Here is a 72,089-nt window from a genome sequence, read left to right as displayed (position 1 = left end):
TCATGTAGTCTTGTCTTGCATCATGTTTGGTTGTGCATCTTGTCTTGCCTAGGTGTGGTGTGTTTACTATGTTATGTGCTTCTTCTCGATAGTTCCTGTTTCGTTGCGATCGTGAGGATTCGTTCGTCTACGCTTGGTTCAGCTTCATCCGTTCGTCTTCTTCATGGACTCGTTCTTCTTCCTTGCGGGATTTCAGGTAAGATGACCGCTACCCTGGATCTCACTACTATCATTGCTATGCAAGTTGCTTCGTTCTATCGCTATGCTGTGTTACCTATCTTTTGCTCATCAAGCCTCCCATATTGCCATTAACCTCTAACCTTTGACACCTTTCCTATGCAAACCGTTGTTTGGCTATGTTACGGCTTTGCTCAGCCCCTCTTATAGCGTTGCTAGTTGCAGGTGAAGTTGAAGATTTCTCCATGGTGGACAGGATTTTGGTTGGGATATCACAATATCTCTTATATTATTAATGCATCTATATACTTGGTAAAGGGTGGAAGACTTGGCCTTCTGCCTGGTGTTTTGTTCCACTCTTGCCGCCCTAATTTCCGTCATACCGGAGTTATGTTCCCGGATTTTGTGTTCCTTACGCGGTCGGGTGATTTATGGGACCCCCTTGACAGTTTGCTTTGAATAAAACTCCTCCAGCAAGGCCCAACCTTGGTTTTACCATTTGCCTCACCACCACCTATACCTTTACCTTGGGTCGGCCAACCCGAGGGTCATCTTTATTTTAGCCCCCCCCGGGCCAGTGCTTGTCTAAGTGTTGGTACGAACTGAGCTGCCTGCGGGGCCACCTTGGGGCAACTTGAGGGTTGGTTTTACTCGTAGCTAGTCTCATCCGGTGTTGCCCTGAGAACGAGATATGTGCAGCTCCTATCGGGATTTGTCGGCGCATCGGGCGGCTTTGCTGGTCTTGTTTTACCATTGTCGAAATGTCTTGTAAACCGGGATTCCGAGTCTGATCGGGTCTTCCTGGGAGAAGGTATATCCTTCGTTGGTCGCGAGAGCTTATCATGGGCTAAGTTGGGACACCCCTGCAGGGTATAATCTTTCGAAAGCCGTGCCTGTGGTTATAGGCAGATGGGAATTTGTTAATGTCCGGTTGTAGATAACTTGACACCAGATCCAAATTAAAACGCATCAACCGCGTGTGTAGCCGTGATGGTCTCTTCTCGGCGGAGTCCGGGAAGTGAACACGGTTTTTGGGTTATGTTTGACGTAAGTAGGTGTTCAGGATCACCTCTTGATCATTCCTAGCTTCACGACCGTTCCGCTTGCTCTCTTCTCGCTCTTATTTGCGTATGTTAGCCACCATATATGTTTAGTCGCTGCTGCAACCTCACCACTTTACCCCTTCCTTTCCCTTTGAGATTTGCTAGTCTTGATTCCCATGGTAATGGGATTGCTGAGTCCTCGTGGCTCACAGATTACTACAACAATAGTTGCAGGTGCAGGTTCCAATGATTCTGACGCGAGAGCGATGTTTGCTTGATTTGGAATTCTTCTTCTGCTTCTTCGATCAGGGATAGGTTCCAGGTCGGCAGCCTGGGATAGCAGGGTGGATGTCGTTTGAGTTTCTGTTTGTGTTTCATCCGTAGTCGGATGTTGCTCTTATGTAGGATGATGTTGTATTCATGTGGCATTGTATGCCTTATGTATGTATCCCCATCTATTATGGAATGTTGATGTAATGATATCCACCTTGCAAAAGCGTTTCAATATGTGGGTCTATCCTTGGTGGGACCTTCGAGTTCCTTTTGGATTGGGTCGTATATTGGGCGTGACATGAGGATGATAGTACGGACCCACCAGGATCATGGCGGTAGGCAAGCAATTGCCTCCTTTATTACAAGAAAAAAAGGGTTCCTCCAGATGGTTTCCTGACATCTGGGTCGCACGCCACTGTGAATGTAGTCAATAAGTGAAATAACTGCACAAGGAGCAGCAGACAGCCGATGAGGGAGTCCTGGACTAAGGGGTCCTTGCACGTCCGGTTTATTCAATATGGGCCGAACTGATGGGCTGCCGAGATAAAGAAAGAAGTCCACCTCCCGTGTCCAGTTGGGACTTCTGTATGCATGCATGGGAAGATTAAGTGTCCGGATATACCATTTCCTTTCTTGTAAACCGACTTTATACAGCCCTAGGCTCCTCCAGTGTCTATATAAACCGGAGGGCTTAGATCGGAGACAGGATCATAACATTATAGGCTAGACAATAGGGTTTAGCCATTACAATCTCAAGGTAGATCAACTCTTGTAACCCCTATACTCATCGAATATAATCAAGAAGGACGTAGGGTTTTACCTCCTTTGAGAGGGCCCGAAAAGGGTAAACAATGTGTCCCTTTGTCCATCGTTACCATTCATCCTCAGACATACAACTTGTGCCCCCCTACCCGAGATCTACCGGTTTTGACACCGACATTGGTGCTTTCGTTGAGAGCTCTGCTGTGTTGTCAATAGAAGGATTGATGGCGCGCCTCTTCATCAACAATGATATTGTGTCCAATGAGACTTTTCTCCCTGGACAGGTCTTTGTGGTCGGCAGCTTCATGTTCCATGCCGACTCGACCATCCACCTCGATAAGGTCGACAACTATGCCCATGGTCACTAGATCAGGTTCAGGAACTTGAACTATGTCGCTGATATCCGAGGGGATCTAATCTTCAAGGGATTCGCGGCCTGGACTGCTGCTCCCCACCCTTATAAAGAGGGCCCTTCAGATCCGCTATCAGATCCCGTCCAGGGGCCAATGCTCACACCTTCCTCGGTCTTAGATCCGGGGTAAATCGCGTTTTTTGATGATGAGAGGATCAACCCCGCCGAACTCTCTCCTACCATGAACTCTCAGCTGGAGATCCAGATGTGATCGCGCTATTGGTAACTCCGGAATCAAATGGGACTCTCCCAGTTATCAGAGAGCGGGACTCGCTGAGGGAGTCCTGGATTAGGGGGTATTTGGACAGCCAGACTATATACTTTGGTCAGACTATTGGACTATGAAGATACAAGATTGAAGACTTCGTCCCGTGTCCGTATGGGACTCTCCTTTGCATAGAAAGGCAAGCTTGGTGATTCGGATATTAGATCTCCTTCTCTATAACCGACTCTGTGTAACCCTAGCCCCCTCCAGTGTCTATATAAACCGAAGGGTTTAGTCCATAGGACAAGAACAACAATCATAATCATAGGCTAGCTTCTAGGGTTTAGCCTCTACGATCTCGTGGTAGATCAACTCTTGTAATACTCATATCATCAAGATCAATCAAGCAGGAAGTAGGGTATTACCTCCATCGAGAGGGCCCGAACCTGGGTAAACATCGTGTCCCCAGCCTCCTGTTACCATTAGCCTTAGACACACAGTTCGGGACCCCCTACCCGAGATCCGCCGGTTTTGACACCGACATTGGTGCTTTCATTGAGAGTTCCTCTGTGTCATCGCGATAAGGCTCGATGGCTCCTTCAATCGTCAACAATGATATGGTCCATGGCGAGACTTTTCTCCCCAGATAGATCTTCGTATTCGGTGTCTTCACACTGTGGGTCAACTCGCTTGGCCATCTGGAACATATTGACAGCTATGCCCCTGGCCATCAGGTCAGATTCGGAAACTTGAACTACACAGCCGACATCCGCGGAGACTTAATCTTCAACGGGTTCAGGCCCGCGTCAGGAGCGCTGAACGATCACGACAAGCATGAATTGGATCTGCCATCGGACAGTATTCGGGATATCGCACCTGCTGCAGCTTCGGACTTCAATCTGGAGCAGATCGTGCCATCCGAGGACGGGTGGATGGATCCTACCACGGAGGCCGCACACTCATCAGCATTGGAGCCGATCATAGACTCCACCTCTAAGGAAATCTGTGTCACCTGACCCCTGGACTTGTCTCCGGTCATAGGTTCCGAACCGCGTGCATCCGTGCCCATCGAATCTGATTGGGCACCGATCATGGAGTTTACCGCTGCGGATATCTTTCAGCACTCACCCTTCGATGACGTGCTAAATTCATTAAAGTCTCTCTCTTTATTAGGAGACTCTTGGCTGAACTATGTCCAGCTTGAGTGGGAAGCGAAGGACGAAGAAGTTCGTTACCCACCCACCACCGACTTAATAGTCACTATCGATGACTTAACCGACGTGCTCGACTTCGACTCCGAAGACATCGACGACGATGATGCAAGAGAAGAAAAGGAACAGCCGCCCATCGAGCGCTGGACAACCACCTCATCATATGATATATATATGGTGGACACCCCCGAAGAAAACAATGGTGATTAGACAACAGGGGATAATCCCGTAGGGAAGCAATCCAGTAGGAGATCACGCACGAGTCCCTGGTACCTACTCAAAATGATAGCTACTCGCAACCAACGTGATTAGGGGTTGTCAATCCCTTCAGGTCACTTACGAGGGTGAGATCTGATAGAGATGATAAATAATATTTTTGGTATTTTTGATATAGAGATGCAAAGTAAAAAGTAAAAGGAAAAGTAAAAACAAAGCAAGTAATAAAGTAATGGAGATTGATATGATGAGAATAGACCCGGGGGCCATAGGTTTCACTTGTGGCTTCTCTCAAGAGCATAAGTATTCTACGGTGGGTGAACAAATTACTGTTGAGAAATTGATAGAAAAGCGAATAATTATGAGGTTATCTAGGTATGATCATGTATATAGGTGAGGGAGTCCCAGATTAGGGGGTGTCCGGATGACCGGACTATGACCTTTGGCCGGACTCCTGGACTATGAAGATACAAGATTGAAGACTTCGTCCCGTGTCCGGATGGGACTTTCCTTGGCGTGGAAGGCAAGCTTGGCGATACGGATATGTAGATCTCCTCCCATTGTAACCGACTCTGTGTAACCCTAGCCCTCTCCGGTGTCTATATAAACCGGAGGGTTTTAGTCCGTAGGACGAACAACAATCATACTATAGGCTAGCTTCTAGGGTTTAGCCTCTCCGATCTCGTGGTAGATCTACTCTTGTACTACCCATATCATCAAAATTAATCAAGCAGGAGTAGGGTTTTACCTCCATCGAGAGGGCCCGAACCTGGGTAAAAACATCGTGTCCCTTGTCTCCTATTACCATCCGCCTAGACGCACAGTTCGGGACCCCCTACCCGAGATCCGCCAGTTTTGACACCGACATTGGTGCTTTCATTGAGAGTTCCGCTGTGCCATCGCCATCAGGAAGGATGCCTCATCCCGTCTTTAAGGATGGCGCTGTTGCTAAAGGAGCTTTGGCTATCGGCCAAACTCTCCGGCTAGGCGGTTTTCTCATGACCGCCTGTTCGGCCGCCGCGCCGACGATGACTTCTCGGGTCATCGAAAGCAATCTCCACGTCAACTCGGAACTCGCCGAGCAGTTAGATCCGATGGAGCTCTCTTCCTTAAACGAGCTCTTGGATCGCATTGCCGCCCTGGGAGTCGCTACAGACTACTATCAGATTGGGCTTAAACCGATCCGAGAGAGATTAACTCTACCCGGGTCACTCACCACGTCGCAGTGGTGGAGGAACAATGCGGCAAATATTCACCCATCTTAAGGACTAGTTATGTCTGGACTCCGATCCCTCCAGGTCGGATACCCGCGGAGGGGAAGACGTCACTCAAGCCCTGAACCTAGAGTCAGGCAGCGGGCTAGATTCATTGGACAACATCCAAGAACCCAAGCTTCCGAGTTCGGAAAATCCTTGGCCCCTGAGTTTCAGATTGGGCGAGGTTCCGGATTTAACTCCACCCGCCCACCCAAGTATAAGGGATCTATCCCAAATTCGGCAAGAGCCCACAGAAACAGTACACCATTACTAGGCCGGATTCCTCCTGGTTATGAACAGGATAGAGGAATGCCGCGAGGAGGATGCGATCTCATTCTTCTGAAATAATTGCACGAACATCGGAATCCTCAACGCCATAAGTCACCGTGAAATTACATGCTTCGCTGACTTGACATCCATAGTACGAAAGTACTGTGCGATGGAAAGCGTCCGAAAAAACGAAATCAAATTCTAGGACAATCCGGCCCTAAACACAACCCCAGTCTGAAATAAAAGGGTGCATTATCGCCAGGCACCTGGGCTAAACACCAAAAAGCAAAAACGCTCTGCGGGGTATGGAACCGTACTGGAGGGATGGCTCAATGGACCCTGTAAAATTCATAGTACAGAGGGAGCCACACCAACTCATAGCCTTAGAGCATGTTGGATACTCCGGCAGGTGGCCAGGAGTGGCGAGGAGCTTCTAACACCAGAATCCGCAGAGCATCAGCCCAGGGAGACCAGCACGGTATCAACAGTCTTCGAGACTTTTGCATCAAATAATATGCGGAAACAAACACTCCGCAGCCTTACCGAAGTCTACCAAGTAGCAACAATAAACCCATGGAGTGACACGGCTATTACCTTTAATGCCAGTGATGAACCTAAATTCCAAACAGCCCGAGCACCAACCACATTGGTCCTCAGTCCAATAGTGGACGGCTTTCGCCTTACCAAGGTACTCATGGACGGTGGCAGCGGATTGAACCTCATTTATGAGGAAACCCTTTGAAAATTGGAAATTATTTGCTAACCAAAGCCATATGCCACCCACCGCCCTCCAAACTATACCCATCACCTGGCCCTTCGCGGTCTGGGGGCTTTACATGGAACCCTTAAAGGAGGAACCCACAAGCAAAAATACCTACTGGTCATGGTTGACAAATTCACCAAATGGATAGAGGCCAAGCCTGTTAAGACGACCGAATCCGGACCAGTGATAGACTTCATATCAGGGGTCGTACACCGTTATGGCGTCCCCCATAGCATCATCACTGATAACGGCACGAACTTTACAGCCGACGAGGTAAAACTCTGGTGCAAAAACATGGGCATCAAGCTTGACTGCGCTTCAGTCTATCACCCACAAACTAACGGTGAAGTCGAGCGAGCAAATGGTCTAATCATGAGCGGCATCAAACCCAGACTAGTGCGGTCCCTCAAGGAATCTAACACACACTGGGTAGAGGGGCTCGACTCCGTACTCTGGGGGCTGCGGACCACACTAAATCGCAGTACCGGATTCACACCATTCTTTATGGTATACAACGCAGAGGCAGTTCTGCCCTGCGACATAATTCATGACTCACCTCGCGTGCTCATGTACGAAGAAAGAGAAGCCGAACTCGATCGCCAGGACAGTTTGGACGCCTTGGAGGAGGAGCGCGATGTGGCAAAAGCCCGTTCCGCATTCTATCAACAATAGGCTCGAAGATATCAAAGCAGAGAAGTACGGGCCAAAACTTACAATGTTGGCGAATTAGTTGTACGCCTGCCAGACAAAAAAGGACAAACTCAAGCCCAAATGGGAAGGTCCCTTCATAATCGACCAAGTCCTGACTGGTGGAGCGTACCATCTGCGAAATGCATCGCATAACCGACTTGAACCGAACCCATGGAATGCAGCCCGTCTACGAAGATTCTACGCCTAGCGCCAGACTCTGTGTTCGTCTCCTTCCTCTATCCATTTTTTACACATTAGTTGTCTTATATTTCTCTCCTTCTCCCTCCTTTTCTCTTACAGCCTTTAAGGGCTTGTTCGCGCCTTGTTCGCACACAATTGACGCGCTATCCGCGCTCATTATACCTGGGGGCTTCTTTAATAGAAGCTTGTTTATACGGGCCTCACGCCCAACACATGTGTCACACTTCCACATGTACCTTTTATTCACCATTATATGCATCGATATGACTTAAGTTTTGGCCAAGCTGGGTTGCCTGACTCCTGTGCTTACCCCTACGTTCCCGATTGTTCGGCTAGGAGGTAAAAGGGAGCACCTCTGCGATTGTTACTACCGGGTCAGCCGGGTGTGTACCTCAGACTGGGTGAAGCCGAAAGCTAGCGTTCTTAAGGGAATATTCGGTCGGTGAACTAAAAGATGATTTCTCACTCATTTATTTATCTGCCCCTAGATGCTTTTCTACTTTTTTCGCAGTCCGGACATGCACTTTAGGGCATGCTTCCCAGGGAAAGGAACACCTAACGGAACTATTCTCCCTGGAAGATGTTTCTTACTAACCATGTAATATAACATAACTAGTTGGGCACTTGTCTGTTCAAGCACTAATGACCCCTACGCCTGGTCTCCACGCATGCCCCGGTTCTTACATAACCGAGAGGGTATTCGGACACACTCCGGACTATCGGGTCCCGAGGTTGAAGCGAAAAGGTCTGCCATGACAAACGATCTACAATCCGGCTAGAAGGCATTTTACATGTCATCTTAAATTACATAGTCAAATTGACTGGGTATATTCCTATTCAATACCATCCAACAAGCTGTCTAGTTTACAGTCGTGCTGGGAATATTTGGCGGCCAACTCTACCTGGCCGTACACTAAACTGACAGGGATCTCCTTCCCATCGGGCCCCACAGGTCCAACCTCGGCCATGTGGTTTGGGTCAGCCTTCGTGTACCGCGTCTTCGCCATGGCCCAGGCCTCCCTGGCGCCTTGGCGGTAGGCCGATATCTTCCATAATCGGAAGCGCCGCTGCGCTCCCTTCAACTTCTCTGCAAGCTCTACAAGTCTCTCGGGCATGGAGAAGGATGGCCACAAGGCCTGGAAGTCGCCTTGCATCCCCTGCCGAACTCGTTCGTGCAGTTGTGAGAGATCGGGAAGAAGGTCACCCATAGAACCGGGCATTTCCTCCGCAGGTCGACCTCTCAGCATACCTACAGACATAACTCTGTCAATCGACTTCTTCGCCGAACTTTTTTTCGTAGTTTGTTCAAGCACTTACTAAAAATGCCGCGTTGAAGTCGCCGATTCTCCTTCACGGAGTCCGACAGCTAAGCACGAACATCTTTTAGTTCCTCGCCCAGCTGGGTGTTGGCATCTTGGAGCTTATTCTTCTCTTGCCTTGCCCTCGTAAGCACGCTCTCGCCGGCCTTTAACCGGCGCAAGAGTTTTTGCTTGTCCGGATCTACTCCGGCGCCATCTGCAATCTTATTGTCAGATTTGCAAGCATGCCGCACTTTTCAACATACTTATCTTTCGAAGCATATATTACTAGAGGGGGTCTCCTTAGCCTTCCCTGTCGCGGCTAGTGCGGCCTCAAGTTGGGCCTTGCACTCTTCCAGCTCCTGGAACAGTTGGGTATTCTTTTCTGTAAGATCCTGCATAACAAATGATCCTTAAATCAGTTGTTCTAACTGTTTCAAGTCTCGGGGGCTACTGGCATATATAACCATCAAATTTTCTCACCTGTATGTCTTTTACATATTGCTCTGCGGCTCTGGCTAGACTATTTTGAGCGGCACGGAGGTACGCATCTCCCGTATTAAAGGCATCCAAGGCCTCTTGGGAGAAACAAGCGTCACGAAGAATTGTCCGGCGACGCCTGTGGTTCATGGCACTCTCCACCTCGGAATTGGTGTCAGACAGCCCGTCCGCATCCTCTGTCGGAGGAGCGTCCGGTGTGCGCCTCGTGTTCACCTCCGCTTTCGGACCCAGCCTTGTTGCCTGGCCAGTAGAGGCGCGATTGGCAACCTCTCCGGATATAGTTCGGCGAGCGCTCTTCTTCCTGGAAAAAGCACGAGCGCTAGTATGCCTTGAGGGAATACAACCTTGGAATAAAATGGCACGCCATACCGTTGCGCCGGCGTCTCAATCCGGACTGCACTTCTTTTTAGCCTGCTAGGCCTTGATGCCCCTTGTTGGCTAGCCGCCGCAGGCTCGGCCACCCGCCTGAAGGACTTCCCCTGCAAAAATGACATTGATATACGGTGATCAAAAATAAGCACGGGTGGATCATCTTAAAGGTACTGGGACTTCTGTCTCGGTTACCTGTGAGACTGGAAGCAGTCCGGGATAATCAGCCGTAATGGCCACTAAGGTGTTGTCCTTGCTCAATTGATGAAACACCCCATTGATCAGCTCCACACATAAGTCCGGGTCCTCTTGGGAGTCCGGGTCGAGGGACCGTTCTGGGTCCTCGGGTTGTGGAGGAGGGCTGTTTATCTCCTTTACAGTCTAGCGTAGCTCCTGCGTTGAAATTGCTAGACTAAATACTTAACTATGGGAATATGAAACGGATGGGCAAGTGAAAGTGTTTGCTTACCCAGCTTGGAGGATTGTACATACAAAATCCGCCCCGTGGGTTGACGCGGAGGAATTCCTCCTCTTCTCCCTTGTACAAAGCGGATAAGGTCTTTATTACAGCGGCGGCCAATTCCGGCCCCTTACGTCCGCACCGGGTGGCGTCATCCTCCCCGTTGAAATCCCACATGGGGTGGCCTCTGTACTTAAGCGGCTGCACCCCCCGCATAATGCATGTGGCCATGACCTCAATCATGGTCAGTCCGGAATGAGCTAACAACCTTATTCGGTTCATCAGATAAGGGACGCCCTTGTTATTTTCCTTCTGAGGGCTCCGTGGACGCCAGCTTAGGCGCTTCTTCAGAGGAGCATTATCAAACTTAGGGAGGCAGATCCGAACAGGGTCTGGCAGGGGGACGTCTTCTATATAAAACCATTCCGAAGGCCAGTGCTCGGACGCCTTCTTTGGGGTTCTGGATAGATATCCGGTCCTGTCGATGCGCCATAGTTCGGCTCCGCCCACATGATATATCGACCCCTCCTGAGAACGGGGCACGAGGCAGAACAACTTCTTCCATAGTGCGAAATGGGCCTCGATGCCCAAAAACAGCTCTCAAAGGGCTACGAAGCCCGCAATATGCAATATAGAGGCAGGTGTAAGGTGGTGCAACTGGAGGCCATAGAACTCCAGGAGCCCCCGGAGAAACGGATGGAAATCCGAGCCCTCTTATCAAATAAGGGAGAAGGCATACCCGCTCTCCTTTGGAGGGATTGGGGATGCTCTCCGCTTGCTCTCCGCTGTTAGAGGTGGCAAGCCCGGCTCGAACCGGGACCATGTAAGCCGGGGGGACAAGCCCCTTGGCTGGAGCGCCACTAGCTCGCTGTGCGGGATGGAACACCTCTCCCAATCTCCAGGCTGAGGGCTGGGGGGGCGAGAGGAGGAGCTGCATCGACCGGCCATGATGGAATGGATCTCTGTCGAAGGCGCTTTGATGAATGCTCGCGGAGGGAAGATGGTGTGATTCGGATCTAAATCCCCACCTCTTTTATAGGCGGCCCATTTGCGCAGCTAGGGGGGTAAATGAAAAAACACCCTATCTTTTCGCATTCTTTTGACACGTGGAAGATGGCCATTATTGGGCGCAGAAGCCAAGGAGCGCAACGTTCACCAGAAGCCGGACACTATTCAACAGGTATATGGGATTTGGAGAAGAGCCCGCCTTGCAATGCCGAAGACAAATTGGCGCACTGGACTAATCATCATTGAAGCCTGGTTCGGGGGCTACTGAGGGAGTCCCGGATTAGGGGGTGACCGGATGACCGGACTATGACCTTTGGCTGGACTCCTGGACTATGAAGATACAAGATTGAAGACTTCGTCCCGTGTCCGGATGGGACTTTCCTTGGCGTGGAAGGCAAGCTTGGTGATACGGATATGTAGATCTCCTCCCATTGTAACCGACTCTGTGTAACCCTAGCCCTCTCTGGTGTCTCTATAAACTGGAGGGTTTTAGTCCGTAGGACGAACAACAATCATACCATAGGCTAGCTTCTAGGGTTTAGCCTCTCCGATCTCGTGGTAGATCTACTCTTGTACTACCCATATCATCAATATTAATCAAGCAGGAGTAGGGTTTTACCTCCATCGAGAGGGCCCGAACCTGGGTAAAAACATCGTGTCCCTTGTCTCCTGTTACCATCCGCCTAGATGCACAGTTCGGGACCCCCTGCCCGAGATCCGCCGGTTTTAACACCGACAATAGGCATCACATCCGAGACAAGTAGATCGAAACGATTCTACATCTACTACTATTACTCCACTCATCGACCGCTATCCAGAATGCATCTAGAGTATTAAGTTAAAAATAGAGTAACGCCTTAAGCAAGATGACATGATGTAGAGGGATAAATTCATGGAATATGATAAAAACCCCATCTTGTTATCCTCGATGGCAACAATACAATACGTGCCTTGCAACCCTTTCTGTCACTGGGTAAGGACACCGCAAGATCGAACCCAAAGCTAAGCACTTCTCCCATTGCAAGAACTACCAATCTAGTTGGCCAAACCAAACGGATAATTCGAAGAGACTTGCAAAGATAACTTAATCATACATAAAAGAATTCAAAGAAGAATCAAATATTGTTCATAGATAAGCTAGATCATAAACCCACAATTCATCGGTCTCAACAAACACACCGCAAAAATAAGATTACATCGAATAGATCTCCACAAGAGAGGGGGAGAACATTGTATTGAGATCCAAAAAGAGAGAAGAAGCCATCTAGCTACTAGATATGGACCCGAAGGTCTGAAGTAAACTATTCACACTTCACCGGAGAGGCTATGGTGTTGATGTAGAAGCCCTCCATGGTAGATGCCCTCTCCGGCGAAGCTCCGGAACAGGCCCCAAGATGGGATCTCGTGGATACATAAAGTTGCGGCGGTGGAATTAGTTTTTTGGCTCCGTATTTGATCTGATGGGGGTACGTAGGTATATATAGGAGGAAGGAGTACGTTGGAGGAGCAACAGGGGGCCCACGAGGAAGGGGGGAGCGCCCCGGGGGGGGGCACCGTCGTGACCTCCACGGTTGTTCCTTGGAGCAGGGTCCAAGTCTCCTGGATCATGTTCGGTGAGAAAATCACGTTCCCAAAGGTGTTATTCCATTTGGACTTAGTTTGATATTCTGTTTCTTGGAAATACTGAAATAGGCAAAAACAGCAATTTTGGGCTGGGCCTCCGGTTAATAGGTTAGTCCCAAAAATAATATAAAAGTGGAAAATAAAGCCCAATATAGTCCAAAACAGTAGATAAAGTAGCATGGAGCAATCAAAAATTATAGATACGTTGGAGATGTATCAGATGTCATCGGCGCCGCCCTAAGCCCCGCCATCGCAATACCGACATAGGAGACGATAACAATCCAGACGGTGCCGAAGACGAATACAATCCCGACCAGCCCAACTTTGGGCAGTCCGAGCAGGAGGACGGGCAAGCTAGCCCAGATGAACAGGCAACGGACGGAGACTTGGAGGATGACAATTATATGCCTCTCTCCGAAGACAAGGTGAGCCACGATGACGATGAATTTGTCGTGCCTGAGGATCCCGTCGAGAAGGAGCGCTTCAAGCGCCGGCTTAAAGCCACCGCAAGAAGCCTGAAGAAAAAGCAGCAACAGCTCCAAACTGATCAAGACCTGCTAACAGACAGATGGACTGAGGTCCTGGCAGCCGAGGAATACGGACTCGAGTGCCCAACCAAAGGTTACCCAAAGCACAAGTTGCTACCTCAACTCGAGGAGGAGGCACTAGAGCCTACACTACCAGCGCAGGACAAGGCTGACCGGCCACCTCGTGGCCGCGACAAAGTGGGGTATCAGCCCGAACACCAGCCCGCACCCCGCCGCCAATACACTACGGCCCGGGGCAACACACAGTACCTGCAAGACATATTGGAAAACAAAGCAGGACAATCAAGATTGATCTATGGATCGTGGGGGCGCGCCACAACGCGTGATGATGACCGTCATGCCGGATACACTAGCAACAAGTCCGGTCAGGCCGAACACAACATACCAGACTCATCCAAACTGCGTCGTGACATAGCTCGGCATAGAGGCGCCGCACACCCCCTCTGCTTCACTGACGAAGTAATGGATCACGAATTCCCAGAAGGGTTTAAACCCGTAAACATCGAATCATACGATGGTACAACAGATCCCGCCGTATGGATTGAAGATTTCCTTCTCCACATTCACATAGCCCGCGGTGATGATCTACATGCTATCAAGTATCTTCCCCTTAAGGTGAAAGGACCGGCTCGACATTGACTGAATAGCCTGCGCGAAATCCATTGGCAGTTGGGAAAACTTGGAGGACGCATTCCTCGACAACTTCCAAGGCACTTACGTACGACCACCGGACGCTGATAAGTAAGTCACATAACCCAATAGCCCGAAGAGTCAGCCATGAAATTCTGGACTCGGTTCCTAACTAAAAAGAACCAAATTGTCGACTGTCCGAAAACAGAAGCCCTAGCGGCCTTTAAGCATAATATCCAAGACGAGTGGCTCGCCCGACACCTTTGCCAAGAGAAGCCGAAGTCCATGGCAGCCCTCACGACACTCATGACCCGCTTCTGTGCGGGCGAAGAAAGCTTGCTGGCTTGCAGTAACATAACACGAAGAAATCTTGGCACTTTGGATGCCCGAGATAGCAATGGCAAGCCATGACGCAATAGACATAAGCGTCGGAATAACAACGACAACACCGAAGACATGTCAGTCAATGCCGGATTCAGTGGCTCCAAGTCCGGTCAGCAAAAAAGCCGTTTAAAAGAAACAATCCAGGATCGTCCAGTCTGGACCGCGTACTCGACCGCTCGTGTCAAATTCACGGCACCCCTGATAAACCAGCCAATCACACTAACAGAGAATGCTGGTTGTTTAAACAGGCCGGCAAGTTGAATGCCAAAAACAAAGACAAGGGGCTGCATAGCGAGGACGACGAGGAGCCCCGGCGGCCGAACACAGGGGGACAGAAGAAATTTCCTCCCCAAGTGAAAACGGTAAACATGATCTATGCCACCCACATTCCCAAGCGGGAACGGAAGCATGCACTAAGGGATGTCTATGCGATGGAGCCAGTCGCTCCAAAGTTCAACCCATAGTCATCCTGCCCGATCACCTTTGATCGCAGGGACCATCCTACCAGCGTCCGTCATGGCGGTTCAGCCGTATTGGTCCTAGACCCAATCATTGACGAATTCCACCTCACGGGAGTCCTCATGGACGGTGGCAGCAGCCTGAACCTGCTTTATCAAGACATAGTGCGCAACAATGGGAATCGATCCCTCAAGGATCAAACCCACTAAAAACCACCTTTAAAGGTGTAATCCCAGGTGTAGAGGCCTATTGTACGGGCTCAATAACACTGGAAGTGGTCTCCGGATCTCCGGATAACTTCCGAAGCGAGGAGTTAATCTTCGATATCGTCCCCTTCCGTAGTGGCTATCATGCACTACTTGGACGAACAACATTTGCTCGATTTAATGCGGTACCACACTATGCATACCTCAAGCTCAAGATGACAGGACCTCGCGGGGTTATAACAGTCAATGGAAACACAGACCGCTCTCTCTGTACGGAGGAGCACATTGCGGCCCTCGCAGCAGAAGTACAAAGCAGCCTTCTTCGGCAGACCGCCAACTCGGTGATAAAAACCCCGAACACCGTCAAGCGAGTACGGAGTACTCTGCAACAGGACCGTCAGGCATGCCAAGAGCTCGACTAGCAATTCGGCCTCCGTCCTAGTCCCAGTCAAGCGGCAAAATTTGTGCCGCGCGTACACAATTACGCCCTAAAAATACCATGGGCATAGGCGGAGGCACGACGGCAATGCAGACCACAGTGCGGCTGAACCGTCACGAGACCCGCATACTTTTATCATCTTCTTTCTTTTCAGGACCCTACTTTCAGGAAGCTCCCTCAGAGAACTTGATCATCAGACTCATCACGAGAAGGAAAAACCTAGGATGCAAGAGGCTTTGCATACAAGGGAATACCCAGGTGGTCTCTGTTAACGATCGTTATACCTGTTTTACATACCCACACACAGCCTGCCCTTGGATAGGACATGTCAAATAGTCCTATTTTAGCTTATTACATTACATGTAAACATACGCTTTGACGTATTACTTAAATAACAATGGGAAAATATACAACATCAGCTTATTATTATATTTTCTTTATATTTTCCCTTGACTACTTATTTGATACAAATTTCACCCGTACACTTTGGTACGTTCAGTTAGACAGGGGCTTCATCGTGCCCCATAACACGGCATGAAAAGTCTGAACACTCTCGATAGTGCGGCACCCCGAACTTATAGCATTATATGCATCAGCTCCGAATCATGTCTTGGGTCAATAGTTGGGTTTGCCCGGCTCCCTTATTTGGGTGCCTTACGTTCTGCTATATCGACTAAGGTAGCGCAGGGAGAACTACTGCGATTGTGTCCCGGTTCTTCCGGACGAGCACCTTAGTAGAGAAAGCCGAAAACTGACTGTCATGATGCGGCGAGAGCTGGTCGCTGTTCGGGAGGTCTTAAATCCTTAAAGATTTTTTCCGCTTCAGGCGAGAAATCGGTCTTGTCCGATTTAGGCGTGTATAGCGCCCAAGTTTGGCCTTTCGAATACTAGGGGCTTCGCCGAAATTTAATATTGTAGACTTCTATGACTAAGTGAGAGTGATAAAGCCGCATAGTTAGATTGCCTTGTTCACTGCGCTAAACACCTCCTTAAAGGACCAAAAATTTGGATAAAGAGTGTATGCGTTTACCACAAACACCCCAGTACTAGTTACACGGGGGCGGAAGCTGACGACTGGCCAACTTTCAGAATTTTATAAACGGCCTCACAGAAGGTAACATTTTAAATCAAAAAGCGTTATATAGCGCACACGAACTCGTTTTCATATTACAGGACGACATGAGTACATTCGCTCAAAAATTATATGCTTGGCACATTCATCAGCCACAAGGCGGGCACCTTTCATAACACCGTCATAATACTTCTCGGGGTGGCGATGCGCCTTGCCCTCCGGCGGTCCCTCCGTCAGCAGCTTCTCTGCATCCATTTTGGCCCGATGCATTTTCGCTCGGGTAAAGGCCCGGCGGGCACCCTCAATACAGACGGATTTCTTAATAACTTCAAGCCGCGGACATGCATTTACCATCCGCTTTATAAGGCCGAAGTAGCTATCGGGCATGGGCTCGCCAGGCCACAGCCGGACTATGAAGTCGTTCATGGCCAGTTCGGCCGCCTTGTGGAGTTCGACCAATTGCTTCAGTTGGTCACTCAAGGGCATTGGATGTTCGGGCCCGGCATACTGGGACCAGAACAACTTCTCCGTCGAGCTCCCCTCTTCGGCATGATAGAACTCCGTGGCATCCGATATGCTGCGTGGCAGATCTGCGAATTCCCCCGGAGAGCTCCGAATTCGGGTAAGTAAAAGAGGTGTCTCATCCACATGCTTTCTTTGCATAATGAAAGCCTTACCCGCCGCTATCTTCTTGGCCGCCTGAATTTCCTGGAGGGCCTTTTGGGCTTCGGCCTTGGTGTCTCCCACGCTCTGGAGGGCCTTCGCAAGCTCGGACTCTTGCGTCTTGAAGTCATGCTACAAGGACTCGAATTTTTTGCCGAAGTGCTAGAGCTCTTGTTGTACCTCGCTTACCCAAGCATCCTATTTCTCACACTCGATGCGCTCCTTGGCCGCCTTGTCTTTGGCCTCGGACAGCGCTTTCTTCAGGGGCCGCCACTTCGGTCGTGGCCCCTATTAAAATTCATGATGCTTCTGTTAGCATCCCCAATTTTTTCCTTTATATGACACACAAACGGGGTATCACTTACCTTTGTTCTCTTTGAGCTGCCTCTTTGCGAGGCTGAGCTCTTCTTCGACCTACCCCAGGTCCCGCTTCAGTCCAGCGACCTCCGCAGTATGGGTGGCAGCGGCCAGCAGCAACGCCTGCTTATTTACATAGACATTTACTGTCAGACTCCTGCGGATAAAAATTGACCCTCCGTTTGGCTTTTCTTTCCGAACACCAAACAGAGTATCAGGGGCTACTGTCTATCAGGTGATATTTTCTTACACTTTTGTTACTTACCTGAAAGCCTGTTAGGAGGCTGGCGCACGCTTCGGTCAATCCACTTTTGGTGGGCCGAACCTTCTCAATCACGTACTCATAAGAGTACGGTGCTCTTCGTTGATGGAAGCGCCACGAAGCACTTCCAGCAAACTATCTGATGCCTCCGGCTGGACAGAGGTCATCGGCACTGACGGCTCGCCCTCCTTAGCAAGGGGCTACCTACTTGAATCCGGAACCATTGGAGGTTCCGGCGCAGTATCTGGCTGGGAGCCATACTTGTTGTGGCTCCCGTCAGCATAATCCAGGGGGATCTTACCCTCCATGTGCCCAACGTCTGGGATTTGGCCCTGGGGCATCTCTAGAACCGTCATCCCCTGTTCCGGTATCCTTTGGGACAGCACCTCGGTGTCATCCGCGGGCCATGGGGAGGTGGCCATCGGGAGTGAATAGCTATTCATCTCCAATGCACTCAAGGACCCATCCGAAGAGGATACCTCGAGGTGGGACTTGGCCGGACTGCACATGCGAGCTCGGCGTTATAACAAACAATGAAGCTAAGATGCATTAAACATACTATGGAGTACGGATACTTACGATTTCGGCAGGGGCTTGGCCCTGGGCAACCACTCCTTGTCGCTGTAGGCAGCCGTGGTGGAGTAGTCCGGAAGGGATGTCTTCCCCTTCTTAGGCGTCCTAGCCTCCCCCTGTGGGGCGGCTTTTCTCTTCTTCTGCTCCCGGTGCGGGGAGGGGGGATCTCTTCTTCCTCCCCGCCTTCGTGGGAGGAATCTGCCTTGGCGTCCTCGGACAACGAGTCTATTATGGCCCAGCGTGGGAGACCTTTCCTGGTCCCCGTGGCTGCCTTCTTGGCCTTCTTCTCCGGTACCTCATAAGGCGCCAGAACCAGCATCTCCGCCAGGAGCGCGGTTGCTGGATCTTCAGGTAGCGGAGCCGGACAGTTGATCCGCTTCGTCGTCGCCACATAGTCCTGCTTGGTCAGCGCGGTGGCTTAAAATCCTCCCACAAATATACTGGGAAAGGCACATCTTGTGATGTTTAGAGAGCTTACCGGATTGGCGGGGCACTTTGCGCTGAGTCTGTGGTCGTTGGAAGTGGGAGGAGGTACTTCGGCGGCTTTGGACAGCACCTTCCAAACGTCTTTATGCATCGTGTTGAAGAGCTCTCGCAGCTTCTGGTGTTCGGCCGGATCGAACTCCCACATATTTAATGCTCGTCTTTGACACGGGAGGATCCGACGGAAGAGCATGACCTGGACCATGTTGACAAGCTTGATCTTCTTGTTTATCATATTTTTTATGCAGTTTTGGAGTCCGGTCAGCTCCGCAAGTACACCCCAGGCCAAGCCCTTCTTTTCCTAGGAGGTGAGCTGCATGGGGATACCAGATCGAAATACGGGTGCCGCCTCCCAGTTGGCATCGCGTGGCTCAGTGATGTAGAACCACCCCGATTGCCACCCCTTCACGGTCTCCACGAAGGAGCCTTCAAGCCAGGTGACGTAGGGCATCTTGCCCACCATGGCGCCTCCGCACTCCGCTTGCTGGCCACTCACTATCTTCGGCTTCATGTTGAAGATCTTTAGCCACATGCCAAAGTGGGGCTTGATGCAGAGAAAGGCCTCGCACATGACGATAAATGCCAAGATGTTGAGGAAAAAATTTGGGGCCAGATCATGAAAATCTAGCCCATAGTAAAACATGAGCCCACGGACAAATGGGTGAAGTGGACATCCTAGTCCGCGGATGAAAAGAGAGAGGAATACTACTCTTTCCCAAAATTTGCGAGTGGGGGATGATCTGCCCCTCCGTCGGAAGCCTGTGCGCGATGTTTGCGGCCAGGTATCCGGCCTCCCGAAGCTTCATAATGTGTTCCTCCGTAAAAGAGGAGGCCATCCACTTGCCTCCCGCTCCAGACATGTCGTGAATGGCTTTGAGGAGAAGGTGAGAACTTGGGCGCTGGAGCTCGAGGGTGCAAGAATGGATGAGTAAAGGAGGAAGAAGGCGTGGGTGAAAACGGGGAATCCCTGTCTCTTTATAAAGGCAGTAGAAACTGTGCGCCCCCACTTGCCTGTTAAAATCACTTATTTCCAAAGCACCACGATTGGTGGCACGATTGGGTTACCCATACCCGTATTGATGAGGATCCGCGATAAGGGGACATGATCTCTGCTTTGACAAGATGTGCCAAGGAAACCGCCTCGCAATATGTGCGGTAGATAGTTGTGAAAAACAGTTCGAATAATGAACGGCCGTGGCGTGATGTCACACTATGAAGGATTGTCAGCAAATTAGATTTGTGGAATATTGTTCTCTCTACAGTGGAATGTGAAATTTGTTTTGCAGAGCCGGACACGATTCTTGTGTTCAAAATATTCTATGGAGTATTTGGAGATGGAACCCTCGTTGCAATGCCGACGACAATCTGCGCGCCGGACTCATCGTCATTGAAGGCTGGTTCAGGGGCTACTAAGGGAGTCCTAGATTAGGGGGTATTTGGACAGCCGGACTATATACTTTGGCCGTACTGTCGGACTATGAAGATACAAGATTGAAGACTTCGTCCCGTGTCCGGATGGGACTATCCTTTGCTTGGAAGGCAAGCTTGGCGATTCGGATATTAGATCTCCTTCTCTGTAACCGACTCTGTGTAACACTAGCCCCCCCTCCGGTGTCTATATAAACCGGAGGGTTCAGTCTGTACGACAAGAACAACAATCATAATCATAGGCTAGCTTCTAGGGTTTAGCCTCTATGATGTCGTGGTAGATCAACTCTTGTAATACTCATATCATAAGAATCAATCAAGCAGGAAGTAGGGTATTACCTCCATCGAGAGGACCCGAACCTGGGTAAACATCGTGTCCCCAGCCTCCTGTTACCATTAGCCTTAGACGCACAGTTCGGGACCCCCTACCTGAGATCCGCCGGTTTTGACATCCACACTCGCCTCTAGAGGATAAGTCCGAATCACCGAGGTCTGCACCCCTCGACTCAATCAAGTGTCCAGCCCCACAGATCCGCAGACTCCCATCCAGCTTTCGCTTTTAGACGAGGCTCTAGGCTTAATGCAATCTCTCGCCATTACGGAAGCTTTGCCTCCAAACTATACCCAGCACAGGCTGGTGGATGAGGTCGGGTAATTTTTCACCCCACCCACCACCCACTTAGTAGCTACTGTCGAGGATTTAACCGACATGCTAGACTACACCTCCGAAGACATTGATGGCATGGACGATGATGTCGACGTCAAGCAAAGCCAAAACCCTCCCATTACAGGGCGTTGGACGACCACTATTACGTACGATGTATACATGGTGGACACTCCTGAGGAAAAGGACGACAATGGGATTGAAGATCCAGGCAAGGACAAGCCCGTCGACGAACCACCAAAGCGCCGGCGTCAGCGGCTCCGCTCACAATCACGTCGGGCAAATGACAACACTACTAGAACCGCAGATAGTGAAATCCCGAACAATGCCGAAGACTAGCCCATCGAGCCCACGTCCGAACAAGACGAGAGGGAGGAGGGTCAGTACAACCCTGAGCACGCTGATCAAGAGGACTCGGAGGATAGCCATTACTTGCCTATCTCCGAAGAGGATGTGAGCCTTGGTGATGAAGATTTCATCATCCCAGAGGAACCCCTCGAACAAGAACGCTTCAAGCGACAACTCATCGCCACTGCGCGAAGCCTGAAAAAGAAACAACAACAGCTTCAAGCTGAACAGGACACGCTCAACGTAGTAAAGAGTACGGCCTTGAGCGGCCAGTAAAGAGTTACCCCAAACGCAGGTTGCTGCCACAATTCGATGATGAAACCCTCGAGCCAATTCCGTCGAAGTACAATTATGCTGAGCAGCCAGACTGACCACCACGTGGACCGGACAAAGCGACCTATCAGGCCGAACACTAGCCCACACCACCTCGTCATAGACGCAGGGAGATGATGTCTGCTAGAACTACGTCGGTATTTCCCAAAAGAGGAAGGGATGATCCAGTATAGCAACGGTAGGTATTTCCCTCAGTGATGAGACCAAGGTTATTGAACCAGTAGGAGAACCTCGCCACACCATGTAAACAACCCTGCACACAAATAACAAATACTCACAACCCGGCGTGTTAAAGGGGTTGTCAATCCCTTTCGGGTACGGTGCCTCAAGATAGGCAAATAATGTGAGGTAAAAGTGGTAGATGGGAAAAATAGATCGCGGAACAAATAAATTGCAGCAATGCATTTTTGTATTTTTGGTTTAATAGATCTGAAAAAATGCAAAGGAAAATAGATCGCAAAGGCAAATATGATGAAAAGAGACCCCGGGGGCTGTAGGTTTCACTAGTGGCTTCTCTCGAAAAAAATAGCAAACGGTGGGTGTCGGTGTCAAAACCGGCGGATCTCGGGTAGGGGGTGCCGAACTGTGCGTCTAAGGCTTATGGTAATAGGAGGCAGGGGACACAATGTTTACCCAGGTTCGGGCCCTCTCTATGGAGGTAATACCCTACTTCCTGCTTGATTGATCTTGATGAATATGAGTATTACAAGAGTTGATCTACCACGAGATCGTAATGGCTAAACCCTAGAAGCTAGCCTATGATTGTGATTGTTCTTGTCCTACGGACTAAACCCTCCGGTTTATATAGACATCGGAGGGGGCTAGGGTTACACAAGGTTGGTAACAGAGAAAGGAATATACATATCCGAATCGCCAAGCTTGCCTTCCACGCAAAGGAGAGTCCCATCCGGACACGGGATGAAGTCTTCTATCTTGTATCTTCATAGCCAAACAGTCCGACCCATGTATATAGTCCGGCTGTTCGAGGACCCCTTAATCCAGGACTCCCATAGTAGCCCCCGAACCAGGATTCAATGACGATGAGTCCGGCGCGCAGATTGTCTTCACCATTACAAGGCGGGTTCCTTCTCCGAGGACTTCAAAGTACCCGTTTTAAAGAGCAGTGTCCAACTTTCCATTTAATGTCGCGCTCATCGGCTTCTGCACCTTCATGATTTCAGCTTCCACGTGCTGAGTGAATGCGCGAGGTCGGGGCATTTTTTTGCACTTGCCACCCTAACGATGTGAGTAAATTATCTATTAAAAGAGACGGAGATCTTCAAATCTGATCCACACCATCTCCCCCCAAGCGAGGAATTCTTGGAGCGTGCCTGTAAAAACCACCCCAACATGGCTAGGGATCGCAGCTCTCCCTCCCGCCCTCACGGCCCAAATAGGGTAATTGGGAGAAGTGTTATGTATCCCATAGTCAATTGGTGAAGTTGCAGACCCAGGGGTTTCTCCCCCCCGCATATCTAGTTCCTGTTCGAGCCGGATTGGCTTCCTTCGACGGTGGGGAGTAGGCGGAGAGGTTTCCCAACCCATCCAATGGGGGAACGAGTATGCTTTGTTCCCTTCTTGTTGAGAGGTGTCGGATTTCTAATCCATCCATTCCTCCGAGGGCTTCTGGAGTACTATGGCCTCCAACTGCACAACTTCACACCTGCCTCCATTCTGCATATTGCAGGTTATGTTGCTCTTTGTGAGCTATTTCTGGGTTGTGAGGCCCATTTCGAGTTATGGAAGAAGCTGTTTTGCCTTGTCCCTCGTAATCAAGAGGGATCTATATTCCAAGTGGGCGGAGCCGAGATATGGCGCATCGCCGGGACCGGATACCTTTCCAGCACGCCGAAGAAGGCATCCGAAGAATGGCCTTCCGAGTGGTTCTATGTTGAGGACGTCTCTCTTCCTAACCCAATCCAAATGGGTCTTCCTGAATTTTCAAGTGCTCCGTTGAAGAAACGCTTCAGCTGGCATCCCCGGAGCCTCAGGGAGGAAGATAGCACGGAAGTACATCAATTGATGAGCAAGATAAAGACGCTTGCTCAATCCAGATTGTCAATAGTCGAGGTTATGGAAATATCCATAATGTGAGGGGTTCAACCACTCAAATATCGAGGGCGTCGTATGTGGCACTTCAATGGAGAAGATGATGCCACCCGCTGCGGTCGGAAGGGTCCAGGCACTCCCATCACTTTGGCAAAATACTGTCTATGTTATACAAAGGGGAGAAAGAGGAGTTCATCCGCATTAAGCCCAGAGATGGATTTTCCATGTACAACCCTCCCAGCTGGGTGAGCTTCCATCCCACTACTCTACTCTATTTAGTCCCTGAGTCCTTTTTCACAAATATTAATACATCCACTTATAACAGGAATGGTGGAAAATCACCAGGGAGATCCACAACCCAGCACCACAGCCAAAGGACCGCAACCGGGCCCTTGACCTCGGATTCGAAGAGGATCCGGATATATTCGTGGAGCTCGGGGAAGGGGTGTTTTACCAGGCAAGCTGTGATGACATAGAAGTGACCATTGATACGTCTCCAACGTATCTATAATTTATGAAGTATTCATGCTATTATGTTATCTGTTTTGGATGATTAATGGGCTTTACTATACACTTTTATATTATTTTTGGGACTAACCTATTAACCGGAGGCCCAGCCCATATTGCTATTTTTTGTGCCTATTTCAGTGTTTTGCAGAAAAGGAATATCAAATGGAGTCCAAACGGAATGAAACCTTCGGGGGCGATCTTTTTGGAACGGAAGCAATACAAGAGACTTGGAGTATAAGTCAGGGAAGCAATGAGGAAGCCATGAGGCAGGGAGGCGCACCCTACCCCTGGGTGCGCCCCGTATATTGATGAAAGTGTATTTGGAGAGGTTTTGACTTTAGTTAGTGATGAATCCACTATTTTGGAAGAGGTTTCAATTGATTATGATGAGAACAAAGTTGCTACTTATGATGATTATTGTGATAAAACTTATGCTATAAAAAGTAGTGATGATTATATTTATAAAACTTGTCATGATCATGATTACCCTTTTTCTAAACATTACACTTTTAATGTGGAAACAATTTATAGTATTCGAGTCTCTTATGATACTCCCACTATTCTGAATGAGAAGAATTTTGCTTATGTGGAGAGTAATAAATTTTTTATTGTTGTAGATCATGAAAAGAAAGCTTTACACTACTAGGGAAAAGCCTAGCAGCAGCGCGGGTTTTGGGCCTATTAGTAGCGCGGGGGCCGACGCTACTAATAAGGCGCTACAGCTAATGTATAGCAGTAGCGCGGGTGCCACCCGCGCTACTACTACGTCCGTTAGTAGTAGCGTGGGTAAAAACCCGCGCTACTACTAATTTTCGATTTTTTGAATTTTTTTTTCGATTTTCCCCTAATTTTCAAATTTCTGAATTATTTTAACCTCCAATCTCTAATAACCCCTCATCGCTGCTCAATTTAATCTCTAATCACCCCTCATCATTCCAAATCATCTAACTTCCCGGACGGTGTCACCCATCCTCTCACTACTCCAGCCTGAGCACGCTTAACTTCCGGGTTCTATTCTCCCTCGTTTCCAAGTCTGCACTTGTTGTTTTCCTGACAATAGTAAGATGTCAATCCTATTAACCTCAGGAATTTAGCTTGAGCATGAAGTCACACATTTCACTGTTTGAGTTTGAAACTATTGTTGTAAAAAATAACACTAATATTTAGTAACACTAATATTTCTTGAATAATTAGTTTGACCAATGTTTGACCATAGTTTGACCATAGTTTGACCAGATTTGACCAAAATTCAAAAAAACTGAAATGATTATTTAGTAACACTAATATTCTTGAATAATTAGTTTGACCAGATTTAACAAAAATTAAAAAAAAACTGAAATTTGATGAATTTTTTTGCCTCAAGATCTTAAAAGCCCCGTAACTTTTTTTCTGTTAGGTTTTTGAGGATTTTGAAAATGTTTAACGTGGTTCTTGCAGTTAGTATGCAAAAGTTATGCCCATTTTTACAAATTCTCGTGAAATTTTGCAAATAAATTCGAAATTCATAGTTGCAAATTTCCCAACAACTAGACCACATATCACATGGGAAACTTATTTTCTTTTATTTTTTTGACATTTTCATCATTTTATTTTATTTTTTTAAAACTGAAAAGGCGATCGATGGGGGGGGGGCTGGTAGAGTTTGGAACCCAGTATTTAGTAGTAGCCCGGATTTTTACCCCTCGCTACTACTATGGCATGTCCACGAGGGGCACGGTTGAGACTGATTAGTAGTATCGAGGGGTAAAAACTTAGTAGTAGCGCGGGTTTATAACCATCGCTACTACTATGGCATGGTCTAGGGGCACGGTAGAGACCACTTAGTAGTAGCGAGGGGTAAAAACCAATGCTGCTGCTATCAACTTAGTAGTAGCGAGGGTTAAAAACCCGCGCTACTACTATGGCATGTCCCGGGAGGCACGGTAGAGACCGCTTAGTAGTAGCGAGGGTTAAAAACCCGCGCTACTGCTATCAACTTGGTAGTAGCGAGGTTTAAAAACCTGCGCTGCTAGTAAGTAGCTTAGCGAGTGTTTTTAACCCTCGCTACCAGTAAGCGTCTGTGTATAAGCTTTTCCATAGTAGTGTTAGGTGCTGGTTACATTGTTGAATTAATTCATGATGCTACTGAAAATTACTATGAGGGAGTAACATATGCTTGTAGGAATTGCAATAATATCAAGTTTCCTCTCTATGTGCTTAAAGTTTTAAAGTTATGCTTGTTTTGCCTTCCTATGCTAGTTGATTATTGTTCCCATAAATTTTTTGCTCACAAAATCCCTATGCATAGGAAGTGGGTTAGACTTAAATGTGCTAGTCATATTCTTCATGATGCTCTCTTTATGTTTCAATTCTTATCTTTTATGTGAGCATCATTGAAATCATCATGCCTACTAGGGGCGTTAAACGCTAGCGCTTGTTGGGAGGCAACCCAATTTTATTTTTGTTCTTTGTTCTTTGCTCCTGTTTAATAATAATTAATTCATTTAGCCTCTGGTTAGATGTGGTTTTATGTTTTAATTAGTGTTTGTGCCAAGTAGAACCATTGGGAAGACTTGGGTGAAGTCTATGTGATCTTGCTGTAAGAAAACAAAAACTTTGCACTCACGAGATTAGCTTCCATTTTTTTACTGGAGAGTGCTTTTAAGTTGATTCTTTTTGCAGAAGATTAATAGACAAATTCCTCATGTCCACCAATTTATTTAAGAATTTTTGGAGTTACAAAGGTATACTTTGGATACAGATTACTACAGACTGTTCTATTTTTGACAGATTCTGTTTTCTTTGTGTTGTTTGCTTATTTTGATGAATCTATGAGTAGTATCGGAGGGTATGAACCATAGAGAAGTTGTAATACAATAGGTTTAACACAAATATAAATAAAGAATGAGTTCATTACAGTACCTTAAAGTGGTGGTTTGTTTTCTTGTACTAACGAAGCTCATCAGATTTTCTGCTGAGTTTTGTGTTGTGAAGTTTTCAAGTTTTGGGTAAAGATTCGATGGACTATGGAATAAGGAGTGACAAGAGCCTAAGATTGGAGATGCCCCATAAGGCATCCCTCTTTCATCTTCGTTCATCGGTAACTTTACTTGGAGCTATATTTTTATTCACCACATGATATGTATTTTGCTTGGAGCGTCATTTTCTTTTGTTAGTATTTGCTTGCTGTTATTTACAACAATGTTTTGCATCTTTATTTTCTATAAAAATGTCAAGGATAGCCTTTACCATGCTTATTTTGCAAGTATACATGTTGCTGTTTCAAAACAGAAAGTTTACCGCTCTTGCAAAAATTCCCTAGAAAAGTCAGAGAGTGATATAATATTGAAACTTTTTGCTTATGAGATTTGATAAATATTCTACAGTGTAGTATTTGTCTCATAATTTTTGGAGTTAGGGAAGTATGATGAATCTTGCATTCTTTACGGACTATACTGTTTTGGCAGATTGCTGTTATGTTTGCATTGTTTGCACATGTTTGCTTGTTTAATGATTCTATTTGAGGATAGGATAATTAAATATGCAAAGACATTTAGTATGAAATGTTGAATAATAATTTTGGTGATTTGTTACAGTAGAAAATGATAAGGTTTTTGCATTGGTTTATACTAACTTATCTCACGAGTTCTTGCTGCATTTGGTGTGAATGAAGTCTTTGAGATTTAAGGAATCCGTGATATGAGAGGAATTAAGGTGACACAAAAGCTCGAGCTTGGGGATGCCCAAGGCACCCCAAGGTAATATTTCAAGAAGTATCAAGCATCCAAGCTTGGGGATGCCCAGTAGGCATCCCACCTTTCTTCTTCAACAATTATCGGTTAGTATCGGTAGAACCTAAGTTTTTGTTTCTTCACATGATGTGTGATATCCTTGAAATGTCATTTTATTTTGTATTGCTTGCTGTTTGAATAATGATATGAAATTCTTAAATAAGAGAGAGTCTTCACATAAGTATTTAACTACTCATTGATCTTCACTTATATCTTTTTAGAGTAGTTTGTCATCTACTCGTGTGCGTCACTCATATCCTATGAGTAAATGGTTGAATGATTTGAATATCATAAATCTGAAATTATATATGTTTCATATGCTTATCCCATCGGGAGTAATGACTTCACGTATAAAAAGTAGAGGTTGTAAATTTATTGAAGGTTAGCAAACATTGTATTGGTCACTTGAACAATTCATGAAAGAATATTGAAGGAAGAGAGATTTCACATATAAATATACTATCTTGGACATCTTTTGTAATTGTGAGCACTCATTAAAATATGACATGCTAAATGGTTGATGTTGGACATGGAAGACAACGTAATGGGTTATGTTTACCTATATCTGAAAAGTTATATTGTCTTGGATCATCCAACATGTTGAGCTTGCCTTTCCCTCTGGTGCTAGCCAAATTCTTTGCACCAAGTAGAAATACTACTTGTGCTTCCAAACATCCTTTAAACCAGTTTTGCCATGAGAGTCCACTATACCTACCTATGGATTGAGTAAGATCCCTCAAGTAAGTTGTCATCGGTGCATGCAATAAAAATTGCTCTCTAAATATGTATGATCTATTAGTGCAAAGAAAATAAGCTTTATACGAACTTGTGATAGGGAAGAAATAAAAGCGACGGACTGCATAATAAAGGTCTTTATCACAAGCGGCAATATAAAGTGACGTTCTTTTGCACTAAGATTTTGTGCATCCAACCATAAAAGCGCATGACAACCTCTTCTTCCCTCTGCGAAGGGCCTATCTTTTAATACTATGTTCTACCCTAGTACAAGAGTCATGGTGATCATCACCTTTCCTTTTTACACTTTTTCCTTTGGCAAGCACTTTGTGTTGGGGTGATCCGGATATATATATATCCACTTGGATGTAGGCGTTCATAAATTATTATTGTTGACATTACCCTTGAGGTAAAAGGTTGGGAGGCGAAACTATAAGCCCCTATCTTTCTGTGTGTCCGATTAAAACTCTGAACCCATAAATATCCTATGAGTGTTAGCAATTGTGAAAGATTAAATGATAATTGAGTATGTGGAGTTTGCTAAATCAAAGCTCTGACATAGACCCTTCCTGAAAATAAGATGAATTGCAATTGTTTGATGACTGAGAATGTGGTTTGCTAGTTTTCAAGAAAGTTTACGGTCTATGGTTTAATATGTGAATAGCTTGTTACTTGATCATGATAAGTTTTATGAGATGAGTTACTGTTATGACATATAATGATGCTAGAAAAAGTGATTGAACTATCATCGATCAAACTAGTGCACCTGCTAGCATTCACACTTCATAAATTATTTCTTCTATCATTTACCTACTCGAGGACGAGTAGGAATTAAGCTTGGTGATGCTGATACGTCTCCAACGTATCTATAATTTATGAAGTATTCATGCTATTATAATATCTGTTTTGGATGATTAATGGGCTTTACTATACACTTTTATATTATTTTTGGGACTAACCTATTAACCGGAGGCCCAACCCATATTGCTATTTTTTGTGCATATTTCAGTGTTTTGCAGAAAAGGAATATGAAACGGAGTCCAAACGGAATGAAACCTTCGGGGGCGATCTTTTTGGAACGGAAGTAATCCAAGAGACTTGGAGTATACGTCAGGGAAGCAATGAGGAAGCCATGAGGCAGGGAGGCGCACCCTACCCCTGGGCGCGCCTCCACCCTCGTGGGCCCCTCGTGGCTCCCCTGACCGACTTCCTCCTGCTATAGATGTCCACACACCCCGAAAACATCCAGGAACACAATAGATTGGGAGTTCCGCCATCGCAAGCCTCTGTAGCCACCAAAACAAATCGGGGCCCTGTTTTGGCACCCTGCCGGAGGGGCGATCCCTCACCGGTGGCCATCTTCATCATCCCGGCGCTCTCCATGACAAGGAGGGAGTAGTTCACCCTCGGGGCTGAGGGTATGTACCAGTAGCTATGTGCTTGATCTCTCTCTCTCTCTCTCTCTCTCTTGTGTTCTTGATATGGCACGATCTTGATGTATCGTGAGCTTTGCTATTATAGTTGGATGTTATGATGTTTCTCCCCCTCTACTCTCTTGTGATGAATTGAGTTTTCCCCTTGAAGTTATCTTGTCGGATTGAGTCTTTAAGGATTTGAGAACACTTGATGTATGTCTTGCCGTGCTTATCTGTGGTGACAATGGGATATTCACGTGATCTACTTGATGTATGTTTTGGTGATCAACTTGTGGGTTCAGTGAACTTATGAATAGGGGTTGGCACACATTTTTGTCTTGACTCTCCGGTAGAAACTTTGGGGCACTCTTTGAAGTAGTTTGTGTTGGTTGAATAGATGAATCTGATAGTGTGTGATGCATATCGTATAATCATGTCCACGGATACTTGAGGTGACATTGGAGTATCTAGGTGACATTAGGGTTTTGGTTGATTTGTGTCTTAAGGTGTTATTCTAGTACGAACTCTATGATAGATCGAACGGAAAGAATAGCTTCGTGTTATTTTACTACGAACTCTTGAATAGATCGATCAGAAAGGATAACTTTGAGGTGGTTTCATACCCTACCATGATCTATTCGTTTGTTCTCCGCAACTTTGGAGTGACTCTTTGTTGCATGTTGAGGGATAGTTATATGATCCAGTTATGTTATTATTGTTGAGAGAACTTGCACTAGTGAAAGTATGAACCTTAGGCCTTGTTTCCTAGCATTGCAATACCGTTTACGCTCACTTTGATCACTTGTTACCTTGCTATTTTTATAATTTCAGATTACAAATATTCATATCTACCATCCATATTTCACTTGTATCACCATCTCTTCGCCGAACTAGTGCATCTATACAATTTACCATTGTATTGGGTGTGTTGGGGACACAAGAGACTCTTTGTTATTTGGTTGCAGGGTTGCTTGAGAGAGACCATCTTCATCCTACGCCTCCCACGGATTAATAAACCTTAGGTCATACACTTGAGGGAAATTTGCTACTGGCTTACAACCTCTGCACTTGGAGGCCCAACAACGTCTACAAGAAGAAGGTTATGTAGTAGACATCATCCATCATTGCTGACTATCCCGGCCTCCTCCCTGCGTCGCATGTAAGCAATCAGGAGACTTATCTTTCGAAAGGATTTACTCTTTCCGTCTTACCCACCACACAATCTTATGCTCTAAAGGGAAGACGATCGACGTGCCATGCTGAATCCGAGGCGACTCGCCAGACGGCGAAGCCTATGCCGGCAGGCCTTCGAAGAGAAAGGCAAATAGAAATATGGCCGAGCTGTCATCGAAGAGGTATGGTTTTAAATATGCTCCATGGTTGTCATCTTAAAATATGACAGTATCCGTTGTGTCTTATCAGGAAGAACATTCGCCGGACTGTGTCCGGGGATCCTACCGGTCATGCCTCTACTGGCCGGATTCCAGACCCTGACTCAAGGGCTGATGCTAACGCGGAAGTGACACGGGATTGTCCTTATGCAGTGGATTCAGATAGAGTATCCGTCACAAACTCTGAAGTGGAGAGCGCCATGAATCATCAGCGCCGGCGGGCCGCGCTTCGCGACCCTGGTTTTTCAGAAGAGGCTTTTAACGCCTTCAACTCGGGTGATGCATACATCCGAGTTGCTCAAGATGGGCTTGCTAGGGCCACATACCAGTATTTGAAAGATATTCGAGTAAGGGCCGTATTTCGTACAAGTCTGATAATCATATACCAGTAGCCCCCGAGACTTGAAATAGTTAGTAAAACTGATTTCAGGATCATTATACAACCAGGGGCTCACAAAGAAGAAGAACCTATTGCCTCAAGAGCTGAAAAATTGTCAGGCCCAGCTAGCTGCTGCTACGGCCGAACTGGAGAAATCCAAGAAGGCAGTGTCTGGTAATGTTCCTTTCTATCAAGAAAACATAATCATATACTAGAATTATTAACGCAGGGGCATATCTTATGGCAGATTCGTCAGATCATCTGGGAGAGGTACGGGAAGCCGCACAAGCGGGAGGTCCAGGAGCTAAAAGGCGACTGGCCGCGGGCAAATTTATACTGACACGGGTCAGGGATGAGAAGAACAAACTCCAGGATGCTAACACAAAGCTGGGCGAGGAACTAAAAGATGTTTGGGCCCAGCCGGCTGACTCCGTGAAAGAAAATAAGAGGCTGCGAGGCGGCATATTTAGTATGTGTTCAAACTTACCTTTACATAGTTCAGCAATGAAAGGAACTGACCGAGTTATGTTTGTAGGTATGCTGACTGGCCGCCCCGAAGAGGAGATGCCCGAATCTTCGGGCGATCTGCTACAAGAACTATGGCAAATGCACGAGAGAGCTCGGCAAGCGATGCAAAGTATTGCCAAGGCCTTATGGCCATCCGACTCACCTCCAGGAAGTATGGAGGGGCTTCTACAACTGCTTAAGGGAGCGCGACGACGCTTCTGACTATGGAAGATATCAGCCTGCCGGGAAGGTGCACGAGAGGCCTGGGCCATGGTAAAGACACGGATACCAAACTTGACACGAATCACATGGACCGGGTCAGACCTTTAGGGTCAGATGGAAAAGAAATTCCTGTTAGTTTGGTATATGACCAGGTACAAGTAGCCGCCAAGTATTCCCAACAAGATTGTAGGTTAGATAGACTGTTGGATGTCATAGAAGAAGAGGTTTTTGAGTCTAAGTGACTATGTACTTCAATTGACAAATTATGTCTCTAGCTAAATTATAAATTAAATGTCATGGCAGACCTTTTCGCTTCAACCTCTGGACCCAAGGGTGCGGACTATTTCTGAATACCCGCTTAGTAATATATACCGGGGTATGCATGGAAACTAGGCGTAGGGGTCATAGTTGCTTGAATAGACAAGTATCCGGCTAGCTGTGTTATATTACATTTTGATCGTAATTAACATCTTCCAGAGAGAGTTGTTCCGTTAGGGGTTCCTTTCGCTGGGTCAACATGCATTAACATGCACGTCCGCACTGTGATTGAAAAAAATCATAGCAGACTTAACATCTGGGGGTCATAGTGTAACAAGTAAAGAACATCTTTAGTTCGCCGACCGAATATTCCCTTAAGAACGCTAGCTTTCGGCTTCACACATTCTGAGATACACGTCTGGATAACACAGCAGTAACAATCGCAGAGGTGCTCCCTTTATGCCCTAGCCGAACTAACGGGAACGTAGGGCATAAGCACATGAGCCAGGCAACCCAACTTGGCCAAAAACTTAAGTCAAATCGATGCATATAATGGCGAAGAAAAGGTACATACATAGAAAAGACACATATGTGGTGAGCTTGATGCTCTAAAAATAATAATAATAAGCATTTGTACGAGAAGCCCCCAGGTATACTTGACTTACAAATTTCAGAATGTGTGTGTCGACGATGCACGGTTTAGGCGCACAAAAGTTTTAAGGCTTAAAAAGAAAGGAAAAGGGAAAAGAGAGAAAAATAAATATTAAAAAACAAAAAGTGGGGTAAAGGAGACGAACGAAGAGTCCGGCGCTAGGCATAGAATCTTCAGAGTCTGGCTGCGTTCCACGGGTTCGGCTCTAGGCGATTGTCTGACGCATCACGCAGGCGGTATGCTCCTCCGGTGGGTACGTCGTCAATGATGAAGGGAACCTCCCACTTGGGCTTGAGTTTGTCCTTTTTCTTTTTCGGTAAGCGTAGAATGAGTTTGCCAACATTGTATGTCTTGGCCCGTACCTCTCTGCTTTGATATCTGTGAGCCTGTTGTTGATAAAATGCGGAACGGGCTTTTGCGACATCGCGTTCCTCCTCTAGGGCATCCAAGCTGTCCTGCCGATCCAATTCGGCTTCTCTCTCTTCATACGTGCGCACTCGAGGTGAGTCATGAATAATGTCGCAGGGTAACACAACTTCTGCGTCGTACACCATAAAGAAAGGTGTGTATCCGGTAGAACAATTGGGCGTGGTCTGCAGCCCCTAGAGTACGGAGTCGAGCTCCTCCACCCAGTGCTTGTCTAACTCTTCCAAAGACCGCACTAGTTAGGGCTTAATGCCGCTCAAAATGAGACCATTGGCTCATTCGACCTGACCATTGGTTTGTGGGTGATAGACGAAGGCATAGTTGAGCTTGATGCCTAGATTAGCACACCGGGCTTTCACCTCATCGGCTGTGAAATTGGAGCTGTTGTCGGCAATGATGTTGTGTGGAACACCATAACTGTGCACAACACCGGATATAAAGTCTATCACGGGCCCAACTTCGGCCGTTTTAACTGGTCTGGCTTCTATCCACTTGGTGAATTTATCCACCATGACCAACAGTTACTTTTTCTTATGGCTCCATCCTTTAAGGGGTCCGACCATATCGAGCCCCCAGACCACAAAAGGCCAAGTGATGGGGATTGTTGGTAGAGCGGTGGGTGGCATATGGCTTTGGTTGGCGAAAAGCTGGCATCCGACGCAATGTTGGACAAGGTCATGTGCATCTGCTCGGGCCGTCGGCCAATAGAAACCTGTATGGAAGGCCTTGCTTACAAGGGCCCGAGCCGCGGAGCGGTGACCGCCGAGACCAGCATGAATTTCAGCCAAGAGCTGCCACCCTTCTTACTCGGAGATACATCTTTGAAGTACTCCGGTAGCGCTTTTCTTGTAAAGTTCTCCCTTGTGGACTTTTTAGGCTTTAGAGCGCCGCCCAATGCAGCGTGCCTCATTCTGATCCTCGGGGAGTTCTCTCCTATTAAGGTAGGCCAAGAAGGGTTCAGTCCATGGGGCGATGACTGCCATAATGAGATGGGCCGATGGTGTGATTTTGGTGGCTGAGCCCCCGATAACGTCGGTGTGTTCGGATTCTGGGGTTGTCGTTGGATCCGGATTGATGCTGCCGCTCTCCCCTTGCCACACCACATATGGCTTGAAAAGCCTTTCCAAAAAGATGGTAGGTGGGATGGGGTCGCGCTTAGCACCGATGCGAGAAGGACATCCGCTGCTTGGTTACTTTCTCGAGCCACATGGTGAAACTCGAGTCCCTCGAACAGAGCCAACATCTTGAGAACAGCGTTACGGTAAGCCGCCATCTTCGGATATTTGGCATTGAAATCTCCATTTATTTGAGATATTGCAAGGTTTGAATCCCCACGCACTTCCAAGCGTTGTATGCCCATGGAGACGGCCATCTGAAGACCATGCAATAAGGCTTCATATTCAACTGTATTGTTGGAGTCCGTGAATAATATTTGGAGGATGTACTAGACTGTATCTCCAGTAGGGGATGTTAGGACAATGCCTGTCCCTAGGCCTGCCAACATTTTGGAGCCGTCGAAGTGAATGACCCAGTTGGAATATGTGTCGTACTCTTTAGGGAGTTCGGCCTCTGTCCATTTAGCGATGAAATCGGCCAGTTCTTGAGATTTAATGGCCCGTCGCGGTTTGTATGTAATTTCAAATGGTAGGAGCTCAATGGCCCACTTGGCAATCCGGCCCGTGGCATCACGGTTGTTTATAATGTCATTGAGTGGTACTTCGGAGGCCATGATTGAACACTCTTGAAAGTAGTGTCATAGTTTCCGGGATGCCATGAAGACCGCGTATGCTATTTTTTGATAATGAGGGTACCGGGATTTGCATGGTGTGAGGACAGTAGATACATAGTATACTGGCTTTTGAAGCAGGAATTTGTGTCCATCCTCCTCTCGCTCGACGACAAGCACTGCACTCACAACTTGGTGTGTTGCCAATATGTATAACAACATGGGTTCGCCAACGTTCAGCGCGACCAGGATTGGGTTGCTCGCTAAAAGAGCCTTTTTTCTTCCAGCCCGACCGTCGCCACGTCCATCCACTCGAAATGTTCGGTTCATCAAAGAAGGCGATAAAGTGGCAATGCTTTTTCTCCTAATCTGGAGATAAAATGGCTTAACGCTGCCACGCATCCAGCTAGTTTTTGGATTTGTTTAAGGTCTGTTGGCGTAGCCAACTGTGACAAAGCTCAGATTTTTGCTGGGTTTGCCTCGATTCCTCTATTGGAAACGATGAAGCCTAGAAGCTTCCCAGCTGGAACACTGAAAACACATTTTTCCGGATTGAGCTTGATGTCATATGTTCTGAGGTTATTGAATGTGAGACGCAGATCGTCTATTAAGGACTCGACGTGTCTGGTTTTGATGACTACGTCGTCCACATATGCTTCAACTATTTTGCCAATTTGTTTCTCCAGGCATGTTTGAATCATGCGCTGATAGGTGGCACCGGCATTTTTGAGCCCGAAAGGATAGTGTTGAGCAGAAAGGCACATATGGGTTGATAAATGCCGTTGCGGCTTGATCAGACTCCTTCATCTTGATTTGATGGTATCCGGAGTATGCGTCGAGGAAACACAATGAGTCATGTCCTGAAGTAGCATCGATAATCTAATCAATGCGGGGGAGGGGGGAGGGATCCTTAGGGCAGGCCTTGTTGAGGTCTTTGAAATCGACACATAGGCGCCAGGATTTATCCTTCTTTGGTACCATCACCAGGTTTGCTAGCCTGTCTGGGTGTTTTATCTCTAATGAATCCGGCTTCGAGTAACTTGGCTAGATCCTCCCCATGGCTTGTCATTTGGGTTGGAAAAGCGCCATAGTGTTTGCTTGACCGGCTTATATCCCTTCAGTATGTTTAGGCTGTGTTCGGCTAGCCTGCATGGGATCCCTTGCATATCTGAAGGGTGCCACGCGAAGATGTCCTAGTTTTCGCGTAGGAACGTCCGCAGTGCGGCGTCGATCGTGGGGTCCAGCTATGCCCCGATGGATGCTGTCTTTGTGGAGTCCGTTGGGTGGACTTGGAATTTGACTATTTCGTTTGCTGGTTTAAAGGAGGTGGATTTGGATCGCTTGTCGAGTATCACGTCGTCCCTATCCACCATGGAGCATAATGCGGTTAATTCTTCGGCCGCGAGGGCTTCAGACAATGCCTCGAGGGCCAAGGTGGCAGTTTTGTTTTCGGCACGGAGTGCTATGTCCGGATCACTGGCAAGAGTGATGATTCCATTGGGCCCAGGCATCTTGAGCTTCATGTACCCATAATGGCGTATAGCTTGGAAGCTTCCAAATGCATCTCGCCCTAACAAGGCGTGATATCCGCTATTGAAAGGGGCCACTTGAAAGGTTATCTCTTTGGACCGATAATTCTCCAGCGTGCCGAATACCACGTCGAGTGTGATTTTTCCCGCACATCACGCCTCCTGACTGGGAATAATTCCGTGGAAGGTCGTGCTACTTTACTCAATGCGGCTCCTGTATATTTCCATTTTGTTGAGAGTTTCCTCGTAAATGAGGTTTAGTCTGATGCCGCCGTCCATGAGCACTTTGATAAGCCGAAAGCCGTCCACAATTGGACTGAGGACCAATGCAGCAAGTGCCCGGACTGTTCTGAATTGTGGTTCTTCACTGGCATTGAAGGTTATGGCTGTGTCGTTCCACGGGTTTATTGCTGCAATTTGGCAGACTTCGGCGAGGTCGTGGAGTATCCTCATGTGCCTGTTATTTGAGGCGAAAGTCTCAAAGACTGTCAATACTGTAGGGTTGTTTTTTTCCATGGGATGTTGCTCTGCAGTATTTTTGGTGAGGAGATCCTCGCCGCTCTTGGCCACCTGCCGAAGTATATCCAACATGCTCTAAGGCGGTGGGTTGGTACGGTATCCGGTGTGGTGTGTATTTTGCATGGCCTATCGAGCCATCCCTCCAGAATGGTTCCGCTCCCTGTAATGGGTTTCAGTTTTTTTGTTATTGGATCAGGCGACCTACGAGGATTATGGCATTGAGGATTCCCTCTTCCGTGCAGTTTTTGCAAAATAATGAGATTGTGTCTTCATAATGGCAGTCCTTGACCTTGTTCTTGACAAGGAGGAATCTGGCCCAAAAGTGATGGACCGTCTCTTGGACTGTTGTATGATGTGGGTAAGAAAGCTTGTATATGGGTGGGTGGGTGGATTTAAGTCCGAACCCTGGCCCAATCTGGGATCCGGAGTTTGAGGAGTTTCTGAGCTTAACAGTTCGGGCTCCGGGATATTGACCAATTTTTTCGGCCCACTGTCCGACTCTAGGTTCGGAGTACGGGACATGTCTTCCCGTGGGCGGGTATCCGGCTCGGTGAGCTTGGAAATCCGGAAAAAGTTTGTCCTCAATATAGGGGAAGAGTTGTCGTATTGCTCCTCTACTACCGCTATCTGATGGGTGATCGGCGAAGATTCAATCTCTCTCTGATCGGGTTTAAGCCCAATCTGATCGTAGTTCGTAGCGACTCCCAAAGCGGCGATGCAATCCAGGAGTTCGTTTTAAGAAGATAACTCTGTCAGATCCATCTGCTCGGAGTATTATGAGCTGACGTGGAGGCCGTTTTCGATGACCCGAGAAGTCATCGTCGGCCCAACGGTCGAACGGGCGGTCATGGTGAAGCCGCCCAGCCGGAGGGTTTGGCCTGAGACCAGGGCACCTCCATAGGTGATGTTGTCCTTGATAACAAGGTGAGCCATCAATCCTATCTTCAACGTCACAATGGAACTCTCAATGAAAGCACCAATGTCGGTGTCAAAACCGGCGGATCTTGGATAGGGGGTCCGAACTGTGCGTCTAAAGCTAATGGTAATAGGAGGCGGGGGACACAATGTGATGTAGGGTGGAACCCTAAGTTGTCGATCTTTCACATTTGGAGGGATCCTACGGGAAAATCATGAAGAACACACGGAAGCACAACGGGGAAACACGGGGAAAACGAGAGGAAGAATCACTAAACAGACATAGAATCAATCACACGAGTGCTAGATCACCGACAACATAGAGTAACATAAGATCCACGATCAACTAAGGTAAGGATACATAGGAACAGTTCTTCTCCGAACGGAGGTCTTGAATCCACACGGGGATCTTCCCACGAGGGGGTCTTGAACCCGCTTGTGGGATCTTCTCCGAAGAGGTCCTGATCTCCGAGGAGAAGTAGCCAAGTGGATGAGCAAGGCTCTCACACAAAATATGAGCTAAACCTATGCTGCCCGTACCAGGAGGTGGGGGCGTCCTATTTATAGTCTTAGTGCAAATGGAAGTCAAAACGAAGGGGTACAAGGGCTCCAGCCCGCAGGTTCGGTCACTCAGGAGTCGGACGTCCGGAAGGCGTCGGACGTCCGGAGGCTCGAGACGGTCCGGTCGTCCGGGCGCGCTTGGACGTCCGTCGTTTCAGCTCTGGTGTAGGCGCGTCGGTCGTCCATAGATGGTCGGACGTCCGGAGCTTCTGGAGGGGCCGGACGTCCGGAGGGTGTCGGTCTTCCGTTGTTTTGGCTCGGGTGTTGGTCGTCCGGTCATCCGGAGCGTCTCGGACATCCTTAGATTCGGTTCGGGTGGCCTGGTGCCAGATGTCCGGAGGGTCCGATCGTCCTTGTCCTGGGACTCGTCGGACGTCCGGACAGGGTCGGACGTCCGATGCCTGTAGCTTCTGCTGCAGCTCTTCTTCTTGTCCATCATGCTTGGGGTCCTCGCTGTCTTGGCTCTTGCAAGTAGTAGACCCTTGGCTTTCCTCCATGTACCTGATTACACACAGAGTCTCCGAATGAGGTAGTAGCCATGTCTCGTGAGTAGTAAGAGGAAGTTCAGAGAGGAGCGAGTTCACCTTATCTTCGATAGCCTTAGCTCGGGCTCTTGTCATGGGTCCAAGTGGTGTTGAGGGAGATGTAGGCACGTCCATGGGGATGAGCGAGGGATGCTCCGCATCATCTCCCCCCCCCTTGGGAGAGATCCGACCTTGGATCAAAAGGTGCATCACCATGGAAAGGTGCGAGGTCCTTGACGTTGAAGATGTCGCTCACGTTGTACTTGCCTCGTGGTAGGTCGATCTTGTAGGCGTTGTCGTTGTAGCGTGCTAGAACCTTGAAAGGTCCGTCAGCGCGAGGGAGAAGCTTGGACTTGCGTTCATTGGGGAAGCGGTCCTTGCGAAGATGTAGCCATACTAGATCACCAATGTTGAATACCATGGGTTGCTTGTTGATGTTGAGCTTGGTCGCTAGTCGTTGTACTTGGTGCTCGATGGTGTGTCTTGTATCTTCATGCATCTTCTTGATGTAGCTTGCACGAGCACTTGCGTCGAGGTTGGTTCGCTCTTGTAGAGGAAGAGGTAGAATGTCCAATGAGGACAAAGGGTTGAAGCCGTAGACGACCTCGAAGGGGGACTTGCCGGTCGTGGAATGTCTTTCATGGTTGTAGGCGTACTCGGCGATCGGTAGACACGCCTCCCACTCCTTGATGTTCTCCTTGATCAACACGCGAAGTAGAGTGGAGAGTGTACGGTTCGTCACCTCCGTTTGGCCGTCGGTTTGAGGATGGTATGCCGAAGAGAACAATAGCTTGATTCCTAGCTTGGCGCATAGGGTCTTCCAAAAGTAACTCAAGAACTTGACGTCACGATCCGAGACAATCGTCTTTGGCAATCCATGAAGTCGCAAGATTTCCCTACAAAAGAGATTGGCAATATGTGAAGCATCGTCTATCTTGTTGCAAGAAATGAAATGTGCCATCTTAGAAAAACTGTCCACAACAACAAAGATGGAATCCTTGCCATTTTGAGTTCTAGGCAAACCAAGTACAAAATCCATGCTAATGTCTTCCCAAGGTTGATAAGGAATAGGAAGTGGCATGTAAAGACCATGGGATTGAGCTTTTGACTTAGCTTTGCGACATGTAGAGCAACGGTTGGTGAAGCGTGAGACATCATGAAACATCTTGGGCCAAAAGTAGTTCTTGGAGAGCGTGGCGAAAGTCTTGTCGCGTCCAAAGTGTCCCATAAGTCCGCCTCCATGAGCCTCTTGCAAAAGGAGCAAACGAAGAGAAGACTCGGGAATGCAAAGTTTGTTAGCTCTCATAAGATAATCATCCTTTATGTAGTATCGTTCCCAAGACGTGTGTGTCTAACACTTAGCGTAAGGAGTAGCAAAAGAAGGATCATGCTCATACAAGTCTTTTATATGCTAAAAACCAATAACATTCAACTCAAGTTTAGTGACAAGCATGCATATGCGTGAAAGTGCATCCGCAACAACATTTTCTTTACCCTTAATGTACTTGATCACATAAGGAAAAGATTCAATGAATTCACTCCATTTGGCATGATGCTTGTTCAATTTAGTTTGACCTTTTAAGTACTTAAGCGTTTCATGATCGGTATGAATGAAAAATTCATGAGGTCTAAGGTAATGTTCCCAGACATGCAGCACACGTACTAAAGCATATAATTCCTTGTCATAGATTGGATAATTTAGTTGAGCACCGGAGAGTTTTTCACTAAAATAAGCAATGGCTCGTTTTTCTTGCATTAAAACTCCGCCAACTCCGGTACCACTTGCATCACAATGAATCTCAAAAGTTTTGTCAAAGTTGGGTAAAGAAAGAATCGGAGCATGAGTAAGTAAAGACTTGAGGTCATCAAAAGCGGTGGATTGCAAAGATCCCCAAACAAAAGGAGCATTCTTCTTACTCAAAGCATGTAAAGGAGCGGCAATTGTGCTAAAAAATTTCACGAAGCGGCGGTAAAATCCTGCAAGACCGAGAAAGCTTCTCACTTGTTTCAAATTGGTTGGTTGGGGCCATGTTTTAATCGCTTGAATCTTAGTTTCATCAACATGGACACCCTTGGAAGAGACAACAAAACCCAAGAAAACCACTTTGTCAATACCAAAAGTGCGTTTTTTCAAGTTTGCATAAAGGCTTTCCTTTCGGAGGGTTTGCAACACAGATTTAACATGATTAATGTGCTCTTTCATGGTTCTGCTAAACACAAGGATATCATCAAAGTAAACCACAACGAAGACTCTAATGTAAGGTCTAAGCACATGATGCATAAGACGCACGAAAGTTCAGGGTGCTTCCGACAAACCCATAGGCATCACTAACCACTCATATAAGCCAAATTTTGTTTTGAAAGCGGTTTTCCATTCATCACCTTCTTGAATGCGGATTTGATAATAGCCACTTTTAAGGTCAATTTTGGAGAAAAAGTTGGCTCCACTAAGTTCATCAAGCATATCATCTAATCGAGGAATGGGGTGCCTATAACGAACGGTAATGGCGTTTATGGGTCTACAATCAGAACACAAGCGAAAACTGCCATCGGGTTTAGGCACAAGTATAACGGGAACGGCACATGGGCTTAAGCTTTCACATACATGACCATTGTCGATGAGTTATTGTACTTGTCGTCGAATCTCCTTGGTTTCTTCGGGATTGACACGGTATGGGGCTTTGTTTGGAAGTGGCGCTCCGGGGATGAGGTCGATTCGATGCTCAATGCCTCGTAGTGGAGGTAGACCCGGAGGTAGCTCATCGGGGAAGACGTCTTTGAATTCCTGCAAAAGGGACTAAAACACTAAAGGTAACTCGTGAGAGGTGTTAGTTGTTGGCTCTCCATCTTTGCACACAAGGACGAAGTGCATCACACTTGATGGGTTCTCACACACTTCTCTTATCTCACTTTTGGTGGCAAATAGGATGAGGTTTTTCTCTCTAGGCGAAGAGGCGCTCAAATTTGGCTTGTGGCTCTCACTCACTTTTTCACTCGTCTTTCCATGATTGGTGGCTTGCTTGTCGGCTATCACTTGACTAGGAGACGTAGGTCGTAGCACATATTCCTTCCCTTTCATTTTGAAGCTATAATGATTGGTGCGCCCATTGTGGATGACACCACGGTCGAATTGCCATGGTCGACCAAGAAGGAGATGGCAAATGGTCATCGGGACCACATCACACTCCAAAGTGTCTTCATAAGCACCAATTTTGAATGATACTTTGACCGTATGCTCGACTCGTATAGTGCCGGAGGCACTTAGCCATTGAATCTTGTAGGGGTGCGGGTGCTTCCTCTTGACCAATTGAAGCTTTGGACATAGTTCTTCACTTGCCAAGTTGTGGCAACTACCTCCATCGATGATGACCTTGACGGACCTTCCATTGATGCCGGCCTTAGTGTGGAAGATGTGGCATCGTTGGTCTTCTTCTTGTTGATGTTGAAGTGTCAAGACTTTGGAGACAACGAGAGCGGGGCTCGAATCCTCATCACGAAAGACTTGATCATCTTCATCCTCGTTCACGCGCTGGTGCATGGCCACTTGCTCAAGGGCTTCCATCTCCTCTTCACTCATTGAGTCATATGTGCCGTCGTTGTTGAAAGGCCCTTCGCAGAGGGAAGTAGGGATTTGTAGAGGTACCAGAGCTCAAATCTTAAATTGACAGAATTTTTTTTGAGAGGCATACTTTTCCCAACAATGAGAACAACTTAGAGCTCCCAACACTTTCCATGCTAGATACATCATAGGCGGTTCCCAAACAGAAATAAAGTTTTTTCCTTTTTCTACCATCAATTTTACTTTCCATGGCTAACTGTATCCATGGTGCCCTCCATACCAATACTTTCCAAGGAATTTATTATTTTACAACATAAAGTAAATTCATTTTTTATTTCAGGACTGGGCATCCCTAATACCTTTTCCGTACTCTCGTGCAATGACAAGTGAATAAACACTCATCGTGAGAATAACACATCTAGCATGGAAAATATTGGCCACCCCTCACCGCCTCGTGAGCGGTAGAGCACACAAAAGAGAAATTTATTTTGAAAATTAGAGATGGCACATGCAAATTTGCTTAGAACGGCATGGAAATACCGCATATAGGTAGGTATAGTGGACTCATAAGGGAAAACTGGTTTAATGAGTTTTGGATGCACAAGTAGTGATCATACTTAGTGCAAAATGAAGGCTAGCACAAAGATTGAGAAGCGACCAACCAAAAAGCGAAAAATCTCGTACCCAAGCATTAAGCATAAGTAAAACTGAATAATGCACCACAAGTAGGATATAAATTTCATTGCATAACTATTGAGTTTCGTACTTGCATAGGGAATCACAAACCTTAACATCAATATTCTTACTAAAGCGCAATTACTCATCAACATGACTCACATATAATATTGTCATATCTCAAAACCATTACTACGAATCAAGTTTATTTTGTCCAATGATCTTCCTAGCAAATCCTCTTTGGATATCTATCACTTTGGGACTACTTTCATATGTTTCTTTCGACAAGCTCAAACAGATATAAGTGAAGAACATGAGCATAATTTGTCTTTCTCTCAAAATAATCTAAGTGAAGAAAGAGAGAATTTCTGAAAGTTTTACTAACTCCCAAATAAATCTAAGTGAAGCATGAGCGCATTTCTTGAAAATTAACAAAGCACATGGTGCTCAAAAAGATATAAGTGAAATACTAGAGCAAATCCATGGCTCTAAAAATTTAAGTGAAGCATAGGACCAAGCATAACATAATTTTTTGGCTCTCTCAAAAAGATGTGTTCAGCAAGGATTCAACACCTAAAACACAAAGCAAAACAAGCAAAGACTCATATCATACAAGTCGGTCCAAGAAAAACTCATAATATGTGACGAATAAAAATATAGTTTCAAGTAAAATACCGATGGTTGTTAGAAGAAAGCGGGGATGCCACTCAGGGGCATCCCCAAGCTTAGTTGCTTGCTACTTCTTGAATATTACCATGGGGTGCCTTGGGCATCCCCAAGCTTAGCCTTTTGCTAATCCTTATTCCTCCATCCATTGTAAGGTCACCCAAAACTTGAAAACTTCAATCACATAAAACTCAACAAAACATTCATGAGATCCGTTAGTATATGAAAGCAAACCACTACTATAAGTACTGTTGCAAACCTATTCATATTTTGTTTTTGCATTATATCTACTGTATTACAACTTTTCTATAGCAAAAACTCATCAAATAAAACCATAGAATCATCAAAACAAGCACACAACGTAAAGAAAACAGAATCTGTCAAAAACAGAACAGTCTGTAGCAATCTGAATATTTAGAATACTTACGTAACTCCAAAAATTCTTAAAAACATAATTTGACAAGACAAATTTGTCTATTAATATTCTGTAAAAAGAATCAACTCAAAAGCACTCTTCTGTTAAAAATGACAAATAATCTCGTGAGCGCAAAAGTTTCTGTTTTTCAACAAGATCAAATCAACTTTCACCCAAATCATATCAAAGGCCTTGCTTGGCACAAACACTAAATTAAACACAAAAAACACAATCATAACAGTAGCATAATTGTGCTAACACACAAGAACAGAAAGCAAAAAGGAAAAATAAATTTTATTCATTGGGATGCCTCCCAACGAGCATTGTTGTTTTACGTCCCTAGCTAGGCATAACACATAGGATCTAAGGTTTGCCATATTTGGTTCTAGATACATAGGATGCCCTCATGATTGATTCATATGGTGGCCTAATTCTTGTTCTAGGGAAGTGTTCCATACCCTTCATTAGTGGAAACTGAAATTTAATATTGCCTTCTTTCATATCAATCATGGCACCAATAGTACGTAAAAACGGTCTACCAAGAATAATTGGAAAGGACGGTTTGTAATGAATATCAAGATCAATAGAATCTATGGGCACATAATTTCTATTTGGAAGAATAAGAACATCATTAATTCTTCCCATACTCTTTTCAATATTAGAATCCGCCTAGTGCAAATTTAAAGAGCATTCTTCAAGATCGGTAAGACCAAGCATATCACATAAAGATTTTGGAATTGTAGAAACACTAGCACCCAAGTCACATAAAGGAGAACACTCATAATTTTTAATCTTGACTTTGATAGTAGGTTCCCACTCATCATGCAATTTTGTAAGAATTGAAACTTCTAATTCCAACTTTTCTTCAAAATCTTTCATCATGGCATTAATAATATGTTTAGTAAAAACTTTATTTTGTTCATAAGAATGGGGTGAATTTATCATGGATTGCAATAAAGAAATACAATCAACCAAAGAGCAACTATCATAATTAAAATCTTTATAATCCAAAATCGTGGGCACATCATGTAACGCCCCGAGACTGACGCTCCAGAAGACTTCCAGCTACTCCGAGTTTTGTCGTGTGATTTGTTTTGTTTGTGCATTCATCATGTCATCTCTTGCATTGCATCATGTCATCATGCCATCATATCATTAATTTTTAAAACTCGTCTAAATAAACTATATGGATCTTCGATCCATTTAAATTGAGGAAACTCACATGGTGGGTTCTCTTTAAAACATACCCTCCCGATATTTAGGGAGCTATATTAAAATATTCCATTAACTTCGCAATCACCCATAAACACACTTGCAAAATAATTTCGTTCCTTTTTTTGCTTCAAGTTTGGTATCCAAACTTTGCCCTAAATTTCTTTGATCATTTTCCGGAGCTCCACCAAAAATTCCGAACATTTTTGGACCTTCCTTTTATCAAGTCCTAGTTCAAACCCATTTGAATTAAATTCAAATGAGTTTGAATTTAAATCTTTCAATCGTGGACTTTCTATTTTTCTTGGAACGAGCATATTTTTGCGAGTCCGGGAAATTACCCTCATGCCCTAATTCTTGTCCACTCATTTCTTTCTCTTCCTTTCTTTCTTTGCTTTTCTGTTTTTGGAAGAGTTTTGAAGAGAGAGGGAGAAGAGAGCCCAGCAGTCAGGCCCCTGGCCATTCTCCTCCCCACCAGGCCGACCCAGTCTCCCTAGGCCCATCCGCAGCCCAGCCGCGCCCCAGCTCTAACCCTAGCCCGATCCCCTCGATTCATCTCTCTCCCTCTCGTTCCCTTCCCGCCGCCACACACCGCATCGCCAGGGAGAGCCATCTCTCTATCCGCTCCCTCCTCTCGATCCCCATCTCCCTCTCACCTCGCGCACGCCCACAACCAGCGCGAGGAAGCCGCGCCCCTTCGCTCGACCGCTCCTCCCTCCTCGCGCCTCCGCCTCCGCCCAAGGCCTCGCCCTTCCTTCTCCCCCGCGTCCCCATAGCCACCCGCCGCCGTCGGCAACGCCCAAGAGGGACACCCCACGCGTGGCCCCATCCTCTCCGCCGCGAGTCCTTCCCCTCGTCGCCTCCTCTGCGCCCCGTTGACCCGCGCCCGTCCGCCTCGGAGCCGGCCTCCACCGCCTCCTCGCCAGCGCTCGGCCTCCTCCCCGAGCTCATGCTCCCATCGTCCATGGCGCCAGCTAGCCCCGCAGGCCCGCGCCGTCGCCTCCTCCGCATCGAGCCAGGGAGTGGTGCTCCCTGCGCCCTGTCCCCTCGCCCCTTGCCGCCTCCTCCGTTGGTGGCGACCACCAGGAGCTCCACCAGGAGCCCGGAGCCCCCGCCGTTAAGCTCCATGCCGCACCCCTGCATCCTGCGACCGCATCAGTCGCAGCCGCCTCCACTTTTTTGTTCCTTGCATGAAGAACACCCATGCCCTTCAACCGTAGCATGCTTCGTTGGGTTGTCTCCGCAAGGCTCCGTTTCGAATCACTACCTAGGCCAAGACCATCCCCGGGCAGGACCTCGTGTACGACTACACCCGGTGATGCGCCAAGTCCCACGACGTTGACGACCCTTCGAGTTCGACTACCGTTGCCATGTACCACTACCGTCGCAAGAACCGAGACCGGCAAGTCCGAAGACCCCAAGTACCACGACTACCCTCGAGGAGGTTGGCTCCGTCAAGTTCGACTACAACGTGTGTACAACTACCGTCGTCGTGTACCACTACTTCCACTACCGCCGACATGTACGACTACGAAACGAGAATGACTACTTCCACGACGTCCGTGAACCACTACCGTCGACCCTCGAAGACCCCGTGGACCCCGAACATCCACGGGACATGAACAACTACTTCCACTATGATATGTACCACTACCGTTGCCACGTGAACAACTACTTCCCTCGACGATTTTGAACCGCCCCGAAATGCATGCTTCGAAGGTATAACCCCGAGACGACCGCGATGAGATGCCCTTGCATGTATGAGATGTACCATATGTTTGCACCGTGATCGAATCGTCCTTGCGATGCCCCTCTTTTGCCATGCCACCGACACGTGGGAACCCGGAATCTGGGAGCACCCCACCATCCTTCATGACACGCTCACGCCCACTTCCTTTTGCACCGGTATCTCCGTGAGCTACCGGAACCGATATGTTGCCGTGGCATCATTTTCGGATATGTTGCCGTGGCATCATTTTCGGATATGTTGCCGTGGCACCATTTCTGTTTCGCCGCCGTGGCACCCTTTTCATAACGCCATGGCGACTAATGCTTCATAACATGCTCATGTCAACGTTTTCATTAAAATTGCATAAAACTTGTGCATGTCATCCGCATCATGATAACAACAATTAAAATGTTTAAAATTGTGTTTGCTTTAAATTGCTAAATGACATATGGGGATTTCCGGAATTGTTGTTTGTTGTTTCCGGCCTCATTTAAACTTGCCTAAATAGTTAGTTCAATTATGCTTCACCCCTTGCCATGTTTAACAACATTTAATATTGATGAGTAGCATAAACGAGAGAGAACTAAATAATTGATGTGGTGTTCCGTCAATATGCAACTCATCGCATATTGAGCTCCACTTAACTTGTAGTGTTGTTTGTGCATATTGCCATGCCATGCCTCATTAAACCGGACATGCATCATACTTGATTGTGCATCACGCCATGATTATGCTTGTGTGTTTACCATGTTGTTTGCTTCTTTCCGGTTTGCTTCTCTCGTTAGCTTCGGTTTCGTTCCGGAGTTGTGAGGATTCGTTCGACTACGTCCATTTGTCTTCTTCATGGACTCATTCTTCTTCCTTGCGGGATTTCAGGCAAGATGACCATTACCCTCGATATCACTTCTATCTTTGCTTGCTAGTTGCTTCGTTCTATCGCTATGCTGCGCTACCTATCACTTGTTTACCATGCCTCCCATATTGCCATGTCAGCCTCTAACCTTTTCACCGTTCCTGGCAAAACGTTGCTTGGCTATGTTACCGCTTTTGCTCAGCCCCTCTTATAGCGTTGTTAGTTGCAGGTGAAGTTGAAGATTGCTCCATGATGGACAGGATTATGTTGGGATATCACAATATCTCTTATTTAATTAATGCATCTATATACTTGGTAAAGGGTGGAAGACTCGGCCTTTTGCCTGGTGTTTTGTTCCACTCTTGTCGCCCTAGTTTCCGTCATACCGGTGTTATGTTCCCGGATTTTGCGTTCCTTACGCGGTTGGGTGATTTATGGGAACCCCTTGACAGTTCGCTTTGAATAAAACTCCTCCAGCAAGGGCCAACCTTGGTTTTACCATTTTCCTACCTAAGCCTTTTTCCCTTGGGTTCTGCAGACTCAAGGGTCATCTTTATTTTAACCCCCCCCCGCCAGTGCTCCTTCGAGTGTTGGTCCGAACAGAGTAGACTACGGGGCCACCTCGGGGAAACTTGAGGGCTGGTTTTACTCGTAGGATGTCTCATCCGGTGTGCCCTGAGAACGAGATATGTGCAGCTCCTATCGGGATTTGTCGGCACATCGGGCGGCTTTGCTGGTCTTGTTTTACCATTGTCGAAATGTCTTGCGAACCGGGATTCCGAGTCTGATCGGGTCTTTATGGGAGAAGGAATATCCTTCATTGACCGTGAGAGCTTGTGATGGGCTAAAATGTGACACCCCTGCAGGGTATAAACTTTCGAAAGTCGTGCCTGCGGTTATAGGCAGATGAGAATTTGTTAATGTCCGGTAGTAGATAACTTGACTCCAGATCCGAATTAAAACGCACCAACTGCGTGTGTAGCCGTGATGGTCTCTTTTCGGCGGAGTCCGGGAAGTGAACACGGTTTTGGGTTATGTTTGACGTAAGTAGGAGTTCAAGATCACTTGTTGATCATTGCTAGTTCACGACAATTCCATTTGCTCTATTCTCGCTCTTATTTGCGTATGTTAGCCACCATATATGCTTAGTCACTGCTGCAACCTCACCACTTTACCACTTCCTACCCATAAGCTTAAATAGTCTTGATCTCGCGGGTTTTGAGATTGCTGAGTCCTCGTGACTCACCAGATACTATCATAACAGTTGCAGGTGCCGATGATACCAGTGCAGGTGATGCAACCGAGCTCAGATGGGAGCTCAACGAAGACCTTGGTCGTTGCTATGTTTCGTTTCATGTTGATCAATAGTGGAGCCCAGTTGGGACGATCGGGGATCTAGCAATTGGGTTATCTTCTTTTCTTTTGGCTTCGTCCGTAGTCGGACTATATGTGTGTACTCTGAATGATGTATGATTTATTAAATGTTCATTGTGTGAAGTGGCGATTGTAAACCAACTCTTTATCCCTTTCTTGTTCATTACATGGGATTGTGTGAAGATGACCCTTCTTGCGATAAAACCACAATGCGGTTATGCCTCTAAGTCGTGCTTCGACACGTGGGAGATATAGCCGCATTGTGGGTGTTACAAGTTGGTAATCAGAGCCATCCCCGACTTAGGAGCCCCCTGCTTGATTGTTTGCTAGCGTTGTTGAGTCTAGAACAAAAATGTTTTGAGTGTTAGGATTATATATATCGGAGAGTAGGATTCTTTTTACTCCTTAGTCCCTTCGTCACTCTGGTGAGGTCTCCTGACGTAGATGTTTTGACTTTCCTCTCCTCAAATTTCACTAAATTTTTTTTAGGATCAAGCGGGTATCTTGGAATCGTTCTGATGGTTTTGTGACGAGAACATTGTTCTTGGTGCCTCCTGTCTACTATGTGGCATTGACCCGGGGAGTTGAGCTCCGAGGTGTTGTCGTCATAATTTTATCATTGCAGTTCTAGAATACCTGAGTTTTACCGACATCGAAAATCTCTTTCATGCAGTTGTTGGTGAGATAACCTCGACGCCACCCAGTACTGGGGCGGGAGTTCGGGAGTATTGCCATAGCTTGTATAACGGATGCTTTTCGAAGGTTGAGGTACATGGTTTCTGAAGGTTTCTTGGTTATGTGTTGACGGATGGGTACAGCTTGGATGTAGGGATTGTTAGTTTTGGGTGAGATATATATTGCTTCCCCTGTATCCCCAACACTAGATTGCATAACCAGAAAGTTTTGGGAGTTTTATAGGTGGGAATCCAAGTAGCTTCTAGAATATCTTTTCGACAGATGCATGATACGAGATTGGGGTTTGACGTCTAGTGGTCCGCCTTTCCACCGTCGTTTTTACAGTGGTCTCGTTGTGTCTTAAAGAACCCTTGGCTATGCTGGTTCGGGGACGCTTCGTATGTCATGTGCACTGCCTTGTACATGATGGTGCTGTACACTCGAGCCCGTGTGGGCCCCACCATGAAAATTTCAGACGAAATCTCTATCATATGTTTGTTCCAGCTTATTCTGCAAGCCAAATCCTTTGTTTTGTTTTATTTGTGGTATTCGAGTTGCTTCGAAGTCAAATGCTGAATCCATACCTTTCCTAAACGGTGTTCTCATATTGCTATGTGAATACTAATCCTTTTGATCATTGAGGTTGTCATGTTAATTCTTTTCCAACCGGTGCGCTTCTCTTCGAGATGATCCCATCATTCTCCCCATCCGCAAGATCATTTCTAAGTTTTCTCAACGGTGTTTGTTTCGTTCATCCCAAGTTGTCTTTGTTTTCCCGCCCTCCCACCCTTTTTCTTCAAGGACTCAGATTTCTTGATCATTTATCCCTTTTATTTGTGAGAAGTCTCTTCATTCGTTTCTTTCAATGTTCTTATCCGGTGATTCTCAAGAAGATACTAACGGAGCTTCAAGTTTATTATTCTTCGTCCCTTTTCTTCTCCGGTGGATTCAAGTCAAGTTTTCGGTGTTGATCATATTCCCTTACTTGTTTCAAGTGTTTGCGTATGCCGGTGATCTCATAATAATTCCCCGCTTGCTATTCAATTGTTCCGGAGTGCGAAGATATCTCAGAAGATTTGTTTCCATTCTTAACATGTTCAAGCTATTTGGAGATTATTATCTCATTCAAGTCATTTATTTCAACCGGCACAATCCCCCCCTTTCAATCAATCGTTCAACGGTGTTTTCCTTTTGAGTGGGCCCTAACCCACATGTCTTTTCCCAGGATCTTACCCGACTCTTCTAATTTTCCCGGAGCTATTCCCAAATTCTTTTACAAGTTTGACGTAAGAATGAATTTTCATCAGTCATATGCCTTTGTCCAAGACCTTCCAAATTCTTTCATCGTTGATTCAACCTTTCTATTCTTTATTATGGAGTGTCTCAACAATTCAGGGTGGTGTTTCTCGTTGTCATTCTCGAAATGTGAAGACCGAAGAAGGATTTCTCCTAAATCTTGGTCCGTTCTCTTGAAGATGCGTTGTTCAAGCTTGCCGCCATCCTCTCATAATTGTTTTTTTCGATTGTGAGAATTCTTTTCAACCATTCGACACATTTCAGGAGTTTCTTTCCTTTCTCGATCATTTGAAGGCCATCATTTATGAGTATTAGTCAGTCTTAGCTTTCAGCTCTCGTTCTCGAATTCTTGTGGTGCATCGTCCAAATATCCTCTAATCAGTTCATGATCTCTTCGTTCTCTTATATCTAAATCCCCTCAAGTATCTTCATTCGTTTTCCTATTCTTCCCGGTGAATTGTGCCTTTGCTACTTTCATTTTCAATTCTTACGGTGGTTTGTTCAAGATTTCACTTCCTTTGTTATCATATCAATTCATTCGTTGTTTCTAAATCCCACCGGTGGTTCCATCAATACCTTCTCAAGTTTGCTCTACCTCTATCCTTAATCCCTCAAGAAGAATAAGTAGTATGCCAAATCCATTGCTTGTCATCAATTTAATTTTATGAAGGATAAGCATACAATAAATCTTATTCTTATTTCCTCGAGGTGATTCAATTCTTTTCTTCTGGAGATTGTTCATGATGAAGTAATTCTCGGTTCTAGTGTTTCATCTTTTCTTTTCCAGAGTTCCAAGTTCTCTCGGTTATATCATCGCGAAGCTCCATCTAAATTATTGCAAGGCTTCACCTTGTGTTTTCAATTTCTCTTCCTTTCTATCATCCTTTTATTACTGGAGTTCTTCATGGAGGACCAACATGGTGGTTCATCAAGGATTCCATTCATTGTTCATTTGTTCTTCAAGATTTCTCTCGAAGCAAAGATCAGCCAAGCTATACTCAAAATTAAACATGGTGCTCAACACATGTTTTGTTTTGAGGCGTTCAAGCATTCTTCATCTTGCATTCCGAAGTGCAATTCTTCCTATCTTTATCTTTTGAGATGGTGTTATACCATTCTTGACAATTTCCATTCATGTTTCGCGATTAATATGTTGTCAAGAATGAGGTATTTTAAATCCATCAATCTCTTCATTGGAGTTATCTTGGTATATATTTCACCTAAAGCCTTCCCTAAGGAATGTTGTATTGTGGTGCTTATCAATGATCCAAGTTTTCTCCTATCCTCTCGGCAAAAGCAGTTTTCATCTCTTCGTTGATCTCAAGTAATCTATTGTTTCTGTTAGTGGCCGGTTGTCACCTCATAGTTTTGAAATGTTTTCCATAAGCCCACAACAAGCTTATCCTTTCGTTGTTGATAATCGAAGAACTCCGTTGCTCATTTCCTGTAAGCGTGCTCTTTCAAGATCAAGTTTTCCTCCTTTCATTCCATTCCATTTTTTTCATTTCTTCCGGAGGCATTGTGATGTTGCTCTCTTCACTCATCTTCTCGTATTAAGGATCGTGTTCTTTTCGTGCTTATCCATTTAACCGGAGTGTTCTGTCATCTCTTCAAGTTCTTTTTCATCTTATCAAGTCTGGCATCTCTTTTCAACCGGAGTGCTGTCCGAATTTGATCGTCCTTGTACCTTGTTTATCTTGTTTCAACCAGAGTGGTTCCAATTCCTTCTTGTCCATTGTACTCGTCATTTATAGCTTTTCAACCTCTCAAGGCTCTTTGGTTTCACTCTTTTGTCGAAGAAGCAACTTAGTTTTACCTCTTCTCTTCCTCTTCCATTTTATCTCCGGTGCCATCCTAGATCTCGGGACGAGATCCTCTTGTAGTGGTGGAGTGTTGTAACGCCCCGAGACCGACGCTCCAGAAGACTTCCAGCTACTCCGAGTTTTGTCGTGTGATTTGTTTTGTTTGTGCATTCATCATGTCATCTCTTGCATTGCATCATGTCATCATGCCATCATATCATTAATTTTTAAAACTCATCTAAATAAAATGTATGGATCTTCGATCCATTTAAATTGAGGAAACTCACATGGTGGGTTCTCTTTAAAACGTACCCTCCCGATATTTAGGGAGCTATATTAAAATATTCCATTAACTTCGGAATCACCCATAAACACACTTGCAAAATAATTTCGTTCCTTTTTTTGCTTCTAGTTTGGTCTCCAAACTTTGCCCTAAATTTCTTTCATCATTTTCCGGAGCTCCACCAAAAATTCCGAACATTTTTGGACCTTCCTTTTATCAAGTCCTAGTTCAAACCCATTTGAATTAAATTCAAATGAGTTTGAATTTAAATCTTTCAATCGTGGCCTTTCTATTTTTCTTGGAACGAGCATATTTTTGCCAGTCCGGGAAATTACCCTCATGCCCTAATTCTTGTCCACTTATTTCTTTCTCTTCCTTTCTTTCTTTGCTTTTCTGTTTTTGGAAGAGTTTTGAAGAGAGAGGGAGAAGAGAGCCTAGCAGTCAGGCCCCTAGCCATTCTCCTCCCCACCAGGCTGACCCAGCCTCCCTAGGCCCATCCGCAGCCCAGCCGCGCCCCAGCTCTAACCCTAGCCCGATCCCCTCGATCCATCTCTCTCCCTCTCGTTCCCTGCCCGCCGCCACACAATGCATCACCAGGGAGAGCCATCTCTCGATCCACTCCCTCCTCTCGATCCCCATCTCCCTCTCACCTCGCGCACGCCCGCAACCAGCGCGAGGAAGCCGCGCCCATTCGCTCGACCGCTCCTCCCTCCTCGCGCCTCCGCCTCCGCCCAAGGCCTCACCCTTCCTTCTCCCCCACGTCCCAATCGCCACCCGCCGCCGTCGGCAACCCCTAGGAGGGCCACCCCGCACGTGGCCCCATCCTCTCCGCCGCGAGTCCTTCCCCTCGTCGCCTGCTCTGCGCCCCGTTGACCCGCGCCCGTCCGCCTCGGAGCCGGCCTCCACCGCCTCCTCGCCAGTGCTCGGCCTCCTCCCCAAGATCATGCTCCCTTCGTCCATGGCGCCAGCGAGCCCCGCAGGCCCGCGCCGTCGCCTCCTCTGCATCGAGCCAGGGAGTGGTGCTCCCTACGCCCGGTCCCCTCGCCCCTTGCCGCCTCCTCCGTTGGTGGCGACCACCAAGAGCTCCACCAGGAGCCCGGAGCCCCCACCGTCAAGCTCCATGCCGCACCCCTGCATCCTGCGACCGCATCAGCCGCAGCCGCCTCCATTTTTTTGTTCCTTGCGTGAAGAAGACCCATGCCCTTCAACCGCAGCATGCTTCGTTGGGTTGTCTCCGCAAGGCTCCATTTCGAATCACTACCAAGGCCAAGACCATCCCCGGCAGGACCTCGTGTACGACTACACCCGGTGATGCGCCGAGTCCCACGACGTTGACGACCCTTCAAGTTCGACTACCGTTGCCATGTACCACTGCCGTGTACCACTGCCATGTACCACTACCATCGCAAGAACCGAGACCGGCAAGTCCGAAGTCCCCAAGTACCATGACTACCCTCGAGGATGTTGGCTCCGTCAAGTTCGACTACAACATGTGTACAACTACCGTCACCGTGTACCACTACTTCCACTACCGCCGACATGTACGACTACGAAACGAGAACGACTACTTCCACGATGTCCGTGAACCACTACCGTCGACCCTCGAAGACCCCGTGGACCCCGAACATCCACGGGACATGAACAACTACTTCCACTACGATATGTACCACTACCGTCGCCACGTGAACAACTACTTCCCTCGACGATTTTGAACCACCCCGAAATGCACGCTTCAAAGGTATAACCCCGAGACGACCGCGATGAGATGCCCTTGCATGTATGAGATGTACCATATGTTTGCACCGTGATCAAATCGTCCTTGCGATGCCCCTCTTTTTCCATGCCACCAACACGTGGGAACCCGGAATCCGGGAGCACCCCACCATCCTTCATGACACGCTCACGCCCACTTACTTTTGCATCGGTATCTCCGTGAGCTACCGGAACCGATATGTTGCCGTGCCATCATTTTTGGATATGTTGCCGTGGCATCATTTTCGGATATGTTGCCGTGGCACCATTTCTGTTTCGCCGCCGTGGCACCCTTTTCATTCCGCCATGGCGACTAATGCTTCATAAGATGCTCATGTTAACGTTTTCATTAAAATTGCATAAAACTTGTGCATGTCATCCGCATCATGATAACAACAATTAAAATGTTTAAAATTGTGTTTGCTTTAAATTGCTAAATGACATATGGGGATTTCTGGAATTGTTGTTTGTTGTTTCCGGCCTCATTTAAACTTGCCTAAATAGTTAGTTCAATTATACTTCACCTCTTGCCATGTTTAACAACATTTAATATTGATGAGTAGCATAAACGAGAGAGAACTAAATAATTGATGTGTTGTTCCGTCAATATGCAACTCGTCGCATATTGAGCTCCACTTAACTTGTAGTGTTGTTTGTGCATATTGCCATGCCATGCCTCATTAAACTGGACATGCATCATACTTGATTGTGCATCACGCCATGATTATGCTTGTGTGTTTACCATGTTGTTTGCTTCTTTCCGGTTTGCTTCTCTCGTTAGCTTTGGTTTCGTTTCGGAGTTGTGAGGATTCATTCGACTACGTCCATTTGTCTTCTTCATGGACTCGTTCTTCTTCCTTGCTGGATTTCAGGCAAGATGACCATTACCCTCGATATCACTTCTATCTTTGCTTGCTAGTTGCTTCGATCTATCGCTATGCTGCGCTACCTATCACTTGTTTACCATGCCTCCCATATTGCCATGTCAGCCTCTAACCTTTTCACCCTTCCTAGCAAACCGTTGCTTGGCTATGTTACCGCTTTTGCTCAGCCCCTCTTATAGCGTTGTTAGTTGCAGGTGAAGTTGAAGATTGCTCCATGATGGACAGGATTATGTTGGGATATCACAATATCTCTTATTTAATTAATGCATCTATATACTTGGTAAAGGGTGGAAGACTCGGCCTTTTGCCTGGTGTTTTGTTCCACTCTTGCCGCCCTAGTTTCCGTCATACCGGTGTTATGTTCCCGGATTTTGCGTTCCTTACGCGGTTGGGTGATTTATGGGACCCCTTGACAATTCGCTTTGAATAAAACTCCTCCAGCAAGGCCCAACCTTGGTTTTACCATTTGCCTACCTAAGCCTTTTTCCCTTGGGTTCTGCAGACTCAAGGGTCATCTTTATTTTAGACCCCCCGGGCTAGTGCTCCTTCGAGTGTTGGTCCGAACAGAGTAGACTGCGGGGCCACCTCGGGGAAACTTGAGGGCTGGTTTTACTCGTAGGATGTCTCATCCGGTGTGCCCTGAGAACGAGATATGTGCAGCTCCTATCGGGATTTGTCGGCACATCGGGCGGCTTTGCTGGTCTTGTTTTACCATTGTCGAAATGTCTTGCGAACCGGGATTCCGAGTTTGATCGGGTCTTTCTGGGAGAAGGAATATCCTTCGTTGACCGTGAGAGCTTGTGATGGGCTAAGTTGGGACACCCCTGCAGGGTATAAACTTTCGAAAGTCGTGCCTGCGGTTATAGGCAGATGGGAATTTGTTAATGTCCGGTTGTAGATAACTTGACACCAGATCCGAATAAAAACGCATCAACCGCGTGTGTAGCCGTGACGGTCTCTTTTCGGCGGAGTCCGGGAATGAACACGGTTTTGGGTTATGTTTGACGTAAGTAGGAGTTCAGGATCACTTCTTGATCATTGCTAGTTCACGACCGTTCCATTTGCTCTCTTCTCGCTCTTATTTGCGTATGTTAGCCACCATATATGCTTAGTCGCTGCTGCAACCTCACCACTTTACCACTTCCTACCCATAAGCTTAAATAGTCTTGATCTCGCGGGTTTTGAGATTGCTGAGTCCTCGTGACTCACCAGATACTATCACAACAGTTGCAGGTGCTTATGATACCAGTGCAGGTGATGCAACCGAGCTCAGATGGGAGCTCAACGAAGACCTTGGTCGTTGCTATGTTTTGTTTCATGTTGATCAGTAGTGGAGCCCAGTTGGGACGATCGGGGATCTAGCAGTTGGGTTATCTTCTTTTCTTTTGGGTTCGTCCGTAGTCGGACTATATGTGTGTACTCTGAATGATGTATGATTTATTAAATGTTCATTGTGTGAAGTGGCGATTGTAAGCCAACTCTTTATCCCTTTCTTGTTCATTGCATGGGATTGTGTGAAGATGACCCTTCTTGCGACAAAACCACAATGATGTTATGCCTCTAAGTCGTGCTTCGACACGTGGGAGATATAGCCGCATCGTGGGTGTTACACATCACTAGTTAAAGTCTTGACCTCTTCAAACCCACTTTTATCAATTTTCTCAACAAGATTTTCATCCTCCAAATCATTGGGACGCCTTCTAGCTAAAGTTACTCTTCTTCAGTCCCTTTTTCATCAATCTTAACTTTACTAAAGAAAGAATCAATAGAAGAAACACCAATCATTTTAAGAACTGCATCACTTTTATGAAAGTAATCACTAGAAAATGCTCTTTCTAAAAATTCTCTTTTAGCTCTAAGCATAGTGGTTCTTTTCTTACTTTCGTCCATAGAAACATAAAGATCTTTTAATTGATTCTTCGACTTTAGGCACAAAATTTTTCATCTTGAGAGTTTCTACACCATTAGAAATTTTGTCAACACTTCTTGACAAATTATCAATTTTATTCAATTTTTCTTCTATCGAAGTATTGAAAGCTTTTTGAGTATTGATAAATTCTTTAATATTTTTCTCAAGATCAGAGGTGTTTCTATTATTATTATAAGTAGGATTACCATAGGAATTACCATAATTATTTGAGGAATTACTAGGAAAAGGCCTAGGATTAAAATTACCTCTATAAGCACTATTATTGAAATTATTTTGCGAGACAAAATTCACATCTATGGCATCACTATTTTGCTCAATCAAAGTAGACAAAGGCACATCATTAATATCAAGAGGAGCACTTTTATTACCAACCAACTTCATAAGAGCATCAACCTTTTCACTTGAGAATTTAGTTCTTCTACCGAATTGACTTTTTTACTAGTAGGAGCTCTTTCTGTATGCCATTGCGAGTAATTTGCCATAATATTGTCTAAAAATTTAGTAGCTTCACCCAAAGTAATTTCCATAAAAGTACCCCCCCGCGGCGGAATCTAAAATATTACGAGAAACAAAATTCAATCCCGCATTAAATTTCGGTATGATCATCCAAATATTTGACCCATGAGTTGGGAAATTCCTTAGCGTCAGTTTCATCCTTTCCCAAGATTTTGCAACATGCTCATATTCAAGTTGTCTGAAATTCATGATCTGGGTTCTAAGGGAAATAATTTTTGCTGGCGGAAAATACTTAGTAATAAAAGCATCCTTGCACTTGTTCCAAGAATTGATACTATTGAGAGGCAGAGAAGAGAACCAAAATTTTGCATGATCTCGCAAAGAAAACGGAAATAATTTCAACTTCACAACATCATTGTCCACATCTTTTTTCTTTTTCATATCGCATAATTCCACGAAGGTGTTAAGATGGGACGCGACATCGTCATTAGGAGTACCGGCAAATTGATCTTTCGTAACAAGATTCAGCAAAGCAGTATTAATATCACAGGACTCCGCACTAGTGGCGGGAGGAGCAATCGGAGTGCTAATAAAATCTGTTGTTGGTATTTGAGAAATCACACAACTTGGTGTTCTTTTGAGTCATGATGACTACGCAACAAGATTGCACTGAAAAACAGATCTGACGAGAAAACGGCGAACGAAAAAGAGGGCGAATAAAACGACAAATTTTTGGGAAGTGGGGGAGAGGAAAATGAGAGGCAAATGGAAAATAACGTAAATTGTGAGGAGATGAGATTTGTGATTAGGAACCTGGTTGATGTTGAAGATCCTCCTCAGCAACAGCGCCACAAATTCCTTTTGATGTCTGCTAGAACTACGTCGGTATTTCCCCAAAGAGGAAGGGATGATGCAGTATAGCAACGGTAGGTATTTCCCTCATTGATGACACCAAGGTTATCAAACCTGTAGGAGAACCTCGTGACACCATGTAAATTGCCCCTGCACACAAATAACAAATACTCGCAACCCAACATGTTAAAGTGGTTGTGAATCCCTTTCGGGTACGGTGCCTCAAGATAGGCAAATAATCTGAGGTAAAAGTGGTAGATAGTATAAATAGATGGTGGAAAAAATAAATTGCAGCAAGGTATTTTTGTATTTTTTGTTTAATAGATCTAAAAATAAATGCAAAGGAAAATATACCGCAAAGGCAAATATGATGAAAAGAGACCCCGGGGCCCGTAGGTTCCACTAGTGGCTTCTCTCGAGAAAAATAGCAAACGGTGGGAAAACAATTATTGTTGGGCAATTGAGACAACTTGAATTAATCATGACGAAATCTAGGCAATGATCATTATATAGGCATCATGTCCAACATTAGTAGACCAACTCCTGCCTGCATCTACTACTATTACTCCAAACATCCACCGCTATCCAGCATGCATCTAGGGTATTAAGTTCATGGAGAAACGGAGTAATGCAATAAGAATGATGACATGATGTAGGCAAGATCTATTGATGTAGAAATAGACCCCATCTTGTTATCCTTAATAGCAATGATACATATGTGTTGTTTCCCTTTCTGTCATTGGGATCAAGCATCGTAAGATTGAACCCATTACAAAGCACCTCTTCCCATTGCAAGATAAATATATCAAGTTGCTCAAACAAAACCCAAATATCATAGAAGAAATGAGAGGCTATAATTAATCACGCTTATAAGAGATCAAAGGTGACTTAAATAACCTTCATGGATAAAAATATAGATCTGATCATAAACTCAAAGTTCATCGGATCCCACCGCAAAAAGACTTACATCATATGGATCTCCAAGATACCATTGTATTGATAATCAAGAGAGAGAGAGAGAGAGGAAGCCATCTAGCTACTAACTACGGACCTGTAGGTCTACAAAGAACTACTCATGCATCATCGAAGAGGCACCGGAAGTGGTGAACCCCTCCGTGATGGTGTTTCGATTGAAGCTGGTGTTTCTGGACTCTGCGGTGGCTGGAATTGATTTTCATCGACTCCCTCGGGGTTTCTTGAATATTGGGGTATTTATAGAGCAAAGAGGTGGTTTAGGGGGGCCTCCAGGCGCGCCCTGGTGGGTTGTGCCCCCCTCGGAGCACCCCCAGGTGCTTTCCTGACCCACTGGATGTCTTCTAGCCCAAAAAAATCCTCAAAAAGTTTCACTGCGTTTATACTCGTTTGGTATTGATTTCCTGTGATGTAAAAAACATGCAGAAAACAACAATTGGCCCTGGGCACTATGTCAATAGGTTATTACCAAAAAATGATATAAAATGACTACAAAATGATTGTAAAACATCCAAGAATGATAATATAATAGCATGGAACAATAAAAAATTATAGAAACGTTGGAGACGTATCAGGAGACAGCGGCGCTGGACTGCACTTATGACCTACGCCAGCACCTGGCCAATAAAGCTAGTCAGACCAGATCAATCTACAGATCCAGAGGATGTGCTCCGACACAAGATGATGGCCACCAAACCTAGCGCGATCAACACCATCAATTTTGAGGTCAGCATCGAACACAGATGTCATCCGAACTACGTCGCAATGTAGCCAGGTATAGAGGGGCCGCACACCCTATGTGCTTTACTGATGAAGTAATGCAGCACCAATTTCTAGAAGGGTTTAAACCCGTAAACATCAAACAATACGATGGAACAACAGACCCTGCCGTAGGGATTGTGGACTTTCTTCTCCACAATCACATGGCTCGCGGAGATGACCTCCACGCCATTAAATATCTCCCGTTGAAGTCAAAGGGACCAGCCTGGCACTGGTTGAACATCCTCCCAAAGAGCTCCATAGGGAGCTGGGAAGATTTAGAAGATGCTTTCTTGGACAACTTTCAGGGCACTTCTGTTTGGCCTCCGGATGCCGGCAACCTAAGTCACATAATCCAGCAACCCAGAGAGTCCGCCCGGAAGCTTTGGAATTGGTTCCTCATTAAAAAGAACCAAATCATGGACTGTCCAGACGCTGAAGCCTTAGCGGCCTTCAAACACTGTGTCAGTGATGAATGGATTTCCCGACACCTTGGGCAGGAAAAGCTGAAAACCATGGCAGCACCGACAACACTAATGACCCGCTTCTGCGCGGGCGAAGATAGCTGGCTAGTTCGTAGTAGCAACAGTTCCAGTGACCCTGGCACCTCTGAGGCCAGGGACGGGAATGGCCGAACATGCCGCAACAAGAACAAACGCCGGAATAACAACGACAACACCGAAGACACGACAGTCAATGCCGAATTCAGTGGTTCTAAATCCGGTCAGCGGAAGAAACCTTTCAAAGGCAACATGGACGGTCCATCCAACTTGCACAAAATCCTTGAGAGGCCCTGTCAGATTCATGGTACCCCCGACAAGCCACCTAAGCACACCAATAAAAATTGCTGGATTTTTAAACAGGCCGGTAAGTTAAATACCAAACACAAGGGGAAGGAACCTCCAAGCAAGGACGACGATGAGCCCTGTCAGCCGAACACCGGGGGTCAGAAACTGTGAACATGATCTATGTCACTCACATACCCAAAAGGGAGCGCAAGCGCACACTAAGGGACGTCTACACCGTAGAGCCTGTCGCCCCAAAGTTCAATCCATGGTCAGGTTGTCCGATCACTTTTGATTGCAGGGATCACCCAACCAGTATCCATCACGGGGGTTCGGCCACCCGGGTTCTCGATCCTATCATCGATGGATATCATCTCACTAGAGTCCTTATGGACCGCGGAAGCAGTCTTAACTTAATCTATCAAGATACCTTCTGCAAAATGGGCATCAACCCGTCCAGAATCAAGCCAAGCAACACTACCTTTACAGGCGTGATACCCGGCATGGAGGCCCGTTGTACGGGCTCATTAACACTGGAAGTGGTATTCGGCTCTCCGGACAACTTCCATAGTGAAGAACTTATCTTCGATATCACCCCTTTCCACAATGGCTATCACACACTGCTCGGACGAACCGCTTTCGCCTGTTTCAATGCGGTCCCGCACTATGCCCATTACATTGAAAGGAAACATGGAGTGCTCCCTCCGAACCGAAGAGCACACCGTGGCCCTAGCAGCCGAGGTATATGGTGGCCTCATCAAGCCGAACAATCCAACGGGGGTCCCCAGACTTGCCTCCTGTGGCCTGTGGCGTGGCTCAAGGGGCGGCCCAGCATGGCCCATCTTCATCAACGCGAGCTCAGGACCCTCGCGAGGGGCCAAGCCTCGTGGGGCGGACGACAGGAGGCTTCCTCAGGCACGGCCTTGTCAGGCTGGCTCGTGAGGAGGCGGAGAGATCAAGGCAGGGTACCTCGCGAGGTGCCCATGACGCAAGCCATGACGACCAAGGGCGCCAGGCGGGCGCCAGCCCGCACAGTGTCCTTCTTTCCCCTTTGGTGCAAAGGGAGCAAGCGCAGGCAAGAGCATCAAGCAAAGGCATCCATCTCGGTGCAACAAGACTAAGACCAGCAAAACAGGAGGATGGAGGTCATCGTGGAGCCCAAGCCGGCGTCACCACCAGAGCCTCTGGCAGGCGAGGACCAACTTTAGTCAGGATATGTGTACTAGATGTTCCCCTTCAAAATGGCCAATTGTTGGCGCCCTTCCCTCTCAATACTTGGGAAGAGGCCCAGGGCCTTTGCCTATAAATAGGACTAGCCACCCACAAGGGAGGGGCATCGAGAAACGAATCGGGTCCTCACCTAGAAACCAGTAGAGAGAGCGACTGAACTTCCCATAGCAGTTCATCGCACCAGCCAAGAACAGACCCTCGCGAGGCTGTTCTTCCTTGTACTGTTCATCATTAGCCCAAGAGGCAATCCACCACACCACACACTGGAGTAGGGTATTACACCACAATGGTGGCCTGAACCAGTATAAACTCTGTGTCTCTTGTGTTGTTCCTTTGATTGCTTAGTTCATAGCGAGGCGGTGAGGTGTAGGTAGGCAGAGGGCCAAATCTCCGCGCGCACCCCAGTGTTCGAATCTAGAGGGTCTGCCGGAACCCGAAATCCGACATTTGGCTCGCCAAGTAGGTGCGCGCCGGAATTTGTCCTCACCGCCCTGTTCTTCACCGACCATCGCGTCCATGTCAGACGCTCGTCGGGCCTGCGCCGAGCGCCGAGCCGCTCTTGCTTCCCGCGTCGCCTAGACGGCCCCTGTCGGTGGCAACCCCTGCCGTTCTCCGTCACCCGCCATCAACGCCGCCACCGTCCCGACGGGGAATGAGCAGCAGGCATCGTCCCAGCATCCATCCATGAGGTAAGACGGCCGCACTGCCACTCCCTCGCTCGCCCCGGTCGGTTCTTCGTCCCGCGCACCCCGCACGGCCATGGAGGCTCGGGCGGCGCTCATTGTGGCAAACGAGCTCCTACGCTACCGCCCGGTCGACGACGTCTACGAAGAATGGCTCGACCGCGTCGCAGAGCTCGTCCGTGCCGCAGGGGGCTCTCCCGCACCGTCCTTCTCACTACACCGCGCCCCGCCCTGCAGAAGCTCCGAGGGTGCCTCAGCCGCCTCCCCCTCAAGAAGGCGCCCTGGCCCTAGGCACGATCTCCTCCTAGGACAAGATGCGCACCCGTTTCATCACCAACTTCCAAGGTACTCGCGACCGGCCACCCGCCGTGAGCGACATGCGCCGCATCAAGCAGCAACCAGGGGAGACCCTGCAGAAGTACATCCAGCGCTTCAACAGCGCATGACTCAAGATTCCCAGGGTGACCGAGGAGGCCATCATCTCAGCCTTCTCCGATGGTGTGCGTGACGTCAAGATGTAGGAGGAGCTGGCGATGCACGAAGATCTGTGCACTTCCTTGGAGCTATTCAACCTGGCAACCAAGTGCGCCAGGGCTGAGGAAGGGCGCCTTTCCCTTCTCGAGCTGCCAGCCGCAGACCCAGAAGAGAAGAAATCCAAGGCCAAGGACGTGAAGTGCAAGGGGGCTGCCGTGCTCGCGGCAGAACCAGACACCAAGCGGGGCAGAGATCAGCCCGAGTCTTTCAAGGGCAACCGGTACTATGTGTACCACGACCTCCACACCCACAATACCAACGAATGCCAAGAGCTCCGAGCCGTGCGAGAAGGAAGGGTCGGCCGGTGCCCCGACCGCAATGATCGTGTCTACGACTGAGGAGGTGGAAGGAACACATGACGCTGGGAGGACCGCGGCCCTCGCCAAGGGTGGTGCGACCGACCTCGCGAGGATCACTGGCAGGATTAGCCCCGCGAGGGAGACTGGAGGGATCAGCCTTGCAAGGATCGCCCGCAAGGAAATGCAGGCCTCCCTCCACTACCTCCGCAGCCAAGGAGAAACGAGGACCATCATCAGGACGAGGGGCCTGGGGGCTTCCAGGAGCCATGCGCGATCGCCTGCATCCTGGGCGGAGCTCAAGCCCCAGCCTCTCAACGCATCTTAAAGCAGTTCGCCCGTGAAGTGAATGCAGTCCTCCCCAAGCTAGAAGCCACGCGCCCCCTCAGGTGGTCGGCATGCGCCATCACGTTCAGCTCAGCGGATCAGCTCAAGTGTGCGGCCACAGCCGGAGTCCTCCCAATGCTTTGCTCCCCAGTCATCAGTAATGTGCAAGTCACAAGGACCCTCATCGACGGTAGGGTAGGGCTCAAAGTCCTGTCCGTAGAGACGTTCAACAATCTTCAAGTGCCTTACGATCATCTTCAGCCAACCAAGCCTTTCTCTGGAGTCATCGACGGCTCCACAGTTCCAATCGGGCAGGTCCGCCTCCCTGTCACCTTCGGGGCCTGCAACAACTACCGCACCAAGCTCATAGACTTCGACATCGCCCACATCCGCCTGCCATCCAACGCCATCCTCGGCTAGCCAGCTCTCGCCAAGTTCATGGCCATGACTCATCACGGCTACAACGTCCTCAAGATGTCAGGAAGCGGTGGAGTCATCACGGTGCCCTGTGAAGAAAGAGACGCAGTGTGCTCCCTGGAACGAGCTTTTCAGGCCGCATCACTTGAAGACCCAGATCGTGGGAGCAGGAGGCTCCCCAAAGCCGCTCCTAAGAAGAAGAAGACATCGCCAGGCCCAACCCTCAGGAAGAAGGCCCCTCAGGGTCTGCGCCTGCTCAGGGGGCACCTCCTTCTGTTGCATAGGGAGGCGCGCCTGGCGCCCTCCTCAAGCAGGGCTCGGGGGCTCCCCCCTGGGGGGCCACCGACATTGCTAAGGTCACGAGGGAGGCGCTTGGGCACCACTTGGAGGCGTGTTTCAGAGCACGTTTCCCTTAGGAAGGAGCAAAGCAAGGAGGGCCAAACCCTCAGGAGTTCGTCAGTCAGGTCACACAGGAGTTGCAGGAGTCAAGAGTCATGAGTGGCAGCCACCGCTTACCCGCCGCAGCTTCCCATCCAGGCGAGGATGGTGGGCTGCGCGTCTTCATCGACATCCCAGGGCTCAACCGAGCCGCCTCTTAGGAGCGCTTCTAGCCCTCACGCGTGGGGCGCTGCGAAGGCCCACCCCACAGCTATGTTCGCATGCCCTACGGCTTGCCGAACGCGGCTGCGGTGCGCCAGCGCCTCATGAGGAGCATCATGGATGCTTAGGAGGCCAGGCGTTCTGCAGTCCTGGCGGAGATGGAGATAGTTCGCGAGGAGCCACCGGCGCCTCTGGAGCCTCCCGAGGCTCCTGGGCCTGGGGGCTCGTGAAGATTGGCTCCCGCAGCCCGCTATGTCTTCTACTTAAACACGCCTTCATCGTCAACACTATCAGGTGACATCTTTCAAGTTTCATTTCCAGCTGGGAGCGCCCCCAGGGCTGCATCATTCCCAGGCCGTGTGGGTCCGTCCCAGCAGCGTGTATCCCTTTTGTTCATGTTTTTAGCTTACCTTGTTGGGGGCGTCCCTCGGGCTGCATCATCCCCATGTCGCTCGGGTCAGACTCAGCGGCATGTATCCCTCTTGCGTTTGTTTTCTGGCTATGCATTCGACCCATCATGCTTGTTATTTGGTGCCTGTCTGTGACACCCCTTCTTCCTTCGTGTCGGTCGCTTGCACGTTAAAGGGGGGGGGGGGTACCTGAGCATCGCGACTCAGGGCTCCTACTGGCTCTTTAGCCCTCACCCTCTGGCTTTGTCCACGGCATCGCGCCCTGGCAAGCCAGCGACGGCTGAGACTCGCTCGAGGGCCGGGACCCGAGGACGTAGAGCATCGACATCTAACCAAGCTTGCGCATCAAAGGGGGGGTACCTGAGCATCACGACTCAGGGCTCCTACTGGCTCTCCAGCCCTCACCCTCTGGCTTTGTCTACGGCATCGCGCCCTGGCAAAGCAGCGACGGCTGAGACTCACTCGAGGGCCGGGACCCGAGGACGTAGAGCATCGGCATCTGGCCAAATTTGCAGGAACACATCACAAGTTAAGGCCCAGTGCCGGGCGCAACCCGCCTTGTGGTAGGGCCCCATGAGTCCCACGCTGGCTCATGGGTGCCCCGATACACCTCACCAAGCCTTTAGTGCCTCGTCGCCTCTCCAAAGCAACTAATAGCTGACCGCCGCTTGTCATAGCGGACTTTTGCTCTTTTGTGGTGGACCTGCAGGATCCCTCCAAGGAGAAGCGCCAGGCCTCGCGCTGTCCTCTTCACTCTCATTCGCGCGAACCTCTTGCACGTTAAAGGGGGGTACCTGAGCATCGCGACTCAGGGCTCCTACTAGCTCTCCAGCCCTCACCCTCTGGCTTTGTCCACAGCATCGCAACCTGGCAAACCAGCGACGGCTGAGACCCGCTCGAGGGCCGGGACCCGAGGATGTAGAGCAGAAAAGGGAGCAGAGGCAAGAGGGAAGAGGCACGCGGGGACCTCGCCAGGCAACCCCTCGCTGGCCAATGTGCAAGCCTAGCGCCGCACCAGGAAGCCTTTCCTGCCTCTCGAGATAAGTCACCCTCCGGAAACACTAGCCATCGCTGCACCGTCACCGCATTGAATGCAATCCCGTGTTAGCAACGTCGCATTCCTTTCTCACCGAATGATAGCTGCTTGAGCTCTAAAGGGGACCTCCTGAGCATCGCGACTCAGGGGCTCTTACTGGACCCTGGGTCGCTCACCTCCTGGCCTTGATCACGGCACCGCGACCTGGCATACCAGCGACGGCTGAAGCCGCCTTGGGACCGGGACCTGTCGGCGCAGAGCACCAAGCCCTCGTGAGGTTTGAAAGGAAGAAACTAAGCTAAGACGGAATCAACATCTCACACTGCTTCACGATAAGGATCATATTGACAAACAGAGCTACAGACACCTTACAAGCCCCCACGGGGTGTGTTCTTGGCTCCTCGCAGGGACAAAAAACGTGTATCCTAAGGAGTCCTAACTACAGGAACCGTCACGGCAGACACCATCATCAACAGTGGGCCATCAGGCATCGGCACCAACCTCATCCAGATCAGACACGGCAGCGGCCTAATGATCCCGTCCTGCTCTGAGAGCGGCGCAGGCTCGGGGGCTCGTAGCTGTCGTCACTCGTCTCCGGAGTTGCGAAGAGCTCGGCGGAGTCGCTGGATCCTCTGGCGCCCCCGCTGCTTGAGGAGCTGCTAGAAGGACGTGCGACGGTAGGCCTGGTCCCTGCCGCTCCGGGGCTTCTGCCACTGCCTCTGGGACAACACTCTAGCCGACGCCCATCTTCGTCGAAGACCTTGAAGAGCATCAGGGAAGCGCCAACGAACTCCAGGTGGATCACGAGGGCACCCCTCGTCCCGCAAACCCGGGCGATCTCGCCCCAGCCACGGGTCATGAAGAACTTACCTGGAGCGACGACCTCGACATCCGCATCGGTCGCGGGAGTCTGGCAATCGGCGTACTGTAGCCAGAGCCTGAAAGGCCTCCTTGGCAGAATCTCGAAGGCGAAGGAGGGAGGAAGGCGAATCCAAGATCGAGGAGGCATGGCAGCGTGGAGCACAAACTCTCGGGAGGAGCCCTCGGCGTGCACTCCAGGAGGGACAACCCGCACCACCGTGACCCGCCGGCGCCGACGGCGGCGGCGTCCATGGTGCTCGATATCAGCTCCTGCAGGGCCCTCAAGGTGGGCATACAAAAGCAGCGAAAACCCTGGCGGCGGCCGCTCGCACCAAGGCCTCGACACCTCCTGCCGCGCGCCCTCATCTCGGCGGCAGAGGACCAACCGCTTCTTCGGCGGAAGCGGGTCAGGGCCCTCTCGGGGGGCCTTTCCTTTCTCTTCTGCGGAGAACCGGCGCATCAGAGCCATTGCGGCGAGGCGGAGCAGTGGTGAAGATGAAGAAGAGAAGAAGTAGCAGAGGAAGATGAACTAGAATGGCTCACGCCGTTCCGTACTTATAGCCAGGGGAGGCCAACCGCCGGCTCCCACGATCGCAGGTAACCAAGGCCGCAGGCTGTTAGGGCCCGCGGCGCTTCGCGCTTGCCCCTTCCTCTGCTCGGCAAAGTCCGGGCGCGCCTTGGGCCCGGGGGCTACTGTCGGTGTTCTGGGAACGAGGGTCCCCAGACTTGCCTGCCTGCGGCCTGCGGCGTGGCTCAAGGGGCGGCCCAGCATGGCCCATCTTCATCAACACGAGCTCAGGACCCTCGCGAGGGGCCAAGCCTCGCGGGGCGGACGACAGGAGGCTTCCTCAGGCACGGCCTCGTCAGGCTGGCTCGCGAGGAGGCGGAGAGATCAAGGCAGGGTACCTCGCGAGGTGCCCATGACGCAAGCCATGACGACCAAGGGCGCCAAGCGGGCGCCAGCCCGCACAGTGTCATTCTTTCCTCTTTGGTGCAAAGGGAGCAAGCGCAGGCAAGAGCATCAAGCAAAGGCATCCATTTCAGTGCAACAAGATCAAGACCAGCAGAACTGCAGGATGGAGGTCATCGTGGAGCCCAAGTCGGCGTCACCACCACAGCCTTTGGCAGGCGAGGACCAACTTTAGTCAGGATAAGCGTACTAGATGTTCCCCTTCAAAATGGCCAATTGTTGGCGCCCTTCCCGCTCAATATTTGGGAAGAGGCCCAGGGCCTTTGCCTATAAATAGGACTAGCCACCCACAAGGGAGGGGCATCGAGAAACGAATCGGATCCTTACCTAGAAACCAGTAGAGAGAGCGACTGAACTCCCCCTAGCAGTTCATCGCACCAGCCAAGAACAGACCCTCGCGAGGCTGTTCTTCCTTGTACTGTTCATCATTAGCCCAAGAGGAAATCCACCACACCACACACTGGAGTAGGGTATTACACCACAATGGTGGCCTGAACCAGTATAAACTCTGTGTCTCTTGTGTTGTTCCTTTGATTGCTTAGTTCATAGTGAGGCGGTGAGGTGCAGGTAGGCAGAGGGCCAAATCTCTGCGCGCACCCCAGTGTTCGAATCTAGAGGGTCTGCCGGAACCCAAAATCCGACAGACATTGTTAAACAAGTCGGGTCCGCACCTCATGCAGATAGCTCAGCAGACGCGGACCTCGAATAGCAATTCTGCCTCCGTCGACTGCCCTATAAGGCCGCGGTATATGTAGCACACATACATAATTATGCACTTAAAATACCTTGGGCAACACCGTAGGCACACTGCAAGAAAGGTCCATAGTACGACTTGACTGTATTCGTACCTTACATACCTTTTTCCCCTTTCAGTGCAGGTTCTTTCGAAAACCTAAAAGTTGTATGGTTGCATGAGGGCTCCCTCTTCAGCACCTCTCCTTTACAGACAACCATCTTACATCTCCTCTCGAAGGACTAACTACTAAGGAGAAATGGCGCAGACGTGCTGCAGGACACCTTTGGGATCCTCAAACCATTACTTTAAGGCCTTGTGTAAACCTTTCCTTTATGTAATTTTATGGCATGTAACATGACCTCCATATTAATGGCGCTATTTGTCTAAACACGCCTCGATGTATTCATAAAGATAGAAAAGGAATCAAATGATCACCACTTTTTGTTTGGTTTGTATATTATATTATCATTTGTGTTCGTCCTTCTGTTCGACGTACGTTCTTTAGCCCGACCATCGCGTCGGGGGCTGTGTTCGGCCTTGCACATTTTAAAGTCTGAACACTTATAGGGAACTCTTCGGGGTCCTAGATATTGAATTATATGCATTGGCTCCGATTCATGTCTTTGGTCTATAATTCAATTGCTCGGCTCCTGTGTTTACCACCTTACGTTCCGCTAGTTCGGCTAAGGTAGTAAAGGGAGAACTACTATGATTGTACTTTTGGTTCGTCCGGTCAAGTATCTCGGTAGAGAAAGCTGAAAACTGACTGTCATGATAAGCGAAATTTCTCGCTCTTGATTGGAGTCATCAACTAAAAAAAACTACCTTTTTATCCTTTTTCTCAAGGTTGTAGAAAACTTCCTTATCTAAACCTCCTTTCATAATACTCCCTACCCCCAGGGGAAGTCGAATCCCCACTGCCTCTTTGAAAGAGAGATGTCATGAGGTTGATTAGGGCGTGGGCATAAGGGCCTTTATGACAAGCTAAAGTAGCTCTTAAGAATAGTGTTATTGTACCTACTAAAGAAATAAAAATCATTATCAAAGGTAAAGATATGAAAAGAGGAAGAAGAGAGCTGGTCTGCAATACGGTGACTTAGTGTTATACTACAGATCGCTAGCGATTCTTACCGTGTCACACGAGGGGCTGGGACTAGACTAGCCGTGTTGCAAAAGCACCATAATCTGGATTGCCACTCAATGCAACTGGGTTTAATACTTAACCCCACTAATGGACTCCTATTGCTATGTGAAGGTAATAAAGTCGAATAGTCTGATTGCCTAGTTCACCTCACGGACGCCTCCTCTATAGACCAAGACGTTGGATAAAGTGTGGCCATGCGTTTACGAGCACCAACATACTATTTACATGGGGGCAAAAGTCG

The sequence above is a fragment of the Triticum dicoccoides genome, chromosome 2B (assembly GCF_002162155.2).
Source record: "Triticum dicoccoides isolate Atlit2015 ecotype Zavitan chromosome 2B, WEW_v2.0, whole genome shotgun sequence".
Lineage (NCBI taxonomy): Eukaryota > Viridiplantae > Streptophyta > Magnoliopsida > Poales > Poaceae > Triticum > Triticum dicoccoides.
The sequence above is the reverse complement of the archived record's forward strand: the minus strand, read 5'-3'. Positions refer to the sequence as shown.